Source organism: Chiloscyllium punctatum, chromosome 51 (genome assembly GCF_047496795.1).
Source record: "Chiloscyllium punctatum isolate Juve2018m chromosome 51, sChiPun1.3, whole genome shotgun sequence".
In the NCBI taxonomy this organism is placed as follows: domain Eukaryota; kingdom Metazoa; phylum Chordata; class Chondrichthyes; order Orectolobiformes; family Hemiscylliidae; genus Chiloscyllium; species Chiloscyllium punctatum.
Window position 1 is genome coordinate 31,213,550 of NC_092789.1, and position 72,089 is coordinate 31,285,638.

Sequence of the window (72,089 nt, forward strand, 5' to 3'; positions counted from 1 at the left end):
TTTTTGGGACTATGGGATGGATCCTGGAGTTCTTGGGACTGTAAAAAACCTGATTGGTCTCCGCTGAACGGAAAGTGACTGCTTGTGTGAGGTGCATTTATTATAATGCCAGAATAGTCATAGATAAGTTTGAAGAACGTGGGCCGGAATTATTACCTGGGAGTATGATGTTATTGTTATTAAAGAAGAGTTAAATAGGTTCTTTGGATCTGCCTTCGTTGGGTAAGACAAAAGCAATCTCCCAGATGTAATAGTGGCTAAAGGACCTCGGCTAATGGAGGAACTGAAGGGAAATTATTAGGCAACGCTGGATGGACTGTTAGGTCAGAAGGCTGATATATCATCGGGACCTGATCATCTGCACCCCAGGATACTTCAGGAGGTGGCTCTACAAATCATGGATGCATTGGTAATCATTTTCCAATGTTCTGTAGTTTCAGGATCAGTTCCTGCGGATTGGAGCGTGGCTAATGTTGTCCCACTTTTCAAGAAAGGAGGCAGATAGAAAACAGGGAATTAAAGACCAGTTAGCCTGACGTCAGTGCTGTGACAGATGCTGGAGTCAATTATAAAAGATGAAATTACGACTCATATGTATAGCAGTAACATGGTAGGTCAGAGTTAGCATGGATTTTCAAAGGTGAAATGTTGCTTGGCTCATCATCTGGATTGTTTTGAGGATGTAACTATGGAGATGGACAAGTGAGAGACAGTGGACATAGTGTACCTGGACATTCAGAAAGCCTTTGATAAAGTCCCACATCGGAGATTAGTGAGCAAAATTAGGGCACATGGTATTGGGGCAAAATACTGATTTGATTGAATATTTTCTGGTCGACACGAAGCAAAGAGTAGTGATGAACTGATCCCTTTCGTAATGGCAGGTGGTAACCAATTGTGTACCACAAGGCTCGGTTCTGGGACCGCAGCTGTTTAGAATATACATTCATGGTGTAGATGATGGTACTACAAGTAATATTAGCACATTGCCTGAAAACACAAAGCTGGGTGGCAGGGTGAAACGTGAGGAAGATATTATGAGAATATAGGGTGATTTGGACAGGCTAGGTGAGTGGTAAGAAGCATGGCAGATGCAGTTTAATGTGGATAAATGTATGGTTATCCACTTTGGTGGCAAGCACCGGAAGGTAGGTTACTATTTAAGTGAAATTAAGTTAGGTAAAGGGGAAGTACAAAGAGATTTAGGTGTTTTTGTACATCAGTGAATGAAAGCAAACATGCAGGTACAGTAGGCAATGAAGAAAGCTAATGGCATGCCTGCCTTCAAAACAAGAGGAATTTAGTACAGGAGCAAAGAGGACGGTCTGCAGCTGTACAAGGCCCCGGTGAGACCGCACCTTGGGTATTGTGTGCAATTTCGGTCTTAAAATATGAAGAAGGACATTCTAGCTATTGAGGGAGTGCAGCATAGGTTCGCAGTGTCACTTCCTGGAATGGCAGGACTATCATATCTTGAAAGATTGGGACGACGAGGCTTGTATGCACTTGAGTTTAGAAGGATGAGAGGGGATCTGATTGTGGCATATAAGATTATTAAAGGATTAAACACTCTGGAGGCAGGAAACATGTTTCCAATGATGGGTGAGTCCAGACGCAGAGGATACAGATTAAAAATTAGGTGCAGGGCATTAAGAACTGAATTGAGGAGAAACATCTTCACTCAGAGTATGGTGGATATATGGAATGTTCTGTCCCAAAAGACAGCGGAGGCCAAGTATCTGCATACTTTCAAGGAAGAGATGGATAGAGCTATTAAACATATTGGAATCAAGAGTTATGAAGATAACGCAGGATTAGGAAACTAATTGGGGATGATCAGTCATGATTGTAATGAATAGTGATGCTGGCTCGAAGGCCCGAATGGCCAATCCTGCATCTATTGTCTATTGTCCATTACTGAGACTTGGTGAAGGAAGGATATCATTAGCAACGAAGCATCCCAGCATTTCAGTGCTCAGGCTGGATAGAGAGGTTGGTAAAAGTGAAGGAGGATTTGCACTACTGGTCAGAGAGAATATCACAGCTATGCTGAAGTAGGGCACAATGGATGACTCGAGAAGTGAAGCAATGGGCAGAGCTCAGAAATAGGAAGGGTGCTGTGACAATGTTGGGTCTGTACGAGTGACCTCCCAATGGTAAGCGTCTGTTTGAGGAAGAAACATGTAAACAGGTTATGGAAAGACTGAGGGATGACAAGCTGGTGGTGATAGGAGTTCTTAATTTTCCCAACAATGCCTGGCATCCACTTAGTGTCAGAGTTCTGGAGCAGAATTGGAAAGGAGCATCGAGGAGTGTTGCTAAAGCAGTACGCAAATTGTCCAACTCGTGAAGAAGCCACACTGGAACTGGTTTTGCAGAATAAGACTAACCAGATTGTGGAAGGTTCAGCCGGGGATTACTTTGGGAATAATAAACACAATTCCATAAGTTTTTGAATACTCATGGACAAAGATGACAGTGGTCCCTAAGGAAGAGTGCAAAACGGAGGGAAGGGCAACTATATCAAAATTCGGCAGGAGTTGGGGAACGTAGATTGGGAGCAGCTGTTTTAAGGTGATTCCACATGTGATGTGAGGAACATTTTCAAAGAGAGGTTGATTAGACTGCAGAGGAAGCATGTTCCTGTCAAAACGAGGGATTAAAATTGCAAAGATGAGGGAACTATGGATGAGAGGTGAAATTGTGAGACTGGCTAAAAGGAATAAGGAAGGCTTCATAGGGTATTGGCGACTGAAGACAGATGAAAATTTGGAAGAACATCTGGAATTTTGGACCGATCTGAAAAGAGGAATTCAGAGGGCTAAAAGGAGTCATGAAATATCTTTAGCACACAGGTTTAGGCAAAATTGTAAGGCATTTTATTCATATGTAAGGAGCAAGAGTGTAATTTGAGAAGTGTTGGCCTTCTCAAGGGCAAAGGACGAAAGTTAAGTGTGGAGTCAGAGAATATCGGTAAGATTCTTAATCAGTGCTTTGCATTGGTACTCACTGACGAGAAGGACATGATAAATGTTGTCGTTTGGGATAGGTGTTTGATTACAGTTGGTCAGGTCTGCATCAGGAGGGCGGAAGTGCTGGGTTTTAAAATGCATTCAGGTGGGCAGGTCCGCCTGTCCATATGTGATCTATTCCACGTTACTGAGGGAAGAAAGAGTGGAAAAAGCTGGGGCCTGAACAGATACCATTGCAACATTCTTCAACACGGGTGGTACACTGGAGGTTTGGAGAATTGCTAGTGTTGCAAGACCTCACAGTGATCGATAGTGAGCTCCATTGGCCAACGCGCGGCTCCCTTCCCCAGATAATGAATGTCTAGCTGAAATTTCTGATAAAACCTCTCACTGTCCACAATACGGCCACTTCTAATCTAAACAACCATGCTTTCTAAATTCTAATCCAAATCATTGATATTAATAACAAACAATAATGAGCCAATCACTATCCCCTCAGGGATTTCTTGAGACATAAACCACAAGTCCGACAAGCATCCTTGCACTATTACCCCCGCTTCCTACCATCAAACAATTGTGCAACCAATTTGCCAGCACTCCCTGTATTCCACGCCATCTAACCTTTCAAATCAGCCCACCATTTGGAACCTTATCAAAGGCCTTTTTGAAACCCATACCGAACATGTCCAACGCCCTGTCTTCGTCAACCCTGCTGGATTAGTGGTGCTGGAAGAGCACATCAGTTGAGGCAGCATCCAAGGATATTGCTTCTTGAACTGCTGTGCTCTTCCAGCACCACTCATCCAGAATCTGGTTTCCAGCATCTACAGTCATTGTTTTTACCTCGTTGATGTCAACCCTGCTGGTCAATTCACCAAAGAACACGAACAAACTTGTCAGACATGTTCGCCCACGCAAGAAGCCATTCTGATTCTGTCTAATCAACCCCTGCCTTTGCAAATGAATAAACTTTTCTCTCAGAACTTTTTCCTTTAACTTATGCACCAGAAACGTAAGCATTAATTATGTATAGTTCCCAACTTTTGTTCGCAGCGCTTCTTGAGTAATGGGACAACATTCGTCATGCTCCAGTCTTCCAGGACCACACCCGTGGCTAACAGTGATGCAAAAATATCAGCAAGGCCTCCATTAATTTCTTCACTGGCCTCTAGCAGTATTATTGATTTTATCTGGGTAGGAAAATGAGATTTATCCAACTTCAAATATTCTAAAACATCGACCGTCTCCTCTCCCATGATGTAGACGGTCACCAACATATGACCAGTAACTTCCACAAATCCGAAGTTCACAAGTTTTTCTGTACGCTAAGCACAGAGATGAAGTATTCATTGAGGACCTCACCCATCTCCTGCGTTTCCACACGTATATAAATACCTTGGTCCTTGAGGCGACACATTCTCTCTTTAGTTATTCCTTTTCCTTTGATGTATATCAATAACGCTTTTACTTAAAAAAAGACCTTTCCCAATTTTAACCATCCACCCTGTGCCTTCTGCCAACGATTGAAAAAAAAAACCTGTCGAATGAAGCTCGAGAAACCATGGTATAAGCAAGAAAACGATCTTGCCATTACTTCCTGTAAACAGGGAAAAATGATTAGTTTCTCAGTCTATCCTTCCACCCATCACATCAACACTACTATCCTGTCTACAACTGTATTGAGCAATGTTTATCGGCGAGTTTCTGTTCTCATTTTTAAAGTTATACGTCGATGGCTCATGTCTTTTTTGCCACGGCTACCAGTTATTCAAAAAAATCTTGGCAAGTGCAGACATCTGGTCTTTGCTCATTGATGAACTAGGTCCAACTGGTCGATCAATTAGGAAAATCGTTGCACTCGATGTGCACTTTTATAACAACTGCGGGATACGTAGAGCCTTCATCAACCAAATTTCGCCTGTGTGGGGTATCACGATTGTACATTTCTCCGGAGTCTGGATTCCTATGGTTGATCGGGCCCTTTGTCCTGTGAGCACAGTCTCCCAACTTCAGGCCTCAAACCTTTTCCTTCTGAGCCTCGAAGTTGCGCGAGGGGGTGGGGGGTGCATAAAGTGTTATAATGTTAGCCTGCATGTTGATTCTCAGAATATGAAAGACCTACCGGTAACTCTTTGAAATTTGAGAAAAAAATGTTATGGAGGGACTCTCTCTGCTATTTGAGACGCAAGTCTCGTGCAAAGAAAAAGGTATTGCCTGATGCAAAGACAGTTGATAGGTCAGGTACATAAAACATATCATTCATTCTGAGAAGAGGATTATGAGGCTGGAACGATGTAAAAAAGTGAATGCCAAAATGGGTAGAGGAAGCAAGAAACCAAGGCAAAACTGAATCAGTTCTAAAGTGATTAATAAACTAATTTTGACAATACATATTGAAAGCCAATGCAGCACCAGAAAATCTTCGGAGCTCTTCGGGGTATTTCCCTCTTTCAGAAATATCAAATTTCTACCATAACTTATATTCACGACTGAAGCATTGCAACTTCTCAGCAGTACCAAGACGACTGCAGATTACTAGCTGCACTGTGTCACAATGTATTTTTTTTTTACAATTTTACTATGCCCTTGTTTTTATTTTGTCTAGAGAGCGGGTAGTTTCCCAGGCTCCAAGTCGACTGGGTTCGAAACGTTTATTGGATTGCTTTTTGTTTAACTCTAACAGATAATGCCTCCGGCCTAAGTCTTTCATATCTTAAAAAGGGGCACAATCAAAGGGGAGTTACCTTCTAGGTGTGTAGCTACCCTTCGTTCAGATTAATATTTTTGATTCAGTTCAGCTGTGCTGTGTGTGAAGAAAGTGAGGCCGGACAAGTGAGGCTAGGTACTCTCTCTCTCTCTCATTTCAAGCATGGAAGCCTTGGTTTGTTTCATTTTTACTCGTTGTGTTAAGGGATGTGTTTATTGTGACCGCTGTTAGTGTTTTCAGTACAGCATCATTTCATCAGGATAGTGTGTCGGGTTTTGGACAGGATAATTTATTTGGTGTAATATTTTCTGGGTTTTTTTCTGCTGCGTTCCGTAATTTTGTAAATAAGTACTGTTTGTTTAAAACTTGACAGTCGGACCAGCTGATTCAATTCTGGGATATCCACTATACACTTAACTAACAGAAATAGCAAAATTACGGTCTGGGCTACGTGCTTAAAAATTGTGTTTTGGGGTCGAGTCTGGTCCGTCACAACTGTTAAACGAAATTATTTAGTTCCGTGCTAATCTAATTAATTGGAAAATGATAGACAATGAAACGATGCCGTGTTCATGTAGTTAATAATTCGTCAATAGCCTATCTGTAATGGGAACTCATGAACTGAACATTTCGAAGTGGGAGTCGGTAATTCATCCTCAGAACCCTCTCTGTCAGTTAACATGATCATGACTCATCTTATCCAGGTCTCAACTCCAGTATTCTTCCTGCTACCCAGAACACTTTGTCAGACCTTTCATCGGAAGAATATCTATTTCTTAATGGAATCCGTCCACTGATTCTGCCTCCAGTGAACTCTGTGGCAGTGAGATCCACAGATTCACTTCTGAGAGAAGTAGTGTCTCCTCATCTCAGTTTTGAATCTGCCTCCTCTTTGTCTCTCGCGATGACCTCTTGTTTGACACTGTTCTCATTCCTATACAAAGGATGTTGTTAAACTTGGAAGGGGTGAGAAAAGATTTACAAGGATGTTGCCAGGGTTGGAGGTTTCGAGCAATAGAGAGAAATTGAATAGGATGGGGCAGTTTTCCCTTGAGCGTCGGAAGCCGAGGAGTGATCTTATAGAGCTTTTAAAAAATCATGAACGGCGTGGATAGGATAAATAGACAAAGTCTCTTCCCTGGGGTGCGTGAGAACAGAACTAGAGGGCTTAAGTTTTGGTTGTGACATAAAACAGACCGAAGGGGCAATTTCGCTCATGCAGTAGATGAATGGAATGAGCTGCTAGAGGAAATGTTGGAGGCTAGTAAGATTGCAACACTTCAAACGTGTATATGAATAAGAAGGGTTTGGAGGGATATGGGTCTGGTGCTGGCAGGTAGGATTCGATTGTGGTGGAATATTTGGTCGGCATGGACGAGTTGAACTGAAGGATATGTTTTTGTACTATACATCTCTATGATTCACTCACGCTAATATGTGTGTCTTTTGTCCCTTGCAGCGACTCGGGGAGTTCCTGACGCAGAAGAATTCTCCAATTCTGTGTTGTCCAACACTTCATTGAAGTTGATTTACCATCCAGAGAGAGAATGGTGAGTGAGATCTGCAGCAGTCAATAAACCTTGCAGTGCTGTCAGATCACTCACAGTGAGCCGAGGACAGAGTACAGACGTAAGGCAGCATAGGCCAGGGCCGTTGTTTGACATTAGCCACATGCTGCCACAGTGAGGCTGAGTACACCAGAGGGGAAGCAGCTCTTTCACGATATGAGAGGGATGAAGGCCACTCTATCTGAAATGTGAATTTCTGAATTGTGTATGATTCTCTTCCACACAGTGCCAATGTTGTGCATGCCTTTGTCATTTTTATAAATGACCTAGATGAGGGCGTAGGAAGATGTGTTAGTTCAGTTGCGGATGACACTGAGGTCAGTGGAATTGTCCATAGTGCTGAAGGATTTTGGAGGTTAGACAGGGACACAGCTAAGCTGCAGAGCTGGTCTCAGCTCCATTTCGGAATGGCAGGCAGTGACCAGTGGGGTACCGCCGGGATCAGTGCTGGGAACGCAACATTTTACAATATATGTTAATGATATAGAAGCTGTTATCAGTAATAACATTAGCAAATTTGTTGATGGTACGATGCTGGGTGGCAGGGTGAAATGTGAGGAGGATATTAGGAGATGACAGCATACGTTGGGAGCATAGGCTGTCAGGGAAGGATGTGGTGGAAATGTGGAACTTTTTCAAGGAGCAGATACGACGTGTCCTTGATATGTATGTACCGATCAGGCAGGAAAGAAATGGTCGTGTGAGGGAGCCTTGGTTGACGAGGGAGGTTGAATGTCTAGTAAAGAGGAAGAAGGAGGCTTACATAAAGTTGAAGAAACAAGGTTCAGACAGAGCAGTGGAGGGATACAGGATAGCCAGAAGGGACCTGAAGAAAGGGATTAGGAGAGCTAAGAGAGGGCATGAAAAATCCTTGGCGGATAGGATCAAGGATAACCCCAAGGCATTCTATGCGTATGTGAGAAACCTGAGAATAACGAGAACGAGGGTAGGTCCGATCAAAGACAGTGGTGGGAGACTGTGTATTGAGTCGGAAGAGATAGGAGAGGTCTTGAACAAGTACTTCTCTTCAGTATTTACGAACGAGAGGGACCGGATTGTTGAAGAGGAGAGTGTGAAACGGACTGATAAGCTAGAAGAGATACCTGTTAGGAAGGAAGATGTGTTGGACATTTTGAACAACTTGAGGATAGACAAGTCCCCCGGGCCTGACGGGATATATCCTAGGATTATGTGGGAAGCAAGAGAGGAAATTGCAGTGCCGTTGGCAATGATCTTCTCGTCTTCACTGGCAACGGGGGTGGTACCAGGGGACTGGAGAGGAGCGAATGTTGTGCCCCTGTTCAAAAAAGGGAATAGGGATAACCCCGGGAATTACAGGCCAGTTAGTCTTACTTCTGTGGTAGGCAAAGTAATGGAAAGGGTACTGAGGGATAGGATTTACGAGTATCTGGAAAGACACTGCTTGATTAGGGACAGCCAGCACGGATTTGTGAAGGGTAGGTCTTGCCTTACAAGTCTTATTGAATTCTTCGAGGAGGTGACCAAGCATGTGGATGAGGGTAGAGCAGTGGATGTAGTGTACATGGATTTTAGTAAGGTATTTGATAAGGTTCCCCATGGTAGGCTTATGCGGAAAGTCAGGAGGCATGGGATAGAGGGAAATTTGGCCAATTGGATAGAAAACTGGCTAACCGTTCGAAGTCAGAGAGTGGTGGTAGATGGTAAATATTCAGCATGGAGTCCAGTTACAAGTGGAGTTCCGCAGGGATCAGTTCTGGGTCCTCTGCTGTTTGTAATTTTTATTAATGACTTAGATGAGGGAGTCGAAGGGTGGGTCAGTAAATTTGCAGATGATACAAAGATAGGTGGAGTTGTGGACAGTGAGGAGGGCTGTTGTCGGCTGCAGAGGGACTTAGATATGATGCAGAGCTGGGCTGAGGAGTGGCAGATGGAGTTCAAGACTGCCAAGTGTGAGGTTGTCCATTTTGGAAGAACAAATAAGAATGCGGAATACGGGGTTAATGATAGGGTTCTTGGTCAGGTGGAGGAACAGAGGGATCTTGGGGTCTATGTACATAGATCTTTGAAGGTTGCCACTCAGGTGGATAGAGTTTGAAAGAAGGCCTATGGAGTATTATCGTTCATTAGCAGAGGGATTGAATTCAAGAGTCGTGAAGTGATGTTGCAGCTGTACAGGACTTTGGTTAGGCCACATTTGGAGTACTGTGTGCAGTTCTGGTCGCCTCACTTCAGGAAAGATGTGGAAGATTTGGAGAGGGTGCAGAGAAGATTTACCAGGATGTTGCCTGGAATGGAGAGTAGGTCGTGCGAGGATAGGTTGAGAGTTCTCGGCCTTTTCTCGTTGGAACGGCGAAGAATGCGGGGTGACTTGATAGAGGTTTATAAGATGATCAGAGGAATAGATAGAGTAGACAGTCAGAAACTTTTTCCCCGGGTACAACAGAGTGTTACAAGGGGACATAAATTTAAGGTGAAGGGTGGAAGGTATAGGGGAGATGTCAGGGGTGGGTTCTTTACCCAGAGAGTGGTGGGGGCATGGAATGCGCTGCCCGTGGGAGTGGTAGAGTCAGATTCATTGGCGACCTTTAAGCGGCATTTGGATAGGTTCATGGATGGGTATTTAATCTAGGATAGAAGTTCGGCACAATATCGTGGGCCGAAGGGCCTGTTCTGTGCTGTATTGTTCTATGTTCTATGTTCTATGACAGGGTGACATGGTTAAGTTAGGTGAGTGGTCAGATGCATGGTAGATGCAGTTTAATGTGGATAAATGTATGGTTATCCACTTTGGTTGCAAGAACTGATAGATAGATTACGACCTAAATGGAATCAATTTAGATAAACGGGCAGTACAAAGAGTTCTGGCAGTTCTTGTACACCAGTCAATGAAGGTAAACATGCAGGTACAGCAGGTAGTGAAGAATGCTAATAGTATGCTGGCCTTCATAAAAAGACAGATTAAGTAGCGAAGCAAAGAGGTTCTTCTGCAGCTGTACAGGGCCCTGGTGAGACCACACCTGGAGTATTGTGTGCAGTTCTGGTCTACAAATTTGAGGAAAGACATTCTGGCTATTGAGGGAGTGCAGCGTAGGTTCACGAGGTCAATTCCTGGAATAGCGGGACTATCTTACGCGAAAAGACTGGAGCGACTGGGCTTATATACCCTTGAGTTTAGAAGACTGAGAGGGGATCTGATTGAGACATATAATATTATTAAAGGGTTGGACACTCTGGAGGCAGGAAACATGTTTCCGCTGATTGGTGAGTGCCGAACCAGAGGACACAACTTAAAAATACCGGGTAGACCATTTAGGGCAGAGATGAGGTGAAACTTCTTCACCCAGAGAGTGGTGGCTGTGTGGAATGCTCTGTTCCAGAGGGCAGTGGAGGCCCAGTCTCTGGACTCATTTAAGAAAGAGTTGGATAGAGCTTTCAAGGATAGTGGAATCCAGGGTTATGGAGATAAGGCAGGAACAGGATACTGATTATGGATGATCAGCCATTATCATATTGACTGGTGGCGCAGGCTCGAAGGGCAGAATGGCCAACTCCTGCACCTATTGTCTATTGTCAGAGGAGGAAAATTAGTTAAATACGTCAAAGTGTGAGGTGATTCACATTGAATGGCTCAACAGGAATAAAGCGTACGGGGTTCATGGTAAGATACTTGACAGTGCGGATGAGCAGAGAGATGTAGCTTTCTGTGCACACAGATTCATGATATTTGCGACCCAGTTGGTTGAGTTGTTGAGATGACATCTGTTGTGTCCGTTGTATTGGTTGAGGGATTGACTTTAGGAGCTACGAGGTCATGCTGCAGTTGTACAAAACTCTGGTGTGGCCTAAATGGAGTATTGCATACATTTCTTATCAGCACGTTACAGTAAGGATGTGGAAGCTTTGGAAAGGGTTAAGAGGAGATTTACAAGGATGTTGCCTGGTATGGAGGGAAGGTCTTATGAAGAAAGTTTGATGCAAATGAGGTTGCTTTCGTTCGAGAGATAAAGGCTGAGAGATGACCTAGTTGAGACCGATAAGATAATCTGAGTGTTAGACAGGTCGACAGGAAAATGGCCATCTCCTCGGATGATGATGTTTCTCATGAGGAGACATACCATTAAATTGAGGAATGATAAATATAGGACAACCTTCCCTGTCTCTGCAATCTGCTCCAATTCTAACATCTTATCTCTGTAGTCTGCTACCATCTCCGCAGCACACTATTCCTGTTACCTTCTTCAGCAACTATTATCCTCCCTATCTGTTATTTTGTCCAACCCCTACAAATCCCTCTGCATCTGAAACCTCAGTTTGTTACTAGAACGTGCCTTATCGCTGTTGCTTTCTCCTGACTGTATAGCATGCCCTCTTCTGTGACCATCACAAGCCCCGATAACACTTCCTTCATGTTCAAGCTGATTCAGTCTTTCAAAACAGACCAATCATAGTAAACGTGCTACCTCAGAAATACTCCCTACCTCGGACTGTAGGAGCCCTGCATGCAACCCCTTTCGGATATCCCTCTACAATCTGGCTGCCCACCAACATAAAGCTCACTCGTCTGCATTTCCCAGGTATTTCCCTGTAGCCTTTCTTAAATAATCGATCAATATTAGCCACCGTCCAATCTCTAGTCACTTCACATGTAGCTGTAGCTGATGCAAATATCTCCTCTGGGAATCCACAATTTACTCTCTCGCCTCTCAAGAAGCACTTGAAAACTACAATGCTCTCTTTATGTGTAATCTCCAGCTCATACAAAATTTGCTTCTGCCTATCATCTCCAGCTCATCCAGCTCAAACTGCTGGGCATCTTAAAGGCAAGTAAATTCCTGGGACCTGATGACGGAAAGCGAGGGAGAAAATTGCATGTCTCTTGAACGAACTGTTTGCATCATTGACAGGCAGAGCAGGGTATCTGAAGCTTGGAGTGTGGCTAATGCTTGTGTCATTAGTTAAGAAGCTTTTTGGGGAACTACAGATTGGTCAACCGAGCATCCATAGTGAATGCGTTGTTGCCGGGGATTCTGAGAGACTGTATCCACAGAGATTTGGAAATACATGGACTCATTTTGGATAGTCAGTGTGGCTTTGTGCATGGTAAACCAATCTCATGCGATTGATTCCGTTTTGAGAAGAGGTGACACGGCATGTAGATGAAGGCCTTGATGCAGATATTGTTTATATGGACTTTAGCAAAGCATTTGACAAATAATAGCATATCAGCTGTTGACTCCGATTAAATATCATGGGACCCACGGACAGCTAGCTTATTGGATAAAATGTTGGTTTGTTGGCAGAAGACCGAGAGTGGTGGCAGAAGATTGTTAACTGTGTCTGTGATCTCATCCCATCGCTTTTTCACTGGTAACGGTCTGCGATCCCACTCCCATCAAAATCTCCTAGCAACAGCCTGTGAACCCATTCCCACTCTGCTCGTACACAAACTGTCTGGGAATCCATCTCCACTCTATTCCTCTCCCAACAGTTTGAGATCACATCCTTACTCTGCTTTCCTTGCAACGGACAGTGATACACACCATCAGTTGTGTAGCACTGGCCTGTAAAGCCAATCCGGCTGTTATCCCCTCTTAACGGCCTGTGAAGACATCGTTAACAGGATGCCCGAGGAATTGGTTTTGAACTAAAGCCCTGTGTGTTCTCCTAGCAATGGCCAGTAAATCAATTCCCCCTCTGTTCTCCGAGCAACCACCCCTGAACCAATCACCACTATATTCTCCTACCAACAGACTTTGAATCTATTCCCAATCATTTCCTGTATCAACGGGCTTTGAACCCATTGCCGTCTATTCGCATAGCAAAGGGGCCAGTGACACACTCCCCAATCATTTTGTTCCCAGTAACGGCATATGAGACCGTTCGTACACTGACGTCCGGACAGCATACTGAGAAAGCCTCCCAAAGCAGTCCTGCCTGCAAAAGGTTGTGAGCCCATTTCCACTGTGTTCTCCTTGCGACAGCCTGTGACACCATCCCAAATCTATTTCCCTATCAAGGCCTGTAAATCTAACTCCACTCTGGTCACCTTACAACTGCCTGTCAACGCTACCATACTCAGTTCGCCGATCAGTGGCCTTTGAATCCATTCCAGCTGGAATCCACTCAGAACAGACTGTGAAGCAATCCTAGAATGGAGATGAACTCTTACACAGTCAGTTCTCCCAGCAACAGCCTGAACCCTTTGCCATTGCGTTCCCCTGGAAACATGCAGTGTCCCGCTTCACAATCTGTTCTCCTCATGACATCCTTTACACCCAGCTCCGCTATGAACAGCTGGCGACTGCCTGTGAATCCAACAGTACTCTGTCTCCCTAGGAATGGTCTGTGAATGCATTCTCATTCTGGTCCTCCTAGCAAGAGCTTGTGCACCAACCAACCCTCTATTTCCGGAGCAACAGCCACTGAAAACGTTTCCAATCTGTTTCCATCGCAATGGTGCATGAAGGCAATCCAGCTGGCATTCCGTTGGAACGAAATGTGAACCAATCATGCGCGAGATATCCAAGGAAACACCTTTTAAATCTTCTTCAGTCTGTTCTTCAAGAAGCAGTTTGTGATCCCGTCTCCATTAGATTACCCGAGCAACGGCTTGTGAGATCATCACAATTTTCTTCACCAAGTAATAGCTTGTAAACACATCCCCACCCTGCCCTCCTGGCAAAGTCCTCTGACCCCACTCCGTCCCTGTTATCCTACCCAATCTTAATGTAAACCCGTGTAAACCCAGCAACGTGTACAGTATTTCGCGTGTTCTCTGGATGGGGATTATTTTAACATGTTTGTTTATGGCACCATTGGATAAATACCAGGCCTTAGGATTTCTCGTCTTTCTGGCTGTTTAGACTGTCGCAGTATTCTGATGTTGTCCAAGCTGAATTGGTGGCCTTCATTGGCAGTGTGCATTGATGTGAGGTCAGACCGGTCGTGCTGTTTTTCGTAAGGTGTGCTCATGTATTCACAGATGCTGCATGTTGTTGGTCTGGGGTCTTTAGTCCTGGACCATAGCTGGTGAATTATGGCTGTGAGTTTGTATACTGTCATTATGCCAAGAGGACTTCAGAGTCTTTTAGTCAGTTCTAAGACGTTTCTAATAAATGGTACTGTTGTCCGTGGTTTGGGGTGCAGAGCGTCTTCGTGATGTTGCTTGAATGCCAGGCATTGGTGGATGAAGCTGTTCGGATACCAATCATTGGCAAAGAATTTATGTAAGAGTTTCTATTCATTTTGGGGAGCTCAAGCTGTTGCAGTGTGTCATAGCTGTCATAGCTGTCTTGACACAGCTCTGTTTTTGGATGTTGTGGTGGTAACTGCTGTAACTAAGAGTCTGTTGTGCATGTGTAGCCTCTCTCTATAATTTGGTAAGAAATTCACTTATTCTCCATAGCCCTCGGCAGCAATGATTTCCACAGGTTCACCACCCTCTGGCTGAAGAAATTCCTTCCCTTTTCATTTCTAAAAGATCGTCCCTTCATTCTAAGTCTTTTCCCTCGGATTCTAATTTCGACTACAACAAAAACATCTTCCCCACATTCGTTGCATCCAGGCCTAAAAGCAATTTGTGTACTTCAAACACATACTCTCCCCATTCTTCAAAACCTATCGAGTAGGTCCAGAGTCTTCAATAACTCCTTAATTGCAAGCCCTTCGTCATTCTAATAAATCTCCTGCGGAACCCCTCCAAGAGTAGCACATTCTTCCTTAAAAAAAGTCTGAAAACTGTTCACTATATTCTAACTGCAGTCTGACAAAGACCTTCCGCAGGCTCAGCTGTACATTCCTGCACTTGTATTATTCCGAACTTTTAAGTGATAACCATAAGGGAATCCCTGCACACTTCATATTACCTTTGCCTTCCCCATTTAGAATACCAACTTCACTTCCATTCCGACCACCATATTTGCTGCCTCATACTTTCCCACGTTGCATTCCTTCTGCCACTCTGCTACATTTATCCCGCATTTTGCTCCGTCTGACTGCGTAGGAAATCTCTGTTGTTGTTCTTGCAATTTTATAGTCATCCTTCTGAGTCGGGTAACATAGTCAGAGAATTCAATCATATCATCGTACGGCTGCTTATAATTTAAGAGGAAACTAATGCTCTTTCCGAGGGTAACAATCCTGATTGATTGAATCTTGTATTCCTCGGCCACAATAGCTGCCTTAAAGCGTTGATTAAAAGACAAAAACATGAGGAAAAACAGCAGTTGCCATTGAGCCCCACAGGCCTACTGTACTGTTTAGAATGCTCATGGCTGATCTGATGGTGGCGAAACACTCCTTTCCTGTCCCATTTAAGTAAACATTAATGCATTTGTCCATCAACAAACTATGAAGATAAAACTTGAGTACCTTCAGTGAGTTAGAATGTCCTACTCCCTGACAAGCAGAATGCGAAAGAGAGCTCAATTCTAAGAAGGAAATTATATACTTTTGTAAATCTTATACTGGAGATTTAATACACAACAAAATTGAAGCTGTGTATTACAAGATCAAATACAGGAACCGATGCCGGCATTTCAGGTGCTCAAACATGTTCCAGACAAAGAAAATTGCAGATTCTGGAATGCAAGGTAGACATGCAGGGGCCTGAAAGAACACAGCAGGCCAGGCAGCATCAGGAAATGAAGTTAATGTTTCGGGTGTTATACGTCTTCAGGACTTGATTCACCATTGAAACACGAATACAGACTCTCCATTGTTCCCTGCATAGAAAACGTTCAATTGGTGAAAATCAAATCTAGGCGAAAAAGTAACTCCAGTCATTAGGAGATTCGACGTTTCAAACGGAGGAACCCAGTTCTGACACGCTTATATGAGGAAACATGATCTTAGCAGCTACTTGTCGAATTATTTCTGTATCTTTTACGTCTTAATAAGATCACTGATTCTTCCTGTAAACTCCAGTAGAATTTATTAATCTCAATATTCCCAATGATAAACAAGTCATCCCACGAATCAAATCGTAAATAATCTCGAAACAAATATTCAAATATTCACAATATTTTGTTTTCTTTTATAATATCAGATCTTGTCTTTCATTCCTCTGGAGACTTCAGTGAACTCTACATTTGATTTATTTGATATCATTCCACAAATGCACTTCACAAATACTGGTGCCTGGTGATTAATATCAGAACAACCATCTCTCTTCACTTCCCCTGCTTTCTGTATTTTTCTTCAATGCCCTGTCCAGATTCTCACACCAATGCAATTGATTATATTCTGTTTCCAAACCAAGTCCAACTAAATGACATTATATTTGGTTCTGATGCACCTTGAGCCATAAAGATCTCCATCTCAAAATACGCACTTCAGCCTACTCTGTCAAAGGACAGAATGGAATCTACTAAGTACAGTTTTCTATTCACAAACCCAGATTGCTTTATTTTCGTTATGAATGCATGTTTTCTGAACAGGAACTTTTTTCTCCAGATCTTGTACTCTTCAAATTTCCAAAATGATTTGATGATTATTAAAACAATGGATATTTTTCCAGTGTTCATATCATTTTATTTTCGATAAGATTTACAACTCTTCAATCATCTGCTGAATCGATCGTGTCCTCTGAGGATAGAATGATCCTGGTCATTCCCTCTCCTATTTCCACAAATGTTTCCCACATCCTCTGCAATGCCTTCTACCCAGATTGGCTACATAATAGGTTTATTGTGAGAGAACATGTGTTAAATTGAAAGGAGTTAAATGAAGCTGTTTGCTCAGTGACTGTAATTAATGTTAGTCTCAATGATTCAAAACGTGTCGCTAGAGGATTTATCACTCTTATTAATAAGGGACTGCGCTCGATGTGTTACTCCATAGTATGATCGTGTGTATGACCTCCGACACCAACAGACATCAGCAGCTGCAGAGCAAGGGAGACAATAGATCAGAATATTAACATTTCAGACTGGGACGTTATGACAATGGATCAGAATCTGAGATCAATAGACTGGAATGTTCCAACAATGTACAAGAGATTATCTTTGGGTCTTTCCTGGCTTTCTCGTGATGGAATGCCATTATCCTATCGGATCTGGGCTGCATTTTGGGTGATCCAAGCTGGATACTTTCCTATCCTCGCTGTCGTTGGTGTTCCTGGTGAGTCTCTCTATCCGACCATGAACTCTACTTAACTTGTTCCTTTGAATTACTGTCCTATTTATTTAAGTTCAGAAAAGATTGACGCAACTGTAATCATGTCCATTTATAAACTGTATTTCTTATCAAACATTTTTAATCCTAAAACCAAAGGAGGAAGCAAACTGTTCACAGCCTCCATGAGTAACCTTGCCCTGAATTGACTTTTGTCTCCATGTTTACCCCAGCAATAACACTGTACATCATTAACTGCACAATATCCCTTGTTTCCATCTCAGTTTCACTCCAGCTGCTGACTTATCTTTACATATTTCCTATGCAAGTTGTATTCCAGTACTTTTCCCTCTCCAGTTCTCCTCGTAAGAATTCAACAGGGAACTTTCCCTGCTGTTCTGCCAACAGATGTCCTTTTCTTGCGACACCACGGGATTGTAGTGATATCGACTTCAGAAAGCAAAAATGTCATTAGCTTTGACGTGTCCTTTGGAATAGGAGAAGATGAAGACTGCAGATGCTTGAGTTGAGAGTCAAAGAGTTTGGTTTTGGATATGCACAGCCGGTCAAGCAGCATCCATGGACACCCTAACAAAGTGCTTCTGCTGTAAACGTCGAGTCTGTTGCCTCTCTGATGCTGCCTGACCGACTGTGCATTCCCATCACCAGACTCTTGTCCTCCATAATGGATGAGCAATCCTCCCAACTCAGGGAATAACAGGACTGACAAAGATAGCTGTTCTTTCCAATATTGCCCAAATGTCTTAAAAGATTACTGAGAAGAAAGATGAGTCCTTTTCCTCGGGCTTAACATTTTGTCCAGAAAATTGTTTCCATTTCCGTACATGTGCATTACCCTGTTCAAGTGAATTCCTATCCCTCTGTTTCTTTGTCGGAGTGTGGTGTTTACCTCGACAGGCACCACTGGTGTTAGAGAAGCTGAACTTCAGTACGAGCTACACTGTCAAATACTTCTATGGAAAGAGGAAATGTCCAAGTTTCAAATCTGAAAGTGTTTCTTAAGAAAGGAAAATGAACATAAAGGTATAAAATTAAGGAAAGGTGATTGGTTTGCTAAGTAGAGAATGGGCATCCTCTGTATTTTTGAAACGTAATTCAGTTTCGCCATCAGAAATGTTGTGTCGGTTTTGTGCATGTTTTCGTCGTGGTTGTGTTTGAGCTGCGGCATAGATTCAATCAGGAGCTGCAAAGTCTGTTAAATCTAAGCGAAGACTTCAGAGAGGAAACGCTCGGAAAAGAAATAGGAGGAAGATGGTGGGGTAGTTGAGGACGTGAGGCAGTTTGTGCTCACCTGATAAATCCTGACTGTTGCAGGAAACGTTTCCCATCAAATTGGAAAAGCAGAGTGAGGCAAGCCTGGTTCAAAGAGGTGGTAGCGTCAGAGCTGGGTCACCACTTCCAGCTAAATATTCAGTGTCAGACCAAGTTGAGGGCTGTGCTTCATGTGGCCATTACCGTCACAGTTGTATTCAATTTCTATGATGTGGAACTTCCCAGGCAGACATGGGTTTGATTTCCAACAACTCCCAGGATGCAATCCATCGATGTATCCATTAGGTCATCAGGTTACCTGCTGCAGGGTAGCAGCATGCATTGTTTCTGTAATGATGGATGGAGGAGAGAAAATCACCGAGCAGTACCAGTGAACTGAGTAACTTGTATTAAGTTTAACATGTCTATGGATTGTGTGTGTTATTGGCTGGGACAGCGTTTATTTTCTATCCAAAGTTGCCTGGAAAAAATGGCCGTCGGCTATTTGTTGATCTGCTGCCGTCTAGTTGGTGTAGATTGAAACATAATAGCATTCAGTGGGGCGGGTGTGTGTGGGGGGAGAGGAGTTGCACGATTTGGAGAAACCCTGAAGGAACAATGAAATGTTGATATATTTCCAAGTTAAGATGACAAGTGGCTTGGAGGAGACCTCGTAAATGATGGTGTTCCGATGTGTCTACTGCACTCTACTTTTCGGATGGATGCGTTTGTAGTCTTAGGAGATGCTGTCTAAGGAACATTACTGACTTTCCACAGAGGACATTATAGTTTCCACAAGACGTTCTTGCAAATAATTAGATGAAGTTAGTATTGATGAAAAGGAGATCATCCAGAAAGTAATTGTACAGGGAGTTCCACAGGGACTAGGAGCTGAAGTGGGCATTTGGCCCCTCCATTCTGATATTCAATATGATTACGACTGATTGAAACCGAGTGCCTGGCGCTGTGAGGCAGCAGTGCCAAGCGCTGACCAATCATACTGGCCGAAGACTCATCAACGAGCTAATTGATCATTATCATACACACATTGTGAAGATTATACAGGAAATTATAAAGTCACTCCTCAATCCTCAGAACACTTATGGAAACAAGGCCAGCTTGACAACTTTCCTCCCTCTGGCCAATCGCCAACATGTTCACAGAAACACACAATGAAGCTACTGTCCCAAATCTGCACATGGGATTCAGGATGTAATCTCGTGAATGTCTTGTAAAACTGTAATATGGCATCCTTACTGCAATTTTAAATCTCCACACCAGGAAGACACAGAGGGAACTGTGCTCTGCATATTACGCAAACTGTGCCATGCGTTGGTGATCCATTGGTTCGAAATTATAGCATTGTCCAAATAGTGAAACACTTACCCTAACCATCACACCCAGGATGGAATATGTGTTGTTTCCTGTTCCCGTAAATTCATTTCTGTTTCTACCACCTGCTCCATGATAATTCCTGCACGAATCAGTTCTGAGTGTGCAATTAAACCGGAGGAGCCGACATCGTTAATCTCTACACATTATCTCCCATACACACTGACTTTATTCCTGTCATAGCCAATATCTACGTCTGAACCAGTTGGTGAACAACCTCAGCATTCTACTTCACACTGACTGTGTTTCTTCCCACTGTCCAATTCTATCACCAAGAAATTAACCTGCTTCCACGTCAATTAACTCCCCCATTTCTGTTGTTGTGGTTATGTTCGCCGAGCCGGGAATTTGTGTGGCAGACGTTTCGTCCCCTGTCTAGGTGTCATCCTCAGTGCTTCTGAGCCTCCTATGAAGAGCTTCTGTGATCTTTCCTCCGGCATTTGTAGTGGTTTGAATCTGCCGCTTCCGGTTGTCAGTTCCAGCTGCCCGTTGCAGTGGTCGGTATATTGGGTCCAGGTCAATGTGCTTATTGATTGAATCTGTCGATGAGTGCCATGCCTCTAGGAATTCCCTGGCTGTTCTCTGTTTGGCTTATCCTACAATAGTAGTGTTATCCCAGTCGAATTCACGTTGCTTGTCATCTGCGTGTATGGCTACTTAGGATAGCTGGTCGTGTCGCTTCGTGGCGAGTTGGTGTTCATGACTGCGGATCGTTAGCTGTCTTCCTGTTTGTCCTATGTAGTGTTTTTGTGCAGTCCTTGCATGGGATTTTGTCCACGAAACGTCTGCAACGTCGGCGAACAGAACCAAAACAACGTGCACCCAAGCTACAAATCTTCTCACAAACTTTCCTCTATTTCTGCCTGTACTTCAGACCATCTGCTAAAAAACAATCATTGTCAATATCTGTAGTAGATCGAGACTAGACCTGTTCAATACTAATCTTAGTGACATCCTAGTTGTACTGTCCATATCCTTCAGCTCATCCTCAACTCTATTGCCTATCTTACAATACAGACCGATTACCACTCACCTTTCTCCTTGTACAGATTGAGCTACACTGTCCGGTTCACCCATCACCCCTGTACACACTGACCTACATTGTCGAGTTTACCCACCACGTTTGTCCTCATAGACTTACACAGTTCTGTTCATCCGTTACCCGTGTACTGAATAACCTACACTGTCCTATTCACCCATCACACCTGCACTGACTGAGTGACACTGTCCCGTTTCCCCACTGCTCCTCTACTCACAGTCCTATACTGTCCTGTTCACCTATCATCACTGTACTCACGTTCCTACACTGTCCCATTGACACATTACCCTGATAACCACTTACCGACATAGTTCCATTCAGCCACCACATCTGCATTCACTGACTGTCCCATTCACTCATCACCACTCGACCCACTGACCAACACCGTCCCATTCACACATCACATCGGCATTCACTGACTTACACTCTCCCATTCACGCATCACCCTGTGCCACTGACCTAGACTATCCCGCTCACCTATTACACTGATCCTCACCTACCTACACTGTCCCATTCATTCATCACCACTCTCCTCACTGACCGACACCGTCCCAGTCACCCATCATCCCTGTGCTCACTGACATACTATGCCCCATTCGCGCATCTTCCATGCACTCACTGACCTAAACTGTCCCAATCACCCATCACACCCGGTAATCACTGACGTAAACTGTCCCGATCACCCATCACTACTGTACTCATTAACGTACACTCTCCCATTCAGGTATCATCCGTGTGCTCACTTACCTAGGCTATCCTGTTCACCCATTACCCCTCCACTCACTGGCCTGCAATGCCCCGTTCAACCAAGATCTCTGTACTCAATGAGCTACATATCCCCGTTCACTCATCACCCCTGTAATCATTGGCCTGCACTGTCCCATTTACCCAACACCCCTCTACTCACTGGAATACACTGTCACATTCACACATCACCCCGTGTTCACTTACCTACATTGTCCCGTTCACCCATCACACCTACACTCACTGATCGACACTATCACATTTACTCATGGCCCCTGTACTCCCTGAGGTAAAAACAATGACTGCAGATGCTGGAAACCTATACTCACTGACCTACACTGTCCCATTCAGCCATCACCTCAACACTCACTGACCTACACAATCCCATTCACACAACACGCCTGATATTCACCTTGCTACACTCTTCCATTCACCCATCCACCCTGTGCTCACTTACCTGCGCAGTCCCATTCACTCATTACTCGACACAATGTGTTCAATGACTTGCACTGTCCCAATAACCCATCATCCATTGGCTCACTGACCTAAACTGTTCCAATCGCCCCACATTCCCGATAATCACTGACATACACTGTCCTGTTCACTCATCCCCCTGTATTCACCAACCGATAATGTCCATTTCATACATCACTCCCAGTATCACTGACCTACACTGTTCCATTTACCCATGATCCCTGTACTCACTGACCTACAGTGTCCTGTTCACTCATAACCTCGTGCTCACTGATCTACACTGCCCCATTCACCCAACAATCATGTACTTACTGGCCTAAACTGTCCCAATCACCCATCATTCTTTGAAATCACTGACTTACACTGTCCCATTCACACATCATCCTAATATTCACTTATCTACACCATCCCATTCACCCATCACATCTGCATTCACTGCCTTACACTCTTCCATTCACCCATCATCCGTTTGCCCACGTACCGTGCCTGTCCCATTCAGTCATCACCCTTCCCGTCACTGACTGCATTGTCCCATTCACGCATCACCCTTGTAGTCACATGCCTACACTGTCCCGTTCACCCATCACCCCTGTACTTACTGACCTGCAGTGTCTCAGTCAGTCAATATCCCTGAACTAACTCACCTATACTGTTAAATTCAGCCAACACCCACGTCGGCACTGATCTAAACTGGGCCATTCATCCATTACACCTGAACTCATTGACCTACACTGTCCCCATCACCCAACAGCCCTGTGGTCACGTACCGACACTGTGGTGTTCACCCTTTACCATTGAACCCTCTGACCTACACTATCCTGTTCACCCATCACCCCTGTACATATTGACCTGCAAAGAACTGCTCATCCATCACCCCGTATTCGTAAACCTACATGACCCATTCACCATTCACCCTGTACTCAGTGACCTACACTGTCTCATTCACCCTTCACCTCTGTACTCAATGATCTATTCTGTCCCATTCACCATTCACGCTGTACTCACTGACCTACACTGTCCCATTCACATATCAAACCTGTCCTCACTGACCTACACTGTCCCGTTCACTCATCATCAACGCACCCAATGACCTACACACTCGCGTTGCCCAGACACCCCTGGACTCACTCAGCTACACTGTCTCATTCACCCAGCACCCCTGTACTTTCTGATCTAAACTGTCCCATTCACCGATCATCCCTGAACACACTGTCCTACACTGTCCCATTCACCCATCACCCCTTTACTATACTGCCCCGTTCACCGATCTCCACTGTACACACTGACTGACACTGTCCCAGTCATCCATTATCCCTGTACACACGACCTACCCTGTCCCATTCACCCATCTTCCAAATACTCTGTGATCTATACTGCCCCATTCGCCCATCACTGCGATGTTTATTAACCTGCACTGAATTCTGCTGCGCTCGCACCTATTTTCATGCGATCATTCTTAAGATGGTTCGTCTTTGGCATCACTTTTCAATTTAGTCTATTCCTCCAAATTCTTTTTTTGTCTTTCTCAGCCCTTCTCCCTTTCAGCGCTGCCTAACCAGATGTTTGAAGCAAATGTGTTTCCCTCTGTTACCCTTCCTAAACATGAATGTATCCTCTGTTAATTCAGTGGTGCCGTAGTGTTGATTTTACTGTTATTTACTTCCCTGTCTATCCCACTTGGTGCAAGGGTGACTTTTGTTTGGGAAAATTGTTTGCTGGCTATCCTTTGAAAGTGAGTGTTGTCATTGTCAAGATAATAATGTGTTTAACCAGATGAGGAAGCTACCACCCATCCTCACCCTCCCGGAACCCACTCCTTGACGATTTGAGAAAAGAAAGGTGCCTAATCTGCGGCTCAGTCACTTTTACTTACTGATTGATCTACATGAGCTGGGAAATAGGACGAGGGTGAAGTTTATTTGATGAACAAAGGCAGGTAACTGAAAATATGTTTCATAATGATCGAAGAGGAATCTGTAACACGATGAGCCTTTCATGATTAAGAAAAATAGTCAACGTAAGTGCACATTAAAAAAACAAAACACACCAAATGATGAACACTGCTGGTAGACAAGATAACTGCAATTTGTTTTAACAATGCAGCATTTGACCTATTTGAAACAGATAAAGTTGGAGAAAACTGTTTGAAATACCATGAAGTGCTATGTGTAAATAAATAAAACAGAAGACAGCAGCTGACGTCTTTATGGGACATTTGGAAGATTAAACTGGAGATTTCCAGTCAGGAAAAGTGAGAAAAAGCAGCTAATGTCAACCAGCATTTTACATTGGTTATCACACTGAGTAGATCGAGTTTATCCCGGAAGTTTCGCATGTCTTATCGACAGGAAAGGTCTTGCAACACGTCTTACCTTCAGAGTAAAGTCTTTAACAAAAGAATGAGACGACATACAAACTATCCACCATGAGCTGGTGGTCTGTCAATGGTATTTTGATATACATTGCAACAGAGATATTCCTGGCATTTTTTGAAACATCTCCAAAATCTCAGGAGGATTCCAGTCGATTCACATTTTCTATGATAAATGGCTTCAACGTCGAATAGAAGGGGACAGTAAGCAGGAAGCTCTCGATTAGGCAGAATTTCATCTATTGTTAGGAAATGTTTGAGATTAGTAACGGGAAGAAAAATTAACAGGGGACTTACAAAACCTCAATGGCATCAAACAAACCAAAATCGTTATTGAAAAAGGAAATCGTGTGTGACAAATTTGTTGTGTTGTTTGAGGATGTAACAAACAATGTTATTAAAAGTTAACCGTCCCACTGTGTATTTAGATTAGATAAACCTTTGGTGAGCTATCATATAAAACATTTCTTGCACAAGTTATTATCTTGTTTTTTTTTCAGAGATTAGGGATTTGTTAAGACGCAAAAGGGTGAGTCTTGTTTAATATATCTCGAGGACTGAAGATATAACTGGTGATGCACCACAAGTATTTGCCCTTGGACTCGTCACTCTCTATATTAATGGTTTGGAGACGGGGTTAGAATGCAATCTATCAATATTTAGCGATGATGACGTAAATGGGTTGGATTGCATAGTGTGACAAAAATATAAGAAATTTGCATGGTGAATAGATAGATGGAGTTCATTGTAAGGATATGTGAGGTCATGCACTCGAACAGAATACTCAAAAGGTAAACCATTGTTCTAGTGGAGAGAAATTCTAGTGGAGAGAAATTCTAAAAGATAGAACAGCACAGAGAGTTCTGCGTGTTATTCTGAATTAAACACAAAAGGTTAAAATACAGGTGCATCAAGAAGCTTGACCATAACACTCGGCTACTTCTGTTGACATCTGCAAACTTTCTATCCATTCCTACTAATATTCACATCCAAATTGTTGATATAATTGACAACAACCAATGATCCTAACACCGATTCTTGATGCACAATTTTAATGAAAAGCCTGCATTCCAAAAAGCAACACTCCATCACCATCCACCCTGCCAAACCCCACCCCCACCCCCGTCCCTTACCTTCGAGCCAAATGCCTTCACCTCTCCCTGGATTCCATGTAATCTAAACTTGTTAACCAGTTTACCATGTGTAACCAGTCGAATGCATTACTGGAGGCCATATAAGCAACCTTCATTGCTGTGCCTTCACGAAATTCTTTTTCATTTTTAAAAAAAAACTCAATCATTTTCCTGAGAGTCGTGTTCACTGTCTCTAATCCGTCCTTGGCAATGTAAATGCATATAAAACCTGATCCTAAGGAATCCCTCCAACAACTTACCCACCATGGCAATCAGGCTGACTGGTCTGCTATTCCATGGCTTTTCACTACCAAATAACTCGCCACCCTGTAGTCTTCTGGCATCTTGCCCAAGGCAATTCATGACACACATTGCTCAGCAAAGGGCTAAATAATAAATAATTACCCTCTAATATTGTACTGGGGTACAGAAGATCAGGTCCGAGGGAGTGAGCCTCCTTTCTGAGTTTTAGAGACTTCTAGCACCTCCACTACTGTTATATGGACACTTTCCAAGATATCACTATTTATTACCCGTTTATTTCATGTCCTTCTGCAAAGTAAATACTGACAAAAAATAGTCGTTCATAACTCCCCCATCTCCTGTGGTTCCACAAACGCAGCCTTGCTCTACTTTAAGAGGCCCTGCTCTCTCCCTCATTTCATTATCACTGACATACTTGCAGAACCTGTTTGGATTTTCCAAGATCCTATTTGCCAAAAGTAGATCATGTTCCCATTATGCCCTCCAATTTCCCTCTCGAGTATTACGCTATGGCCCTCAATGACTTCACTCGATCCCTACTGTCAATGCCTGTCTATGCTTCCTGTTTTTCTTGACCCGAAACTCAATTTCGCTCGCCATTCAGCATTCCCTGCACCGACCAGCATTGCACTTCTCACCAACACTCGCATAATGTCGCTGGACTCTCATTATCACATGCTTGAAAGCGTTCTGCTTTCCAAAAGTCCCTTCACCTACTTTCCCAGTCAGCTTCTCAAAGTGCCTGCCTAAATTATGCAAACTATATCTCATTCTATTTCGAACTTTAAAACTTATATCAGGTCTATTGTTCTCCGTATATATTTTGAAAACTAAGGCTTATTGTGTAACAGGGAAAAGAAGATGAATGGCTTCCTCAGTCGCTCTGTAACAGGTCTGAGAGGCTGAAAGGACACCTCATGTCCCTTCTGTAACAGACCTGAGAGGATGAATGGCCTTCTCTTGTCCCTGTGTAACAGACTCGTCTGTTGGATATCCTGCCCTTCTCAGTTATGGAAACACAAACAACACATTGTACTCCAGGTGTCCTCTCAGTAACACATGTTCAGTTGCAGTTACAGATCTCTGTTTTTTATGAATGATTCCCTTTGAAATAATAAGCCACTAATCCAGTTTTGCAGCTTTTCAAGTGATAATAAGCGGAAGTGTGCTGAATGGCCTCTTTCTATACCTCTGTTACGGGTACATGTGGATAGAATTGCTCACTTTCATTCCTGAGGAGCAGTCACAATGCTCTGAATGGTATCTAAAGGTTTGAAAGAGTTTTATAAAGGGGCACTTAAATTAGGAGCAGCATTACACAAAGTCAATGGGCAATAAACGTTGTTTTACTGGGGTATGGTATCTAGAAATTTCCCTGACAGACATTATAAGCAGTTGGTCTGTTATTTTATCTCTGTCTCCTTTTATAAACAATATGGAATATACACAACCCTGCAAAGTTCTGGCAGTACTCCCACATACACGATAGGAGAATTAACAAATTTGAAGATTTATAGTCAGTCCCTCAGCAACCCTCATCTACAACAATCATGGTGAGTAAATATTTCCTTTAATTGTTGTAATAATAATGAGGCAAAGGAGGGTTTAACTGAACCCGTTTGTTCAGTGACTGTGATTAATGTCAGTCTCCATCAGTTCTAATTATCCCGCTGGGGAGGTTCTGTTTTTAATGATGAATGGGCTCAGTTCAATGTGGTATCCCATAGTATGAGCGGGAGCATCGCCGATAGCACTACCCGAGATCAGCAGCTCCAGAGAAAGGGGAACGGGAGATCATAATCTTAGAACAATAGACTGGAATATCACAACAATGGACAGGAGTTTATTCAATTTGACATCAGTTTCTTCAGTTTAACAATTTTCTAAATATTATTATTGATGGTCACTATCATGTTTGATCCAATATTAACTTTACAGTATTCAAGTATTTTTTCAATATCCTATCCCGGCTGTAGTTGGTGTTCCTGCTAATCTCACTGCTCAGTTATCATTTGCATGAACGATGTGTAACTCTACTACTGTTTCTTTTTACATTTAGTCTACTGTCCTTACGACTGCTTTTGTTCTAGCTGAGACTCCGAATCGAGAAATTCACTCCACAAAGTTTTAATACCTGCATCAGTGAACATATTCAGTCATTCTCTCCCTCTTTGCCTCTGGAAGCATCTCTATTTTGACTGACTGAGCTTCAGCCAGGAACCACAGGAATCACTGCCCTTGTTATTTCAATACGGAGATCATGGAGATCACTGTCTTCTCTCCTGGTTACAAACTAAACATCTGTCTGACTCCATTCAATCCCTGGCAAATATCTGTGGCTTAAACAGATGAATCACAGCTGTAGTGATCCCTTTGGCTATGAGCTGATTCCTGACACTGTAGTCTGACTATTCCTAATTCAAACTAGTGATATCTCGAGAATATTCTTTACTGGCTCATCCCATCTGCTATTTGAACGTTGAGCAATGAAGCACAGTCTTTATGATTTTAATCATCGGATGCTGACACTTCCAGCTTCAAATCTGCAGAAGTTAATCTGAGTCGATACTCCCCGGTTTATATCCAAACGCATGTCAACATCCAATCCTTCCGAGATTTCAGCGCACACTAATGTACATTGTTATTGGAACTGGCAATGTCTTAATATACTCAAGCATGTCCACACATCTGTCCCTTAGTCTTTGTCGATTCCCGAAACCCCTGCCACTTGTTCACATTTATACTGATTTCCTCCATGCACGTTCTCTCCCAAACAGTGACTTTCAAGTAGAACAGGCATGCGTGCGCGCGCACACACACACATATATGCACACCAACACACACACACACACATGCACAGACACACACACACTCACACACGAACAACACACACACATATATACACACCAACACACACACACGCACAGACACACACAGAGACACACACACTTGCCTTGTTCTCGTGCAATAGAGCTGTAGAGACATATGGGAGCGTTATTTACTGTTACTCACAACATGAGCGGCACATTTCCCCATGCAAAGCAGTTATCAACTGCAAGCATTGCACTAATGTACTGCCAAAGGCTTCAAAAGCTCCCCAAGCTGGGCAGGTAGTGCAGTTTACTAAGCAATGCCCCAGTAAACTCTGCTCAGCTGTCAATGGTGGGCTATCACCTTGTCCCAGTTTATCGTGCCAGGGATGATTCTATGAAGCAGATTCAGAATTTGATGTAACCAATCATTTCAGCTGATCTGGCACTGCCTTTATTCAATGTTGTCATGATTGTGATTGCACATTCGTGGTTTAGTGTCGTGACAAGTGCCTGAGCACAGTGCAAAGCTTTTTTTTGTGGGAGCAAGGAGAAACATCATAGAAAACAAGAGTATACAGATCATTGATTGCTGAGACTGCACAAGTTGCAGACGTCCAATAGCCAGTTTCATAATGGTAGGGAAGAAGCTGTTTTTTGATACGATTGGTGCGTATGCTCGAACAGCAGAGTTTGTAGGAGAGCATTAGCGATGTGGGAGGGATCTTTGATGATGTTGACAGCTTTTCCGCGCCAATGGGAGTCATAAATGGAGTTTATAGATGGGAGGATCGCTTCCGTGATTGAATGGACTGTGCACACCATTTTCTGTAGTTTCCTACATTGCTGCACAGAGCAGCAGCCATACCAGACCATTACGCATCTTGACAGTATGATTTCAATGGTGCATCTGTAGAAGTTGGTGAGGGCCCTTATGAACATTAAAAAAAACTTCCTGAGCAAACTGAGCAAGAAGAGGCTTGTTGTGTCTTCCTGGCTGTTGCTTCTACGTCGTAAGAGAAGGACATATTGTTGGTTTTCGTCACTGTTAAGAACTTGACCCTCTCCACTCTCCCCACCTCATTTCCATTGATGTCGATGGGCGTGTTCACCTACATTCTTTCTCAATTAGATGATCATTTCTTTTTGTGTATTGCCAACATTGAGAAAGAGGTTGTTATCATTTCATCACAACAACTTTCTACTTTGGGATTCACTGTTATTTGATATCCAGCCAACAACGGTGGTGTCGTCTGCAAGTATGGTCTGTGCCTGTCCACTGAACGCTTGTGTTTGTTCCGGTCAGCTGATCATGTATTCAGGAACATGAGGAAGCCAGTTGAGTACAACTCAAAAACACCAGGCATGCCATTTGTAGCAGAGTGGCTCCTGACTGACTCCTGATGTTGAAAAGTCAGTAGAGCTGCTCGGGATGGTTTACTGAAGGTTGTGCAATGAGCTGCCTTACAATTTCAGGGAGACCTGAGGGTTTGGTGATCCAACTCTTGACGGAGCATGGCGACTGTAGTTCCAGCATCTGGGTCGACAACATGAACAACAAAAGGAGCAAAGGCTGAAGTGAGAGGAATCTCTGAACCCACGGAGTGCCACACAGGCATAAATATGTGCAGCACAGAAACAGATCCGTCGGTCCGACTCGTCCTTATGGACTAGATAATTGACATTAATCTCCTCCCATATAAAACCTAGACCATAGAACATTTCAGCGCATTACAGGCCCTTCGACCCTCGATGATGCGCCGCCCTGTCATACTAATCTGAAGCCCATCTAACCTACACTGCTCCAATGTACGTCCATATGCCTGTCCAATAACGACTTAAATATATTTAAAGTTGGCGAATCTACTAACGTTGCAGGCAAAGCATTCCATACCCTTACTACTCTCTGAGTAAAGAAACTACCTCGGACATCTGTCTTAAAAATCACCCCTCACTTTAAAGTTGTGTTCCCTCGTGTTTGCCGTCCCCACACTTGGAAGAAGGCTCTCGTTGTCCACCCTATCTAACCCTCTGATTATCTTGTATGTCTCTATTAAGTCACCTCTCAACCTTCTTCTCTCTAACGAGAACAGCCTCAAGGCCCTCAGCTTTTCCTCGTCAGATATCCTTCCATACCAAGCAGCATCCGAGTAAATCTCCTCTGCACCTTTTCCAAATCTTCCACATCATTCTTATAATGTGGTGACCAGAACTGTACACAATACTCCAAGTCTTGCTATGCCAGAGTTTTGTACACCTGCAGCATAACCACCTTGCTCCAGAATTCAATTCCTCTATTAATAAAGGCAAAAACACTGTATGCCTTCTTAACAACCCTGTCAATCTGTGCGGCAACTATCGGGGATCTGTCTACATGGACACCGAGATCACTCTGGTCATCTGCACTCTCAAGAATCTTACCATTAGTCCAGTACTTTGCATTGTGGTTACTCCGTCCAAAGTGTATCACATCACACTTGTCCACATTAAACTCCATTTGCCACCTCTCAGCCCAGCTCTGCGTCCTATCTATGTCTCTCTGCAACCTACTGCATCCTTGATCGCTATCCACAACTCCACCGACCTTATTGTCGTCCGCAAATTTACTAACTCACCCTTCTAATCCCTCATCCAGATCATTTATAAAATGACAAACAGCCGTGGACACTATCCCGACCCTTGCGTTATGCTACAAGTAACTGGACACCAAGATGAACATGTTCCATTAACGACAACACTCTGTTTGCTTTCAGCAAGCCAATTACTGATCCAAACTGCTATGTCTCCCACAATCCCAATCCTCCGAATTTTGTACAATAGCGTACTGTGGGGAAACTTATCGAACGCCTTGCTGAAATCTTTCTGCACAACATCAACCGGTTTACTCTCATCTCCCTGTTTGGTCACTTGTCAAAAAAGTCGATAAGATTCGTTAGGCACGACCTACCCTTCACAAAACCGTGCTGACTGGCCCTGATCAGATTATTCTTTTCTAGATGGTTATATTTCTTATCTCTTTTAACCTTTTACCAACACTTTTCCAGCAACTGAAGTGAGACTCACTGTTCTGTAATTACCAGGGTTTCTCTAATATTCGGGACTATTCGGAGGCCTACAGAAATCTCCCAGCACGGTGACTCCTCGTTTCATGTTTCTAACCTCAGCCCATACTACCTCAGTGAACGAGTCCCCAAACCTTCTTTCTACAACTGTAATATTGTCCCTGATCAACAATGCCACACCTCCCCCTCTTTTACCATCTTCTCTGTTCTTACTGAAACATCTGAATCCCGGAACCTGCAACAGACATTCCTGTCGCTGCTCTATCAATGTCTCCATAATGGCCAAAACATCGAAGTGCCAGTTACCAACCCACGCTGCCAGTTCACCCACTTTATTTTGGAATGCTCCTCACGTGGAAGTACAAACACTTCAAACCAGGTACTCGCTTGCCAGTGTCAGTTACTTAATTTTGGAACACCCTACTCTCATCCTCTTCTATACCTGTCCTAAAATTTTGGTTCCCATCCCCCTGATGTATTATTAAATCCACCTTAATAGCTTTAGTGAATTTCCAACCCAGGATATTGGTACCCCGTCTGGCTTAGATGAAGACCATACTGCTTGTAGAGGTCCCACCTACCCCAGAAAGAGCTCCAATTATCCAAAACCCGAAACACTCCCTCTGGTGACATCCCTGTACCACGTGTTCAACTCCTTTCTCTCCTTATTCCTCACCTCACTAGCATCGTGGCACTAGCAGCAAACCAGAGACAACAACTCTGTTTGTCCTAGCTCTAAGCTTCCATCCTAGCTCCCTGAATTTCTACCTCAAGTCCCCATCTCTCTTCCGACCTATGTCGTTGGTGCCAATGTGGACCACGACTTTGGGCTGCTCTCCCTTCCCCGAAGGATCCCAAAAGCACGATCAGAGACATCACGGACCCTGGCACCTGGGAGGCAACACACCAACCGTGAGGGTCTATCATCCCCACAGAATATCCTATCTGTCCTCTTAACTATCGAGTTCCCAATGACGACTGCTCTGCTCTTCTTCCTCCTTCCCTTCTGAGCAGCAGGAGCCCCACTGCTTTCCCCTGGTTATTCATTCCCCTAATAGTATCCAAAATGATATACTTATTGTTGAAGGGAATGGCCACAGGGGATCTCTGCATTGCCTGCCGGTTCCAATTCTGTCCCCTAACTGTCACCCATCTATCTTTTTCTTTTATCTGGGGAGTGGCTACATCTCTGTAAGTCCGGTCCATAACCCCCTCTGCCTCCCGAATGATCGGAAGTTCATTCAACTCCAGCTCCAGTTCCCTAACGCGGTTTTGGAGGAGCTGGTGTTGGGTGCACTTCCCACAGATATAGTCAGCAGGGACACTAGTGGTGACCCTTATTTCCCACATTCTGCAGGAGGAACATTCCACTGCCCTAAACCCCATTCCCAGTATTCTAACTGCCGAAGTGACTACCAAAAAGTTGATTAGGAAATAAACTAGTTGCCTTACCTTGTCAGTCTGGCTCCCACAACTGTTTTATTAGGTTCGAGGAGGAGAATGGGTGGGAGGTATGCATTTGGCCCATGTCTCTCTAAACATTTCATATTCATGCACCCCTGCAGATGTTTTTGAAACTTTGTAATTGTCCCAGCCTCCAGCTTCCAGAGGCTACTAATTTCTTGCACACACCACTGTCTGCGTGAAAACATTGACTCGAAAGACTTCAATTTTTTTTTCGCTCTCACCTTAAATCTTTGCCCTCTGGGTTTGGACTCCTCCAGCCTTGGAGAAAAATTGTTAATATTCATATTATCCATGCTGCTCATGATTTGAAATACTTCGATAAGGTCATCCCTCAGCCCCTGACACCAGCGAAAATAGACCCAGCCTGTTCAGCCTCTTCCTGGATCACAAAATGTAAAAAACGGCAATAACCTTTTCACATTCTTAAAGAACCCTTTCAAGTTTCACAATCTCTTTTCTACAGCAGACAGACTAGAACTAAACGCAGTATTCCACATCTGCCTAAACCAATGTGCTGTTCAGCTGCAATTCGACTTCCTAATTTCTTATGTCATGCGCTGAAAAGTAAAGGACGGCATATGAAACGCAGTCCTCACTAACCTATTTACCTGTTGCTCTGCTTTCATGCAACTATTAACCTTCATTGCAAAGACTCTTTGTTCAGCAACACTGCCCAGAATATTACGTATTTGTGTACATGTCCTGCCCCGATTTGCCTTTCCAAAATGCAGCACGTCACATTTATCTGAATAAATTCCATATGCAACGCCTCAGCCCATTGGCCCAACTGGTCAAGATCCCATCATACTCTGAGGGAACTTTCTTTGCTGAACACTACACCTCCAATTTTGGTGATATCTGCAAATTTGTTCAGAATACATCCTCCGCTTACACTAAAATCATTGTGACAAAAAGCAATGGGCACAGAACTGGTCCTTGCGATATCTTGCTGGTCACCGGCCTCCAGTTTGACAAACCATTAACTATCACCTTCTAGCTACTATTTTGAAAACAGTTCTATATACAATTGGCTAGTTCTCTCTTTATTCCATGTTATCTAACTGTACTAACCAGACTCCCAGGCTGTACCATTTTGAACACCACACTGAAATCCATATAGACAATGTCAATTTCTGATTGTTTTTAGTGAAAGGGATCTGCTGTATCCACCCGGTTTTCCAAGATAAACTTCCCAAGCTACAGTTTCCGCAGGAGCAGAGTGTTAGGGTATCCTGATAGAACAAGGGGCTTGTCACTGAACGGTGTCACCTCTTTGAACGCGACCTGAAGCTTTACACCGAGGGGAGGCTGGTGCTGCCAGTTGTTGTTAGGATCACAATTTCTTCAGCTTCTATGATCTGGAACGTTCCCGTCAGGAGTTGCTGACATCCATCATCTCCAAGTATGTCGTCATCAATGACACCATTCGATGTTGGAAGATATGCATTGTGGATGAGGTGAATACAATGTTTTCTCCCTCACTTGGGAGCTACCATGTGCCCTCACCTTCAACTACCTAGCGCATTCTCAGCTGCCTTCCCCAGAACCCAACTCACGTCTCATTTACCTCTCAGGCCCACGGGCCACAAGTCTCTTTCCTGATGAAGGGCTGATGCCTGAAACGTCGATTCTCCTGCTCCTCCGAGTCTGTCCGCCCTGCTGTACTTTTCCAGACCAACACTCCCGACTCTGATCTCCAGCATCTGCAGTCCTCACTTTCTCCTCGCTGCCAGATGTATCCTTATTTTCCCAGTATAGCGACATTCCCGATAGTGTACATGGATTTGCGGCTCCCCCATGTCACTGGTGAGATGTAGAGTTTCCGAAGAAACTCTCACTCAATTAATGTTGCAGTGTGACCATTCGGAATACATCATGCGAGTGAATACTCCCTATCCTCGCAGCAACCACAGCCTCTTCATTCAAAAGCGCTCAGCCATTCCCATCGTCTCAGGGTATCCGTGCAGAAAAGAAAAATGCCCTCTCAGATAAAGCCGTCCCCGGATAACAGCACCAAACCATCTCCCCCTCACCAGTCCCCACTGTCAACCAAATGCATCAAAATATCCCGTGTGTACTGAGAGCAATGCAGCCACTGGGAACATCATAAAACAAACAATCAAGGAGAAGGAACAGCAATCCCTGTGTCTGAACGGGTCAGAGCAAAACATCCAGCATACAGTGGATCACTCAATCCTTTCATCTTTGTCCATTTGATTGACAAACTGCCTGTCATTCCTCCCGGATAAGAAATGACAGTTGAGCTGACGCGTTATATTTCACCTGCCGAACTGTTATCTATTGGATGTCTCGGTATGGAGCCACCAAAGATGGGGAAAATTTAAATGAAAATCTCTTCTCCATGTTTACTGAAGGCAGAATAATGGGTGCAAAGGTGAGATTTATTTTTTAAAATGTGGGCATGTTTTCGCGCCGCATTGCTATTCCAGATAGGAGCTGTTTGCAGCGTTCAATTGCATTAGAGTGGATAAATACCTTGGGCCTGAACAAGGTCCATCCTTGTATGTGGTGGGAGGCTTGGGAGTAAATTTCTGTTTCTTCCTCAGCCACTGTGGTCGTTCCGGAAGAATGGAAGGTGGCGAAAGTTATTCTACTGTTTAAGAATGTTAATGTGTAAAACGGAAAGTTGTAAGAACAAATATACTGTATCTAGTGTCTGAAGTTACAATTTATGTAAGCAGGAAACTAAAATATCAAGAGAAGGCAGAGAGTCTGTAAATGAATATGAGCAGGTAAATTTATCAAGCCATACACTATGTCAGCATGAAAACAGGCCATTCGGCCCAAACTGGTCTCTGCTGATTATAGTGCACACTCAGCCAGAGTGTAAAAGATCACCAGAGGATGTAATGCCAGTGTACCGAACATTAGTGGTGAGCAGGATTCTAGAGTGGTTCCTGAGGGACAGAATCAACTAACATTTGGATTGTCAAGGTCTAATTCGGGATAGTCATCATTGATTTGTTCAGGGGACGTCATGTCTGACAACGCTTTTTGAGCTTTTCTAAGAGGTAATCAGGAGGATAGATGAGTGTTGGGTAGTGCGTGTTGCCGAGATGGAACTTAGGAAGGCCTTTGGCAAGGTCACACGCGACAGCTTAATCATGAAGGTAAGGTCGCATGGGATACAGAGAAAACTAGCGAGACGGATTCAAAATTGACTCCATGAAAGAAAGCAGAGGCTGGCGGTTGATGGCTGTTTCTTGAATTGGAGTTGGGACTAGTGCTGTGCTACTGGTGTTGGTGCTGGGATTTCTGTTGCTTATTATTTAAATAAATGATTTTACCAACGCATGATAGGTACGTTTGCGGATGATGGATAATTTGGTACAATTGGTATCAAGGAAGGTTTTCAAAAAAAAGGAAGGGATTTTGGTCAGTTGGGAAAGTGGGCTGAGGTTTGGCAAATTTTATTTCAGTACAGATAAGTGATAGGTGTTACACTTGGAAAGTCAAACCAAGGTAGGCCTTATACATTAAATGGTTAAGGTCTAGAGGAGCATATAGACCTAGGAATGCAAGTACATGGTTCATTGAAAGCAGCGTCACAGGTCAACAGGATAGTGAAGAAGGCATTTCGCATGCGTTCCTTCATCGGTCGTGACATTGAGTATGGGAGTTGGGAAGTTAATTACAGTTGTATAAGACATTGGTGAGACCACAATTGAAAACTTGCATGCAGTTTTCGTCACCCTGTTATATGAAAGACGCAGTTAAACTGCAAAGAGTGCAAATAAGATAAACGAGAATGTTACCAGGAAAAGTAGGCCTGAGATTTGACAGGATAGGACTTTATTTCTCGCAATTCAGGAGAATGAAAAGTGAACGTGACGAGATGTATAAAATCATGAGGGGCATTTATAGGATGAATACAAATATTCTTTTTTCCAGGGATGGTGAATTGAAAACTAGAGGGTATAGGTTTAATGTGAGAGCGGAACGATTTAAGGATGACGTGAGGGGCACTGTCTTCATCCAGAGAACGGAATATTTATAGAAAGGGCTGACAGAGAGAATGGTTGATCCGGGTACAATAGCAAACTAAAAAAAGTTACATAGTAGCATGGATGGGAAGGGTTCAAGGGATATGGACTGAATGCGGACAACTGGACAACTGGACCTGGCTGAGTGGGCACTATGATCAGCAGAGACCAGTTTGGGCCGAATGGCCTGTTTTAATGCTGACATACTGTATAGCTTGTTAAATTTACCTGCTTATATTCATTTACAGACTCTCTGCCTTCTCTTGATATGTTAGTTTCCTGCTTACATAAATTGCAACTTCAGACACTAGTTATAGTATATTTGTTGTTACAACTTTCCATTTTATACATTAACATTCTGGATGAAGTAACTGAGCGCTTAGATAGATTTGAAGATGATGCAAAGTTAGGTAGAGTGACAGGTAGCATAGAGGTGGCTGCAGAAGGATTTTGATATTTTGATTGAGTGGGCAAACCAATAGCAGATGGATTACCACTAAGGAAATTGTGAGGTCATCCACATTGAGGGGAAGAATGGAGGTATGGACAATTTTCTAAATGGGGAGAAAATCAGAAGTGCAAAGAGACTCGGGTGTTGTCGTCCAGCATTCTCTGAAGGTGAACTTGTAGGTCGAGCCAGAATGTAATGATGACATTTATTTTGTGAAGACGTGAATACAAGCATGGATATACTTTAGAGGGTGAATACGGCTCGAGACAGATCACATTTTGGGCACTTTGGCAGCTTTGTTCACCACATCTCAGGAAGGATATACTGGCTTGCTGTGTGGCTTTGAGAGGAAGTTGCAGGAATGAAAAGCTTATCATACAAAGAACTTTTGATGGCTCTGGGTAAATACTCGATGTTGTGTCAAAGAATTAGGAAGGACGTAATTGAAACTTGCAGCATACTGAATGGCCCAGACTGGCTGTATGCTGTGAATATGTTTCCATTGGTAGGATAGAATAGCATCCAACGGCATAGCCTGACAGAGAAGGGAAGACATTTTAGAACAGAAATACGGAGACACGTCTTCGTACAGAGAGTGGTGAATCTCTGAAATTTTTTGCCAGAGAGGGCCGTCGAGGTCATTGAATATAATTAAGACAGAGGCAGGTAGATTGTTCCTTATCAAGGAGATCAAGCGTTGCGTGCAGAAAGCGGGAGAATGGGGTTAAGAAACATATCAGCCATGATTGAGTGGTGGAGCAGACTCGAAGTGCTAAGTGGCCCAATTCCTGCTCCAATATCTTATGGTCTTATACTCAAATTATTGATTTACACTGCAAATAGTTGAGGACCCAGCACTGGTCGCTATGTAAGTCGACTTGTTAAGTTCTGTCAAACTCATTAAGACTGATTTATCCTCAGTGCCTGATGCCTGTTTGATTACCAGTCCTCCCACATTCCTGTAGCATATTCAACGGACTAAACACGAACGAAGTGCATTTCAGTCGGAAAATGAGCCCCTTGACCCTGCTCCACCATTTAAAACAGCAATGGCTGATGTCATCTTAGCTTCAGTTCCACTTTCCGGTCCAGTCTCCACATTGCTTCATTTACTCAATGTCCCAGCATTCTCTGCACTCTCGGTCAGTACATTACACAGAGTCACAACGATCTGAGAGAAGGAAGATCTCTTCACCCCTGTCTTAAATCTGTTCCTCCTTATTCTATAACACTGATCGCTTGTTGCAGATTGCCTCACATGAGGAAATATCCACCCACAGCTACATCGTCAATCACCTTTGGTATTTTTCAGACTTCAATGCAAACTCCTCATTGGGCTGAAGGGCCTGTTTCCACAGTTAAGTAATATAATCTAATCTAATCTAATCTGGGAGTATAGATACAAACTGCTCAATCTCTCTTACTAAGACAAACTTCCCATCTCTGGAAACAAACTTATGAAATTCTTCTGAACTGCCTCCAGGGCAGCTGCATGTCTCCTTAATGAAGTATACGGTGCTCCCGTTCCATTTTACTAATGCATTGAATGAATGCAAAAATACTTTCCTACATTTGGTTTTAATCTTTCCAAATGAGCGCCTTAATAATTTTTGCCGACCACAATGCCTGCTGTACATGCATTTGGTTTTTCTGCGATTAAAACGAGGAAACACTGATACGTCTGCAGCTGAACATGATAAAGTTTCTCTTCATTATGCTAATAAGTTGCTTTTGTATTTTTCTGTACAAAATGGATAACTGAATACATATCCATGGTAAATGTCGTTTGTCAGATGTTGGCCAATTCATCTAAACCATCCATTATCATTTGTAATTGTCATATATCATCATTGCAATCTACTTTACAACTATTTTAGCATCACCTGTAAATCTGGCTGTATTATTTTCTATTCCCGCATCCAGAACATCAAATAGACTGCAAATTGTTGGAGCCTGGAAATCGAAATCTATGGCACCCCAAAATCTTTCAGAAAACGATGCATCTATTCCATCTCAATACATTATTTTGTTTGGTTGATCTTCTACTCAAGTTGATAAATTATTCCAAAATAGTGTGCATTTATTTTACGGATTTACTTTTTGTACCACACCTTATACAATTACTTCCAGAAGTCCACAGAAATTACATCTCCAGGATCACCATTATCCATCTACCTTGTTCCTTCTTTAAAGAACTCGAACCAATAATGAAACCATTATTTCTCCTTCGTACAATTATGCTGACTATGATGGATTACAGTTTGATTTTGCAAAACTCCTGTCGTTTCTTCCTTGAACCTGGATTCTAACAATTTTCCTTCAGTTTGCTCATACTTTTTATTCCTCAGTGCACCTGGTTATTCGAGTTTCTTCCCTTTCTATAACCTCTACGTTCCATTTCACTTCCTGCGTAGTGAGCTCAAGGTCATAAAATCTGCTCCGGTTGCTATTTAAGAGGTTTGAGTAGTTGAAAGGAGTCATTCTTTTCGTGATATGCAATCTCGATGGGCTCACTGTCCTCCGAGTGTTCCAGCATTATATTATCGATGGGCTGAATGTCCTCCTAGTATTTTTACTTTCTAGTCTCAAGGGCTTGAAAACCTTGTTCCTGTTCCATAGTAAGAAACTCAAGCCCTCCTTTTCTCCTTCTGGTGATGCATAAGAGCTCTGAGGGCTCATGGAATCTCCCTGTAACCGTTTGAATGGCTCAAGAGTCTCCTGATTTTCCTCCAAATTAGGTTCAGAGATATTAAACATTCTCCTCCTGCACGTGCGTAATTGGCTTTCTGCTATTCCCTTAGAACAACCACGTGGCTAATTGATTTCCTCATTTCCCATAAAAAGTTTAATGTATTTTCGTAACCTTCTCCATTACCCGTTCAAATTGCTTGGTGTGCAGAGAAGACTCCTGTTATTCCAGTGGAGCAATCTCTAGTCACATTGTGGGCCTTTCCAGTTCCTGTATTGTAGACTTCACGAGGCTGAATGTCCTTTTCCTGTTCCTGTATAACTGTTACTGGTGCTGCATGGATACTCTGGGTCCAATGGTACTGGCTCGAGAGGCTGATTGTTCTCCTCCTGTGACTGTATAAAATGCACCTTGTGCTCATTATTCTCTTCCTTCACTGCTGGAACAGGGTCAAAGGTCTGAATATATTTTTGCTGTTCCTGTGTAACAGGCTGTTCTCCATTTACTGTGTAATTGTGAAGCTTTGAAGGGAAGACAGGCAATTTTGTTCCAGGTTGTTCTCCGATTGCATGTGCTTCAACATAGCAAATGGACGATAACACAAATGCCAAATTGAGACTGATATTTGCAGAAAACGAATTTCCCTTACCTGCATTGGTTATAATACGATTAATTTAAATGGTGCAGGTATTGGATAGCTTATTCTAAAGCGAGATCGCACAGGAACAGAACTATTGCATTGGAAGTTTACTACCTGTATTTGTAACAACATTCTCAGGTGCACCATATTCATATCCCTCAAAGATGCAAACAGTTAAAACGAAAAAATAAATCAACTATGGTTAATAAAAGAAGATAAAGTTTACATTAGATCAAAGGAAGTCGTTCAGAAACACGGCAGATTGTTTTTTGGTGAGCCATAGATTCAGGACCCACCAAAGGAAGGGTAAGAACCTGATAAGATCGTCAAAACAAAAGACAAGAATGCAAACTGGGAAAAAAGGATAAAGTCTGCTGAAAGCCTCCACTGATATTTGAAAGGAGAAATGAAAGTAAGATCAAATGTGGAAAACTGAATTTTCGGACAGGATAATGTACTGTACTCAACAAGGAAATTAGTGGAAACTACAGGGTTTCTTTGCGTCTGTCTTAAACGTGTAAGATGCAGAAAGTCCTAACTACCCAAACCTGACATATACCTCCTCCTTTATTCTTCAACAGAGCTTCAATATCCCCTGCCAAGTCCTGAACCCGTTGCTGCTCGCATTGCACCCTCACACTAACAGGAACATGCTGTCTCTGAACTGTTATTATCTCGCTTTTGAAATTTGCCCACTTGTCAGATGTCCATTAACTTGCAAACAGTTTTACCAATTTTGCAAATACCATCAAAATTGACCTTGCTCTAATTTAGAGCTGAAAATGTGTTGCTGGAGAAGCGCAGCAGGTCCGGCAGCATCCAAGGAGCGGGAGAGTCGACGTTTCGGGCATAAGCCCTTCTTCAGAAAAAGGGCTCATGCCCGAAACATCGACCCTCCTGCTCCTTGGATGCTGCCTGACCTGCTGCGCTTTTCCAGCAACACATTTTCAGCTCTGATCTCCAGCATCTGCAGTCCTCCCTTTCTCCTTGCTCTACTTTATATCATTAACTTGTTGAACAGTCGTCTCCTATTCCGTAACGATTGCAAAACTAATTCAAGTATGGTCACTGGTCCCAAAAGTGCTCCCAGTCGAACAGCTCAGTTACTTGCTCTGCCTTATTTCTGGTGGAAATAAAGTTGATGCCCAGAGTAGATCATCCATGGTCTTACCGAATGGCAAGTCAGGCATAAGGGGGCGAATGTCTTCATATGGCTGTGTGTATTTTGTTGTATTTATCTGTGTGCGTATCTGTTTTCGTGTATTAATGTGCGTGTCTTGGCAGATGCATCTCTGACCAGTTGGATTTCTGTTGTTTTGGGGGTGAATCCATTGAAATTGGAATCAAAATGTCCGTCTTCACACTCTTTCCGTCTGTCTCTTCCTGTTGTGTTTAAAGTTAAGTAATACTACTCGCTGCTGGCTGCCACACGACGCTGCTTTGTTTGGAAAAAGAATCAAAGATAATGACACTCACACATTTGAATTTAGTTGGCTTTATTTTCAGAAGCATTCGAATGTGTGCAGTGAAAAGTTTGCAATGTTGTTGGTGATTCAGCCATCTTCGGTACAATATACCTAAGAACAGATTCTTCTGGTATTTGTAAAAAATTGAAATACTAGCAAATGAAACCCCAGCAAAACGAAAAAAAAAGAAAAAGGAATGGATAATATTTACTGTCCTCTCACCCCAGTCTCTGACAGCACATCGTCTCCAGGCAACACCAAGCCCTATTTCCTGACCGGACTGGGCCCAGTTTCCAGATCACACCAGGCCCAGTCTCAATAACGCAATAGGCCCAGTCTCCAGACAGCACTGTGCCTAGTCTCCAGACCACCCCAGGCCAAATCCACAAACCTCACACGGCTAAGTCTCCAGATCACTCCAGGCTGAATCTCCAATCTGCACTGAGCCTAGTTTCCAGACCACATTGGTCCTCGTCTGCAGGATGTGCTGGGCCCCGCCTCCATACTACAACAGTCCAAGTTTCCAGACTGTGCCAGGCCCAATCTCCAGAGTGCATTGGGCCACGACTCCAGACCGAACCAGACCAAGTATTCTGAGCTAATAGGGTCCAGTCCCCAGACCACACTTTACCTGGTCCACAGATTGTATGGCACCCAGTGTCCAGATCACATCAGATCATATTTTTTGATTGCACTAGGTCAAGTCAGCACTGCCCTGTCCGAGACTTCAGACCACACTGCTCCTAGTCTCCAGACCACACCATGCCAAATCCCCAGACGGCACAAGGGCAAGTGTCCAGACCACAAACTTGACCGAGTCACCAGAGCACACTGGTTTAAGTCTCCAGACCACACCAGGCCAATTCTCCAAAGCACACTGGGCTGCGTCTCCAGATTGCACCAGACCAAGTCTCCAGACCTCACCTGGCCAAGATTACAGGTCACCTTGGGCCAAGCCTGCAGACAGCATTGGGCCAAACCTCCAAATCACACTGGGCCGTGTCTCCAGACCGCACTAGGCCACATATCCAGAGCACAACAGGTCCAGTCGCTAGACTGCACCAAAACCAATCCACAGACTGTTCCAGGCCCAGTCTCCTGGCCACATCAGGCGATATGTCCAGACCACACCACACCAAGACTCCAGATTGCAAGAAGTCAAGTCTGCACTCCTTACCGTGTCAAGTGTCCTGACGGCATTTAGCCCAATCTCCGTATTGCACCAGGTCCAGTCTCCAGACTGGACCAGTCCCAGTCTACGGGCATGCTCGGCCCAGTCTACAGACTGCACTGGACCAAGTCTCCATACCGTAGCCGGCAATATTTCCAGACTCCACCAGGATGTCTCTCCAGATTGGACCAGGCCGAGTCTCGAGACAGCACTGTGCTAAGTCTTCACGCTGCACCAGGCAGAGTCTTCACACCACACCGGGTCCAGTCTCCAGATGACACCAGGCCAAGTCCCGAAACCGCACAAGGCCAAGTCTCCTGACTGCACCAGGGCAAGTATTCAGAACACAGTAGGCCAAGTCTCCCGACCACACCACGCCAGGACTCCTGACTGCAAGAAGGAAAGTCTGCACACCCTACTGTGCCCAGTCACCTAACGTTATTGAGCCCCGCCTCGCAACCGCACCAGGACCAGTCTGTCCCAGTCTACGGTCGTGCTGGAGCCCGTCTCCAGACTACACCGGGCCCAGTGTCCAGTTCGCATCAGACAGAGTCTCCATGCTGTTCTTGGCCATGTATCCAGGCTGCATCAGTCCGAGTCGCTAGACCAAACTAAACTAAGTATTCACAAAGCATTGGGCCGAGTCTTCAGACTGCACTGGGACTCGTAGCCAGACTGAAACGGGTCCAGTCCAGATACCAAAGCCGGGCCTAGTCTCCAGACCGCACTGAGCCAATTTCGAGACTGCACCAGGCTTCAAAGCCTGAGGACTCACGTCCCACGCCAGCGTCTGGTAAACGACTCGCCTCCAGGACTCATTCCCCCGGACCTCATGCCCCAAGGTCAAACTCTGGTCTGGGACTCACCTCTCTATTCACCACCAATTAACGTTAGAAGGTGAAATGTTTGGGGAATGAAATCACTCCATGAAAACGAAAAAAATGAACAAAGAGCAGTGTAGCAGAAGAGCTCCGGCAGGGACATTCTGACTCTGATGTCATCGATAGAACATTTAATGGGTGATTTCTTCTTCAAAGAATGACTTTGGAGACTCAGAGCTGTTTTGTCCGATTCCTTGCAATGCTGTCCCTTTAATATTAACAGAAGGAGATGAACATGCACATTGCTGACCCGTATGTTGCCACTGGGTTTGTTTCAGGACTCTAGAATCCATTCACACTATAATTTGGAAGAGTACATCAAAACACATGCGAAGTTCCTGACAGTATAATAAAATTTATCTCAATCTCTTCCGACGTGTTTTACTTAGAGTGGCCAAGATAGAATGATCCTGCTGTTGTCTGCATAGCTCCTGTTGGGATACTGCTGTCTAGTCGGGGTTGAAATATCATACACTACAACGGTCTGCACAGCATTCTACTCTGGGCAGATTTCGGGGTTGGATCCAGCTTGGTATATACAGTTTTGCATGCTGAAGGGTTATGTCCTCTGGGTTTATGATGCCTGGACCAGTTCTGTGAGGGGATTTGAGAATGTGACATAACTCGTCATTACAGCTGATCTGTCAATGCCTTTATTTTATGTTTTCATTCCTGTGACTGGACCCTCAAGCTCTCACTCCCTGACTGTTGCAGTGTGACCATATACGGTAAATTATGTTGGTGAATAGTCACTGTCCTGGCAACAGCCGCAGTCTCTTCATTGAGAAATAGTTAAAAATTCCCATCGCTTTCGGGTCTCCACTTACTTGGATAAAGGCCACCACCATGTCCATAAAACCCTCCCCCTCACCACTCCCCAACCTTCCCGCCAACCAATCAAATGAAAATATCTCTTGTTTACTGAGAGCCGGGGGAGGGGGGGGGTGTACCGTGAACTTCAAGGAGTAAGCCATCTGGAGGATGGAGCCACACTTCCGATGTCTGAACGATTCAGAATGAACCAACTACCACCCACTGTATCAGTAAGCCTTGTAATCTCTTTCCACTTAATTAATATACTACCTTTTGTTGTTCCTGAAAAAAAGGTCGACAGTGACCTACATTATATTCCAACTGCTTAGTTGTTGTCCATTTTAAACTCATTTACAGATTCGCTGCCTCTTGTTAATTCCTCAATTTCCTGCCTATATTAATGTTGTCCACCAATTTATTTAAACTGTTGATATAACATGCAAATCGTTGAGAATCCAGCACTGATCACTGTGACATTGCAGTCCTCAACCTTTGATAAACCGATAGAAACTAAGTTATCCTTGGAGATTCTGTGGACAGCAAAGACAGTTATCTCAGATTACAACGGGATCTCGACAAGATGGGTCAATGGGGTGAGAAGTGGCAGATGGAGTTTAATTTAGATAAATGCAGGTGCTGCATTTTGGGAAAGCAAATTGTAATGGTCAGGTCCGAGGGAGTATTGCTTAACAAAAAGACCTTGGAGTGCAGGTTCATAGTTCCTTGAACGTGGAGAGGCAGGTAGATAGGATAGTGACGAAGGCGTTTGGTATGTTTTCTTTTATTGGTAAGAGTATTGAGTACAGGATTTGAGAGGTCATGTTGCAGCTGTAAAGGACATTGGCTAGGCCACTGTTGGAATATTGCATGCAATTCTGGTCTCCTTCCTAACTGAAAGATGATGTGAAACTTGAAAAGGATCAGAGAAGATTTACCAGGATGTTAGCAGGGTTGTAGGATTTGAGCTATAGCAAGAGGCTGAACAGGCTGAGGCTGTTTTCCCTGGAGCGTCGGAGGTCGAGGTTTACACAATCATGAGGGGCATGGATATGATAAATAGACAAAGCCTTTACCCTGGGGTCGGGGAGTCCAGAACTAGAGTGCATAGGTTTAGAATGAGAAGGGAAAGATACAAAAGAGACCTAAGGGGCAACGTTTTTCACACAGAGGGTGATACGTGTATGGAATGAGCTGCCAGAGGAAGTGGTGGAGGCTGGTAAAATTGCAACAGTTAAAAGGCATCTGGATGGGTATACAAATAGGAAGGGTTTGGAGGGATATGGGCCGGGATCTGGCAGGTGGCCTAGATTGGTTTAGGATATCTGATCGGCATGGACAGGTTGGAGGGATCAGTCTGTTTCCATGCTGTCCATCTCTATGACTCTATTACTGCAACATTCCGGCTCAGAAACCAGTCTTAACCAGTAGAGAGTGTAGGCAATATTCTAACACATGGAATACAACGTTGGTAAATGTAAGGTCGTCCATTTTGCTGGAATAATTTGTTAGCACTAGCAGTAAAATAAAGGAAGATTCAAATGGAGAAAACCTGCAGCATTCTGCTGTGTGCAGGGATCTGTGTGTCCTTGTGAAGGAATCGATAGAAGCTGGTTTGTACGTGCAGCAAATAAACAAGACAAATGGACGTTGTCCTTAAATGCTAAAGGGATGGAGTTTGAAAACAGGACGATAATGTTGCAGCTATATATAGAGCTGATGAGGCCAATCATGGAGTAATGTGTTCAGTTGTGATCGCCCTCCCTCAGAATGGATGTACTGGGACTGGATTGGGTGCAGAGCAGGTTCACGAGGTTGATTCTGGAGTTGGGATGTTTACCTTATGAGAAACGATTGTGTACAATGGGACTATACTCATTGGTGTTAGGAAGAATGATGGGGGTCTTAAAGAAAATCACAAGCTTATGAAGGGAGTAAATAAGATCAATACAGGGAGGCTGTTTCTACTGATTGATGAAACATTGCATGAAAAAGGGGGGAGCAGATTTAAGACTGAGTTGAGGAGGAAATTCTTGACCCAAAAGCTTATGAATCTTGATTAGATTAGATTGCTTTTAGTGTGGAAACAGTCCCTTCAAAACAACAAGTCCATGCCGACCCACCGAAGAGCAACCCACCCAGACCTATTCCCTTACACCTAACACTACGGGCAATTCAACTCGGCCAATTCACCTAAACTGCACATTTTTGGAATTTGGAAGGAAACCAGAGCACCAGGAGGAAACCCACGCTGACACGGGGAAAATGCGCAAACTCCACAGTCAGGTGCCCGAGGCGGGACTTGAACCCGCGTCTCTGACATGTGAGGCAGCAGTGCTCACCACTGTGCCTCCATGCAGCCCTCTGTCGGATTCCCTGCCGAGGGAAGCAGCTGAGGCTAATTGTTGAATGTTTTTAAGGAAAATAAAGATAGATTTTTTTTAACAATGCAGGAATTAAGGGCTATAGTGAGCGGGAGCTTAAGAGGAGCTGATCCCATGAAAATATCAATCATGATTTTATTGAATGGCAGAGGGGATAGATGACCTACTCCTTCTCCATGTGCTTATGTTCTTATGTATTGAATTAATCTTTTCGTATTTTAAGCAAAGTGCCAGTTGAGTTGGGTTTGGGGAGAGATACCCACGGTGTGGCTGAGTGAATCTCACCCAACTCAACACATGTGTTTGAGGCCTCACAGTGATAATCTTGTCGGTTTATTCCCACTGCTTACTGCACACCATTCCAGATAAACTCCCATTTACCGGAGTCCTGAATTACCCAGTATCCCGGAAACCAGTGCCATTTGTGAAAGCTCAATAGTGCACTGGGACAAGCACAGTCCATGCAGAGCTACCATGCACAGCCCTGAAATTGAGCCTGCACGTGGAAGGCAAAAGGAAATTTACTGCCCTCCCCAAACCTGCATTGTGGGAATGGTCACGAAGCTTCTACTGGTTGGGGAGGGTCACAAACATGACTTCCCTTTGGCCTGGGACGAGGATGGAAGCCATGAAAGCAAACCATGCTTGCTTGGCCTGTGGTTGTCTCCCCCACCCTCCAGATTACAGCATCGACAGCCATCAGGATGAATGCACAGCATTGCTGGGCAAACATTGTCCTTTTCTGCCCTGCCTGAGCAAGGGTAGACTGAGAGACAAGCTCACTATTCCCCTTTAGAATAATGAAGAAGAGACAGTGGGATTATCTTAACATTAAGGAAGGCCTCTGGAAACACATCACTGAATGTGCCATTAGCATCACCAGAAACAACAGTGCTAATATTACACAGAAACAATTTGTGTGGGTCTTCGAAACAGCAAGGAAACTTAAAAAAAAAACTGGTGAAGTTTTTATGTCCACTTCAAGCCTGCAGGGCAATTTTTATGCTTGTTATAAGCAGGAAATAAGATATCCAAGAAATTGTTTATAAGCCTCAGCGGTTCTGGCTGCACCTGGAGGATGAAAGCAGAGACAGCATGTCAAATCTCGACACTCTTCATTGTAAGATGAATTGTTTCAGATCTCTAGTATCTGCAGTTCTGTGTTTTATTTTAGATCAGAAAGTATTGTGTTTACTGCGGTATTAATGGTTGACTTGATCTGGGATCGAGGGGAAGGGTTGAGGGCAGAAGTGCAGCAGACGGGTCAGTTACAGCCGAAAGCCCAGTCCATTAGAGTTTGGGGCGTGGGATATGATTCATCGGGAAGGGAAAAGGATGAAGGGCTCTTGCCCAAAACATCTTTATTGCTGCTACTCGGGTGCTGCCTGACTTGCTGAATGTTTGCAGCACCGCACTCTCGATTTTGATCTCCAGCATCTGCAGTCTTCACTTTTTCAGAGGGAAAAGGAGGGCAAGTCACAGTTAAACCATTCTACCTGCTTCTGTGTGGAGTTAAGCAAAGTGAAGGGTGTTGATCTTTCAATGATAAATAACCTCTGTTCAATATGTTATCACATTATATGAGGAAAAAAGTCACCAACAGTGGTATCACGGTTAAGCAGTTCCAGAGAGTCGGGGAAGAGAGATCATGCTCTGGTAACATTAAACTTGAATGTTCTCATCATGGATCAGAATCTGAGAACATTGGACTGAAATCTTCCAACAGTGGAGCAGAATCTGAGAAGGTTAGACTGGAATGCTATAACGATGGAACGGGGCTTATGTGGGAGTGTTTGGAAGCTTGCTACATATTGGTTGTCATTATTTTCATGAATCTGTATGCATTTTTCATTATTCTTTTTCTATTGTCCTATTATGGCAATCATTGATGCCTGTGGTAAGTCTCAGATGTTATTTCTATAAATGAGGCAGAGACTGCATTAGTATTCGTCGCACCTACTGTGCACTCCTTATTATTGTTCCTGCAGAGTCTCTGGATCAAATTGTTCACTCTACAGACGATTACTAACCTCATCAGTAGACTTGTTCATTCACTCTATCCCTCTTTGCTTCTGGCACCGTCCTTCATGTGTCCTTAAGCTGACCTATTCATGTATGAAATACTATTCAATGCATCAATGCCTTTATTACTTAAATATTGGGAACATGGAGGTCACTGTCTTCTGCTCTGGTTCTGAACTCTATTTCTTTCATCTGACTGCATCGCATCTATGTACAATATTTGAGGTTGATAGAGATGCATCAAAGCTGGATCACTTTGACCATGAGCTGATGTCAAATTGATATTCCTAATTTTTAACTAATGACACCTCTAGAATACATTTCAATAGCTCAGCCAATTTGCTCTTCAAACTTGAGCTTTGAAATACAGCATTAATGATGCCAATAATCTGCTCTGTCTCTCCCAGCTTCACACCTGCAAAAGCCAATCTGAGTCGGTACTCCACAGCTTATATCCGACCTCACACCAAATTCCCATCCATCCGCCAATCATGAATGCACTGATCTATATTGTTATTTGGTCTGGTCATGATTTTACTTAACTATTCTAAAGCATATCATCATATTTGTTCATGAAACCGTCCCTCAGTCACTGTCTGTCGGTTCGCCAAATCTCTGCCAGTTGTTCACATTCAAACTCATTTTGTCCATGCGTTCTCTCTCTCAAACAATAATTTTCACATTCAACTACATCAACACACAGAGACCAACACACAGTCGCCCTGCCCCCAATTCACATACACACACACACACTCACACACACACACGTACACACACACACACACACACACGTGCACACACACACACACACACTTCCATACCTTTTTCTGCTTTGGTGGATATATGGAGTTCTTACGTTCTGGGAACCCCATATACTGTCACTCACAACATGGGCTGTAAATTTCCCCATGTGAGGCAGTTATCTCGTGAAGGGATAATAGCAATATACTGTTGTAGTTTTTCACTGATTCCCAAGCTGGGCCGATAGTCCAGTTAACCGTGCATAACAAGCATTGTCTGCACAATTGTCGTTGTTGGGCTGTCATCTAGTCTTTTATTGTTTATGGTTTCTGAGCTCATTTTGTGAGGCAGCTTCAGAATTTGATGAATCAAGCCATTCCAGCTGATCTGGCAATGCATTTCTGCAATTTTCCCGTTCTTGTGTTTGGACCTTCCAAGGTCTCACTCTCTCGTCTTTTTGTTTATGTTTCCACAACATTTTACTAGTTAATTAATTGCCTGTTATATCTTTAATGTGAATTTTTATGTCCCACTGTATCTTTCCTGGCTTCGTGTTTGTATCCAGTGCTGACATTGTGAAGCTCAGAAACAATAAAATGGTGTGTGTTCACTTCTTGGTGCGTGCAATGTTGGGCATTGGGGTTTCAGCAGCTTTGATTCACATTTTTGAAGCTTGGCTTGTGCCTGTCCACTGTTTGTCTGATTTGTTGATCGCGTGGCCAATAACACGAGAAAGTCCCTTGTGTACAACTGGAAAGGTGCAGAAATCTAACTTGCAATTGAAGGGCTGTCTCCTGTTATTGAAAGGTTAGTGGAGCTGCTGGGGACGGTTTGATGGAGGGTGTTCTGTGAGTTGCATCAGACTTTCTGGGAGACCTGAGAATTTTGAATCCCAACTCTGTATGGCGAATCGGGACTGTCGTGACACCATATGGGTCTATAACATGAACAAAAAATGGAGCAGATAATACACAGAGGGGAAGCTCAGGAACCACAGAGTAAGTGCGTATGGGAAAAGGGATCTGCCGTATCCACCCACGATTTTCCAAGAACAATTTCCAAGCTAAACATAATCAAGGAACAGAGTGTGTGACTGAACATGAAGCTGATTACAGAACGATGTCACCTCCTGCAACACGACGAGACCAACTTGGCCTGCTGCAGTCTGGAGACCTGGCCCGGTAAGAATGACCTCTTTCTCAATTAATGTTAGAGTGTGCCCATGCACAATCCATCATGTTGGTGAATACCCACTCTCAGATAGAGACCCTCTCCATGATACACAGCTCAAAATACCCTCCCCTCACCACTCCCGACAGTCAACCAACCACACAAAATATCCTGTGTGTACTGACAGCATTGGGTTCACTGGGAATATCAGGGAACAAAACATCTGGGAAATGGAACAACACTTCTGATGTCTGAGCGTGTCAGGGTGAACTCTCCAGTGTGCATTGCGTCACTAAGTCCTGTAATCCCACTCCATTGCAGGAGCATCCAGCCTTCCATTCTTCCTGGAAAATAAGACAGGGTATACATCATGTTACATTCCACCTGTCTAATTATTATCCATTTACTCTACTTGTTTATGTCCACTTGAATAATCTCCATCTCCTCTGGATTATTTAATTTGCTGAATCTCTCACCTTTGCTGTCTTATTGGCTTTTGTTGCTGACTCCTTCTGACGTTCCACATAAAATTAAAACCATTTTCATTCTTGTGAACTCCAAACAGCTACTAGATCAACATGACCGTCCTTTCTCAGAAAGCCAACATCTTCTTTGCAGGAATGAGCTGAGGGACCAATCTCTGAGCAGTTTAAAAAAAAATGTAACGATATCTTTTCATCAGTGAGGAGACTAAATCTGTGCACACTCTTTCGAATGTGATCGCACTAAGAACCTGAACAGCAACAGCAACACTTCTCCAGCCTGCTCTAAGGTTCCCACTCAGGTCAGAACAGACTCAGCCATTTGGAGGGATGCATAGCAGTGGACATAGATTTTTGTCTTTGTCTACTCCATCAGAATAATGGGATATGTGGTGAATGACACAAGAGAAGAACGAATAATGTGACGAGATGATCCGATAATGTCATATTCGCCTCACCTTGGCTGAACCTGCCATTCATCTTCCCAGAGGCCACGTCTCTCAGGTTCCACAGAATCTGCAAACGTGGAGTTTAAAAAAACAGCAAGTAGAAGTCAGTGTTGATGGGAGTTATGTATCAAAGCTAAAATTGCAACACCAATGTTGACCATATTAAACAAGAGGAAATTAGACAAACCACGTTTGTGGGACATGCAGCAATAATGGACAGCGTCAGGTTATATCTAAACGTTGTTAACCTAAGTCAATGGTAATGCTCTAAAATGGATTTCATGGGCATGTATGAGACAGTTGGTTTTACCAGTATGTGAAAACCTTGCAGTGAAAACGTTTTTAGAAATAGTGACCATAATAATTTGAATTGTACATGACGATGGATATTCAGTCCTTATACATGTCAAAAACTACCAAGGGTGGCATCCAGGCCCTCATCTTCTTCCTATCCCAACTGAAACATTCAATCTTCCTCCACTCATACCCTCTTCCGCCCACCCAATAATTCCTCACTTTCAGTAAATTTTCCTTTAACTCCTCCCATTTTCTCCAAATCCAAGGGGGTTGTCATGGGCACTCAGATGGAACCTATCTATGCATACCCCTTTGGTCGGTATTTCAGACAGCCCCTCTTCAATACCCACAGAGGCACTGTGACAAAACTCTCCTGCGGTTACATCAACGACTGAATCGGCGCAGCAACCTGCACCCAGATTGAACTGGAGCAGTTCATCGTCTTCGTCCATCACTTCCACCTTGCCGTCAAATTCATTTGTTCCATCTTGGACACGTCCCTCCACTTTCTTGGCCACTCCATTTCCACCTTCGGTGACTGTCTCCAAATGGAAACTTACTCTAACCTACGGACACCCATTAAACACTTGGATTACAACTTCTGCCACCCAGTATCCTGCAAGAGTTCCATCTCATTCTCCCAGTTCCTCCGCTTCTGCTGCATTTGCTTAGACGTGGAGTCGTTCTACTCGTGAGCAATCCAGGTGCCCACCTATTTCGAACAACGTGTTTTTTTTCTCCCTCTGTAATTCAACAGCCCTGCATCACCTCTATTCCTCATTCCACTGCCCGAAACAATACTTTCTGATCGTAATAAACATAGACCCCGCCTTGTCCTCACTTGTGACCCCATCAGTCTCCGCACCCAAGACATCATCCTTAAAAACTTTTGCTAACTTCCATCAGACCCCACCACCAAGAACATATTCCCCTCCCCACCCCTCTCTGCCTTCTTCAAGGATCTTTCCCTTCGCCAGTCATTGGTTTGCACACCAATCCTCCAGAACACCTAGTGACTTCCCCCCTGCAACCGGAAAAGACACAAAACCTGTGCGTACAGCAACCTCTCAATTCCGTTCATAACCCAAAGCCATCCATCCACGTGAAACAGAGGTTAACATGCCTCTCAATCTAATTTACTGCATCAGGTGCTCTCGATGAGGTCTTTTCTACATCAGGGAGATCAAACGTAAACTTAGGGAACCATTTGCCAAGCATCACAGCTGGGCCTACAGGGACCGAACGGAGCTCGCAGCCACCGCACGTTTAATTCCGCTTCTCACTCCCTTACTGACACGACAACGTCTTCTACAAACAAAAATAAACCAATAGGAAAATTGGAGGAACCACACCTTATTTTTCGCCTGGACAGCCTGCAACCCAAAGGATTCAAAATTGAATTCTTCAGTTTCAAGTAACCTCCCATCCCAACACCCGACTTCCTTCCCATCCCCTTCCCCTCCCTTCAATCGTCCCAGCTGCCTGCAGGCTTCATTCTCCCATTGATCAACAAGGTGGTGCCCTCTACATGTCTTACAATTTACCACCCTGCCCCCGACGACTCCTTTAACTGCAGCTCCCTTTACACCCACCCACAGTCCTGAAGAAGAGTTAACCTAAAACGTCGACTTCTCCACCTCCTGATGCTGCCTGCCTTGCTGTTTTCTTTCAGCCAACGTTTTGTCTACGATAAATATATGAGAGGTCAGATGACTTCAGCGAATTGCAAAAGCACATGACAAAGATGCAAGGAAGAGAGGCATTGTCTGTTGGTGAAATAAAAACTATGGCATTAAGTTTTAAAAGCGCCCAACACAGACCAAACAACAATAAGGAAAGGAGACTCAAAGATAGTTAGAAAAAAATATTGAAATTGCCTTAGATGAAAGGAATTTTCTCAGGAAAAATGCGAGGTATTGTGGTCAGCCTTTTATTCAGAGAACTGGAGGTGCCCGGTGTAGAAATCGATCTCTTGACCAGATTGATATGAAAGCAGGGATGGAGACATGGGCTAGTATGAAACGGGACTGATTGGCATGTCTGGATGGGTTGAATCATAGGCTGTCGTTAGAGACAACGTTGGAAAACACCTCAGTCAAATGGTTAAGTAGAATCTTTCAACAGCAGAGGTGCCAGAGGACTGGAGAACAGCTAATGAGGCACCAATTTGCAGGATGTGTGCAGAAATGGAATTATAGACCATGAGTATCAAGAATCAGTGTTGGAGAAACTAAAGGAGAAAATAGGAAAGGAGAAAATCGATCTCCATTCAGACAGCCAATGTCTGGTCCGGGATAATCAGCATGAACCTATCTCAGGGAAGGAATGTTGAATGAATGTGATTGATTTTCTTTTTCAAGGAGGTTTTTTAATATAGTTTCGCAGCGATGCCTTTGACAAATCCCCACATGTGAAACTGATTAGCAAACTAACATCTCACGGTATCAAGGGTAACTTATCAGGACACATCCAACAATGTCTTGGTGGCAGAAAACAGACGGTGCTGGTGGAAGGCTCTTTGTGTGACTGGAGACAGTGTCTGGTGCTGTACCACAGAGATCATTGCTGTATACCTTATTATATGTAGTATTCACAAATGATATAAATGGGAATGTTGGTGAGTAAGGGTGGATTGTGATTAGTAAGTTTGCATTTGACATAAAGATTTTCCGGTTGGTTGGCAGCGAGGAGGAAGATATTATGTTACAGGAAGATACAGATGGAATGGTGTGGTTCTGTTCGCCGAGCTGGGAATTTGTCTTGCAAATGTTTCGTTCCCTGTCTAGGTGACATCCTCAGTGCTTGGGAGCCTCCTGTGAAGCGCTTCGGCATTCATGCAGGAACCGGAGTTGTTCGTATGTGGCGCTTAGGCGGTTGGCATAGGATTCCCATTTCCTAGCCTGTCTTAGCGTCTCTCGCCCGTAGGTGTTCAAAGTTTGGTAGAAGATTTGTAGCTCGGGTGCTCTTTGATGTGGTTCTGTTCGGCGAGCTGGGAATTTGTCTTGCAAACGTTTCGCCCCCTGTCTAGGTGACATCCTCAGTGCTTGGGAGCCTCCTGTGAAGCGCTTCACAGGAGGCTCCCAAGCACTGAGGATGTCACCGAGACAGGGGACGAAACGTTTCCAAGACAAATTCCCAGCTCGGCGAACAGAACCACATCAAAGAGCACCCGAGCTACAAATCTTCTACCAAACTTTGAATATAGATGGAATGGTCAGATGTGCAGATCAGTGGCAGATGGAATGTAATCCTGATAAATATGAGGTGATGCACTTTGGAAGAAGGAACTAGACAGGAGAGTACTCAATGAATAGCAGCACAGGAGGAAGCTGCGAAGATGTTTCACCACAGATCACTACATGTGACTGTACCGTGTAATCGGTTAGTTCAGAAGGCATCGGTTCCAAAAGCAGAGCGGGCATTCATCGAAGCATAAGTAACAAAATCTGGTTAGGATATTGCACAGGCTGAAATATTGTGTGCATTTATGCTGGCCATATTCCAGGAATTGCACTGGAGGGGTTGTTGAGGAGATTCACTAGGATGGACCTGGGATGAAACACATCAGCTATGAAGGGAAGCTAAATAAACACGGGTTGTTTACATTGGAGCAGAGAAGACTGACTTGTCAGCTATTAAGAAATATAGGATTTCGAGGGACATGGATCGGGCAGATAGACAGCAGCTGCTCATTTTATTCAAAGGGTAAAGATCAAGACAACACATCCTTAATATGTAGGAGTTGAGGCTTGAATGAAAAAGAATATAAAAGCCTTTGCTGGCTCGTCCATGTGAATGGGTTCAGTGAAAAATTTGTAATGTCGCATATCTTAGGTGCAGGGTACATCTGTACAGATCTTTTAGGCGTTTTTACCGTATTGAAATAGCAAAAAGTAAACTAGAATGGAAACAGAGAGTTTTAAAACGTCAAAAAAGATAATAAAAGATAACAGAACTTGCAGTGCTTACTCACCGAGCCCGTTCCCGTTGGGCTTCTGTACACGAGGCTACGTTAACACCAAGCGCCAGCCTCTCTCCCAGATTCACCTCCCAGATTGTCCACCTGGCCAGACTATGAGTGATCTGCTCCTGCTTGAGGCTCCTGTTCCAACTCACTTGCTGCACTGTCCTGGTCTCCAAATTGTTTCCCTTGCTGGGCTGAGCTTGGACCGCATTCTCCATTCCCTCGAAGTCGGGTAGCTTAGTAAGTTAAAAGTTGGGAGGAGGGAGAAAAAAAACTGCAACAAAGAGAGAAAGAATAAAGAAAAAGGAACTGGTGAGCATCAGAATTCCAGCGGGAGTATCATACTCTGCTGCTATCGCGGCTGCAAAGTTGAGTGTTAGAGAGCATTTGAGGGTCCATGCTTCTGTGAATGGATGATTGTTAAAGGCCATTTGTTGAGTAGATTATGACAGGACTTGATGGTTTTCACAGCTTTACATTAACAAGGGTTGCATTAATGAACCGTCATAGCTTCTAAACTTATGCCAATGGAAAAGGTCAGAAAAAAACAAGTACAGCTCCTTGCAGTCGAGGAGCAGAGAATGGACAATAGGGAAATAGTAGAACAATAAAGCAACTACGTAAGTTCTGTCTTCACGTAAAAAAAGCAAGAAAAAAACAAAACAGCTCAGCAAAACGAGGAAACCTGAGTCTGATGAGAAAATGGCTAAGAATGCATATAGCACATCAAGTTTTAGAATTGGAGACGCAGGTGTTGACTGGGGTATACAAAGTTAAAAATCACACAAAACCAGGTTATACCTCAGCAGGTTTATTTGTAAGCATTAGCTTTCAGAGCGCTGCTCCTTCATCAGGTGGTTATGGAGAATAAGATTGTACGATACAGAATTTATAGCACAAGTATACAGTGTGATTTGTACTTGCACAATTACATGTTACTTTGCTCAGAAGCTGCATGAATCCATCCAAGACTCTGTAAATACGTTTTTTAGATTAGAATCAGTCTGACCACTATGGCACAGACAACCTCACACTGGGAAGTTCACACCTTTAATACATGATCTGCGCCGACATGACACCAATTGTTAAAGTTCACTTGAGAATACAAATTTTAAAAGCTGTTTTACGATTTACATGTTAAAGAACTGAACCCAACATAGCCATTCTAAAAGATGATAGGTTTAACAAACAAAGCAGATCTTTCTCACGACACAATTTCAGTTGCATTCCACTGTACATTTTTATTCTACATTCTGTGTCGTACAATCTCGTTGGAGAAAGTGAGGACTGCTGATGCTGGAGGCCAGAGTCGAAAAGTGTGGTCATGGAAAAGCGCAGCAGGCCAGGCAACATCCTGGAAATAGGACAATCGACGTATCGGATATACGTCCTTCTTCAGGAATGAGGCTGGTGTGCCAAGCGGGCTGAGATAAAAGGTAGAGGAAATTTGGGCGAGGGGCACTGGGAATGCGATAGGTGGAAAGAGGTGATGGTGAGGTTGATAGGCTGGAGAGGGGGTAGGGGCGGGAGGTCGGGAAGAAGATTGCAGGTCAAGAGGGCGGTGCTGAGTCCCAGGGTTGGGACTGAGATAAGGTGGGGGAGGGTAAATGAGGAAGCTGGAGAAATCCCGTGTGGTTGGAGGGTTTCTAGGCGGAAGATGAGTCACTCTTCCTCCAGGCGTCATATGGCGAGAATCTGGCGATGGAGGACGCCAAGGAACTGCATACCCTTGGCGGAGTCGGAGGGGGAGTTAATGTTTTCAGCCACGGTGCGGTTGGGTTGGTTGGTGCGGGTGTCACAGAGGTGTTCCTTGAAACATTCCGCATGTGGCCTGTCTCGCCAATATAGAGGAGACAACATTGGGTGCAGTGGATACAGTAAATTATGTGTGTGGAGGTGCAGGCGGATTTGCGACGGATATGGAAGGATCCATTGGGGCCTTGGAGGGAGGTGAGGGGAAAGTTTGGGTGCAAGGTTTGCACTTCATGGAGTTGCAAGGGAAGGTGCCGGGAGTGGCGTGGATTGGTAGGGGAAGTGGACTTGACGAGGGGGTCGCGAAGGGAGTGGTCTCTGCGGAATGCTGATAGGGGTGGGGAGGGAAATATATCCCTGGTAGTAGGGTCTCTTTGGAGGTGGCAGAAATGACGGAGGATGATACGATGTATCCGGAGGTTGGTGGGGTTGAAGGTGAGGGCCAGTTGTGTTCTGTCCTGGTGACGATTGGAGGGGCGGGGTTCAAGTGCGCAAGTGCGAGAAGTGGAGGAGATGCGGTGGAGAGCATCGTCGACCACATCGGAGGGGAAATTGCAGTCTTATAAGAAGGAGCAAATTTGGGCTGTTCGGTAGTGAATTGGTTCTTCTGGAAGCAGATGCAGCGGACGCGAGGAATTGGGAATATAGGATGTCATTTTTACAGGGGGCAGGGTGGGAGCAGGTGTAATCTAGGCAGCTGTGTGAGTAAGTCAGTTTGTGGTACATGTCTGTGTTGAGTCGGTCGCCCGAGATAGAAATTTAGAGGTCTAGGAAGGGGAGGGAGGAGTCTGAGACGGTCCAGGTAAATTTGAGGTCGGCGTGGAAGGTGTTCGTAAAGTGGATGAATTGTTCAACCTCCTCGTGGGAGCACGAGGTAGCGTCAATACAATCATCGATGTAGCGGAGGAAAAGGTGGGGTGTGGTGCCAGTATAGCTGTGGAAATGGACTGTTCCACATATCCGACGAAGTGGCTGGCAGAGCTGGTGCCCATGTGGGTGCCCATGGTTATTCCTTTGGTTTGGAGGAAGTGGAAGGATTGGAAGGAGAGGTTGCTCAGAGTGAGGACCAGTTTAGTCAGTCGAAAGAGTGCTTCAGTGGAAGGGTCAGCGGGAGAGGAAGAAGCGGAGGGCTTGGAGGCCTTCGTGATGGGGGATGGAGGTGTATAGGGACTGGATGTCCATCGTGAAATTAAGGCGAAGCGAAACTCATGGAGGATTTGGAGGGCGTGGGTGGTGTCCCGACAGTAGGTTAGAAGTTCTTGGACGAAGGGGGACAGGACAGAGATGAGTTCGGTGCGGCAGGAGCAGACTGAGACAATCTCGTTCTCCACAATCACCTGAGGAAGGAGCAGCGCGCCAAAAGCTAGTATTTCCAAATAAATCTGTTGGATTATAACCTGCTGTTGTGTGATTTGTGAAATGGGAATCACTTTTAAGAAACCGACTGACAGATAAATTAAGGAGAAGCAATGAATGCCGATTTTATTGGCAGGTGTATTTAACGGTAAAAATGCAGTAAAATACAATGAAACACTTTCATTTCTCACAACAATGCGCTGACATTTTGAATAATTTAAGGTCACGGTAAATATAGAAGCTATTGCTTGAATAAAGTCGAACAGCCCTGGTCTCCAAACCATCAAGGATTCGTGGACTGCCATTATTCCATCACTACATACTCACCGTCGACACCAGAACCAACCAACACTGAAGTAAGCTATCCTCAGGCAAAATGTTTGCCGCTGGTCAGATACTGCTCCATGCTGTCCCGTCACATCCTGCACCAGAAACATTAACCGCAGAGTCGTATCTCTCGCTGTTAGTCCTACACACAATGTTGCTATGATGACTTTCCACCATTGCTTCACTTGTGCCAGCGCCGGAAAGAACCAACAACAAAGTCAGTGACCTTCAGGTGCCATCTTTCGCTGCTGAGCGTACCTCGCCAACATTGCCTCTGCTGTTGCAGTGGCTGAGAATTCCTGTTGCTGGTGCTTGTTCCAGCAAAGAAAGTCGGGGCTCACTCGCGTCTAAGCTGGACTTGTTCATTTTTCAGAGCAAGCTTGCTCCAGGTCTGTTCTCTGGATCCAGCTCGACGTCCGTGTTCTGGGCCCAGCTCGAGGTCGGTCGAAGGCCTACTCGATTTAAACGAGCAGGGTCGACTCGAATTCAGCGGAAAGGCTACTCAATGTCCAAGGTATAACTGCTCAAAGTGTACATGCTTGACTCACACGTGGTCGGCAGTCTGGGAAAGCTTGAGATGAGGGCTGTGCCCACCTGACTTTTGCGAACTAGCCTCTTGCCACCTCTGAAGCTCAGGATAAGATACGTTAAAGAAAAGAGAGCAAAATATCAAGAAAAAAAAAGAAAAGTGGTCAGGGCGGATGAGCTGCGGCACAGGAGCCATCCTCCACCGCCAATGTGGACTGAAAACATTGATTAAAAGGAGTCTTATTGGGCTGCTGCACAATTTGTGCTTTGTCCCCAGCTTTTTCCAATTTACATCAAACATTAAATCAAATGTAATATGTCCAAGTCCTAAACAATGCTAGATGGTCAGTGGGACAGGAGGATGCATAAAAGCTCCAAGGAATCTGAGACAATTTGAGTTAATGGGCAAATACATTGCAGAAGAAGAACAATGTCAGTCGACGTGACGTGGTGCATTTTGATGCAAAGAAATCCACAGCAGCTGGAGGTAGAGTTAATCGCTGTGTGGAAAGCTTATTTTCAGACGTTTCGTCACCATGCTAGGCAACATCTTTCGTTTGCTTCCGAATTCCGAATGAATCCTGGAAGAGCATTTCAAAAGTGATTGGTTGAAAATTGTTTGTGTATTTAAGCACACATTCTGCACTTTCGATTCTGTCTGCGGAGACCTCCAAGATCCTTACAGGGCAGTGAACTCAGAAGCCAGAAGTCATTACTGAGAACCATATTGTCACGCTGACCAGTGTACATACAGCCACCAACTAGTTCACTGTAACATTGAAAAGGATCTGGATCTCCTAGCACACCAGTCACTGAAAGCAATGTTGCAGGACCAGAAAGCAGTTCGGAAGATAAATGGTGTGTTGATCTTCACTTCAGGTTTAATTGAGTACTGGAGGAAGGGTATCTTACTGCAGCTGTACAGGGCAGTGGTGAGACCCAACCTCGAACACTACACAGTGTTATGTGCAGTTTTGGTCTCCTTAACTAATAAAGGGCAACCCTGTCTTTCAGGGAGTGCAGCATATGATAACCAGAATGATCCCTGGGATGACAGGCTTGTTGTAGGTGGAGAGTTTGAGTCTAATGGTATTTTATATTATGTGTTTAAGTAAATGAGTGGAGATCTCGTGAAATATGTTAAACTCTGACAGCGTCAGAAAGACTGGAAGCAGGGATGATAATTCCCCTGGCGGGGGCATCTAAAACAAGTGCCCACAATATTATATGTCGGCAGGCCACTCTGCATTCAAGTTTGAGTGAACGCCTGCCCTCAGAAATGTGACCCCTGGGAGAGCATTCACCACATAAGTCTATGGAAGCCAAGGCACTGAATAAAAATAACGATTTCTACACATCCCTTTCTGATGCTGAGGCAAGTGGCAAGTTCTCTGTATGGTCTTTACTTTCGTCCTCGGAGCAGTTTGATTCAATTGGATGTCTTCCTTGGCAGTTTCAGATACCATTAAATACATTTCTGGAGTCATTTTTACGCCAGAGCAAGAACACAATGAAAATTTGCTTCCTAAAGTTCATTGGGGAAGCAAGTTGATGTTTTCCATCGGAGTAGGCGTCGAGGTCAATGGTTCTGACGCCAGATTTGAGATCTCGACACTTTTTAATTGTTCTTAACTTCCACAAGCTGTCTGACCAACAGCCTGTTCTGGATTAGTAATCGAGTGACCAGATTACTTACTTACAGTGTGGAAACAGGCCCTTCGGTCCAACAAGTCTACACTGATCCGCAAAAGCGCAACCCACCCAGACCCATTGCCCTACATTTCCACCTGCACCTAACACTACGGGCAAATTAGCATGGCCAATTCACCTAACCTGCGCATTTTTGGATTGTGGGAACAAACAGGAGCACCCGGAGGAAACCCACGCAGACAATGTGCAAACTCCACACAGTCAGTCGCCTGAGGCGGTAATTGAACCCGGGTCTCTGGCGCTGTGAGGCAGCAGTGCTAACCACTGTGCCACCATGCCATTCACAGACATTTCCACATCAGCACCATGTCCATTTTGAGACCCATCAGAAAGCACTGAGCAAGTTATTTCTGTGCTCGTTGACAGTTCGGTCATAAAAAAGCTTTCCACCTATTTGACCATCGTGATGGACGTGAGCGAGTGGCAATTGACCTGATTGCAATTATTCTCCTCTTCAGTGAAAGGGGCAGAGTTGAGCAATTTTCCACATGGTGCAAATACGATATTGTTGCCTTTTGCACTGACGTACAATGCTGTTCCAGTGTCAGAGATGAGGATATTTGTGGAGCCTTGCCTTCCAGTGAGTTTTCCAGTAGTCCCTTATCATTTATGACTGGATGAGTCTGGGCTTTGGAACTTCGATCGCTCATTTTGGTTTTGGGATCGTTTCTCTCTCTGTATTCGATGCGAGTTTTCATGTCTGGAATGTAAGCAGCCAATGTAGTATCTTTCCGGGTTCTCATCAGGTTTAGATACTCATGTTCCTTGCATGTTCACCCACACTCGTCACTGAACCACACGTTGGCTTGATCGTGGCGGTAGACTGACGGATTTTGCAGAACAATGTTGCAGATTGGAGTTGAATACAAATCTTCCTCTGTTGCTGCTGTGGTCTACAACCAGCAGACAATGTCAGGTATTCTCGATTCAAAGTTAGAGGAGCTCGATAAGTGGACGTATTTAAAGACGGTGTTTGACCTTTCAGTGAATTGAGGTTAATGAATAATTTGCCATGAAATTGGAGTTAGAGTCATAGAATTTTGGAGTCATACAATTTGCAAACAGACCCTTCCAACCAACTCCTCCATGCTCTCCAGGTTTCCTAAGCTGTGTGGTCCATTTACCTTCTTTTGGTGCATTCCACTCGAAACCTTTCATATTCATGCACATATTAATGTATTTTAGAGACTGTAACTGCATTTACATCGACCACTCCTCTGGCAGCTCGTTCCATACATGCACCACCGATTTGTTACAAAAAAGTTGCCGTGAAGTCATTGAAGATTTTAAATCTTACCCCTATCTCCTTCAACATATACTGTCTACTTTCAGATCACTCTGCCATGGGGTCGGGACATTGGATCCTCAAAATACAAATGTTGCTCATGGTTTTAAAAAATCTATCAGGTCATTCTTCATCCTCCGATGTTAGACAGTTAAACCAAAAATCCCAGTTTATTCTTACAGCTGAAAACATTCAGTTTCGGTTGCATCATTTGGGGTAACGCAGACAAAACACCTCCAGAAACTCTAGCCACTTTCCCCTACATCAAGGACACTTCGGAAATGACCGCCAGACTACTCAGACCTCTTGGCATCACGGTAGCCCAGAAACCGACCAACACACTAAAACAGCCGTTAATGAACTCGAAAGACCCTATTAGACAACAAACAAAACTAACACCATTTAGAAAATACCTTGTAAGAACTGTAACAGACACTACATTGGACAAACAGGCAGAAAACTAGCCAACAGGATACATGAACATTCACTGGCCACAAAAAAACATGATCCACTGTCACTAGTATACTTACATATGGATGGAGAAGGACACCGCTTCGACTGGGACAACGCATACATCATAGAACAAGCCAAACAGAGACATGCCCGAGAATTCCCATAAGCATGGCATTCCGAGCGGAATTCCATGAACAAACACATTGACTTGGATTGCATTTACCAAAACCTGAGAAAAATAACAGGAAATGACATCACTAAAGGAAATTATGTCACCACAGGAAATGTCATCATCAACCCAAGGAAACCCAAACATATAAATATGAAGCGGCCCACACCGACAGTACTTCATTTGGAGAATGACTGATGGTGTTACTTAGTGTGTTGACGAAACGTCTGAAAATGAAGTTGCCAGCTCAGCGAGCAAACGTACATCAAGCGTGTGACCAATATTGGGAACTGTATGTCCAAGACATTTGGGAGTGTTACACAAAGTTGACAACAAAGACTGGGTAGTTATCCAAACAAGGGATTATTTGTGAATGACCATGGAGGAGGATTTTACAGGAAATGATGAAGCATTTGGCTGAATCTTATTCTATTTTGTTTAAAATAATAGCTGAGTTGAATTTGGAGACACATTACCGCCTTGCGGCTGAGCGGATCTCATCAAATTATTGGGCACAAGAGCTTCTGAGATATGGATATTTATAAATCTATTACATTCTATACCCGGCACTCCCTGAAACACTCTGCACCCGACTTTGCTCGGAGCATTGTATAACATAAAATACCCGGAACATTTGACAAACAACAGTCGTCAGAACTTTGTGCACCCGACATTCCCTGCAATGTTCTGTAACCAACATTCCATGGAGCATTCTGTACCAAATATTCTGTGGAATATTCTGCGACCAACACTCACTGGGAGATTCTACACCTGTCTTTCCACAAACATTATATACCCGACATCCACGGATCATTCTATTCCCGAATTTCTCCAGAACATACTGTAACTGGCATTCCCTGAAATGTTCTATATTCGACATTCTCCAGAACATTTCACAAATGTCATTCTGGAACATTCTTCGGATGACATTCTCAAGAACATTGCATACCCGATATTCCTCAGAACATTTTGTAAACTGCAGTCCCTGGAATATGCTACACCTGACATACCTCGCAACATTTGTAACTGGAATTCCCCGGGACATTCAATACCCGACATTCCCAGGAACGCTATGTATATGACATCCCCAGAACGTTCTCTACCCAACGTTCTCTGGAAAATTCTGAAACTGTCATTCTCCAGAACGTTCTGCATCCGAGACTTCCCATGCAGTCTTTCACTTACATTCCCAGAATATTCTGTAACCGACATCCGACAGAACATTCTGTACCGACATACTCCAGAACATGCCATACCCAATGTTCTGTGGAACATTCTGTAGGAGATATTCTCTGAAATATTCTATACCCGATATTGCCTGTAAGATTCTAAAAATGAAATTTCCAGCATATTCCATACGCAATATTCCCCAGAACATTCTATACCTGACATTCCCCAGAACATTCATGTGTCGGCATTTCCTGGATCATTCCCTGCCAATATTCTCAGGAAGATTCTGTAACTGAAATTCCCAGAACATTCTCTACCTGACTTTCTCTGAAACGTTCTATACCCAACCTTCTCCAAAGCATTCGATATCAGGCATTCCACCGGGTGTTCTATACCTGACATTCCCTGGAAAATTCTCTCCCTGACATTCCCTGCAACGACATTCCGTTGAGCATTCTATACCTGACATTCGCCAGAGCATTCTCTATTTGCAGTCTCCGGAACATTCTGGATCTAGCATTCACTGGAATTGACATTGCCCAGAACATTCTTTCAACAACATTCCCTGGAATGTTCTTCGCCAGGACTGCTCCAGAACATTCTGGAGTCAATGTTCCCTGGACCAGTCTATAGCCGACAATCCTTGGAATATTCTAAACCCGTCATTCTCTAGAAAATTCTACTCCCAGCAGCCCAGATTTGTGAACTTCCAACATTAGTTAATTGAACAAAAGATAAGATTCTGAGGGAAGAGATCCTCTTCCAGTGAGAAGGAAACACGGTTTTGATATTCCCTCTGGCAATAAAAGGAATGAATACATTTTCCCTGCATTTACAATTCTTCACGGCAAATGATTGACCACAATTGAGACAAAAAGACAGAAATATCCAAATGTCATTTGCCTTCAATAAACTGGGATAGAATACTCAGGACGGCAACGTTCAGGATAGAAGTGGGATGATGTGACCTGTGTCTACCCTCGCGTGATCGAGTCTGTTGGAGTGTTCCAGAAACCATACTGTTCTATGAATTTGTCTGTGTCTGTTTGGGGAGGGCGAATTTCTTGCGTTTCACGTCACATTTTTCTGAGTACTTCAGACATTTCTCTTTTATATTTCAGCTCCAATTATTTCAATAAATCTCTGAATGTCGAGACACATTTCAAACTCTCATTGTGTTATCAATCAAACTTGTAACGTTGGCTCCAGGTTGATGTTTAATTTGCATGTTTGTCTTTTTTCACAGTTAATGTATTGACGATCTATGTCCTGATTTATAAAGATTGTGGATTGTCTCCGTGTGTCAGGCATTACCTTGGGGCAATGGCAGTGGCGGATCTATTGGTCATTATCCTCGACCTGATATTGCGACACATTCCCATTGTTTTTCCAAACCAGTTTCATTTCGTGAGGTCCATCCCCGTGTGTAATATCCACGCCGTCCTGCTTTATACAGCCACTGACTGTTCTGTCTGGTACACCGTTGCTTTGACCTTTGATCGATTCGTGGCCATTTGTTGCCAGAAGCTGAAAAACAAATATTGCAGCGAGAAAATGGCGGCTGTGTTTCTGGGAACAGTCACTGTGCTGAGCTGTTTAAAGAACATTTTCTGGTATTTTATGTACACATCTCGGTATTGGCTATGGAACTCTCCCTGGTTTTGTTCTATAACACACACTGTCAAGCACTCTCCTGTCTGGGCCACAACTGAGTTCCTTCATCACATTCTAACCCCGGCTCTCCCATTTCTCCTGATTCTGCTGCTCAATGTTTTCACCATCAAACACATTTTAGTGAGCAGCAGAGCCCGCAGGAGACTCCGGGCTCACACCAATGGGAATGCTCAGTCTGACACAGAAATGCAAAATCGGAAAAAATCCATCATTTTACTGTTTATCATCTCGGCCAATTTCATACTGTTATGGGCAATGTTTATGGTATATTCTATATGGTATCGAATGTATGATATTGGATATCAATCTGTGCGTCTCCATCACTTTGTGCTGGAATTGGGCTTCATGCTGCAGCTCCTCAGTTGCTGCACAAACACTGCGATTTATGCCGTGATCCAGACTACGTTCAGACAGCAGTTGAAGAATGTGCTGAAATTTCTCTTTTGTTATGAAAGGTGGGTGTACTGCACCTTTAAGAAAGTTAAAAACTAGCAGAACTACCTGACATCATCAAGTGTTCTGAACAAGATATAATGTAACCTTTCGGTCCGGCAGCAAGTGTAGCTGGTTGCCTGCAGAGAAAAAAAGAAATACGAATTTGGGCAATCAATTTATACTATATCCCCAAAATACCAAACTCCAATCCATTTTTAGTTTACTATATTGAAAATATTTTTAAAAAACAGTGACATAGTCCGATGCTTTCGCGGTAAAATACCTGGAAAACGTGAACAGCTGAGGGAGAATTGCCAATCCCATCAGCATGTACAGACTACCAGAGACACAGCTCTCATAAAGATACATTTATCAGTCACTGACCTGTGACACAGAAATCCCAAAGAAGAAGAAACTCTACAATCAAGATACAAGGGGAAGGTTCGACAGCTGGCTGGTTTTGAAATCAGAATTTGTGGTCCATGATACTCCAGGGTTTTATCGGTTTAGTATTATATAAGGGAAAGTAAAATATGGGTGAGAGGAAGGAGTTGCAAATAATTGTTAATCAATTGTTCTCTGTTAGACTTGTAAGAGCAAATGTGTGTTTTTTTTTACATTAAATAGTGACTTTGGCCTCACGAGTTTTTACATGTTAATGTACGGGCAAATCTTTCTCTGCTGCAGGTTTAAATTAGGAGAGTTATACCCCGTATCGTAACACTTTGCCAAAGTTCATCTAAAAATATGATTTTTTCATTAATAAATTCTTACTGGATCTCTGTTCTTAATTCAAAGTTTCTGCAATGAATCAGCCTGTCGCTATGGTAACAGACTCAGGTGAGTGCTCGGTTGTCTGACGCTATCCCACAGGGGGTTACAGGGACCCATTTCTATGCTTCTCTCAGCTCAGGACTCAGTGCAGAAATACACCATCCCACTAACTGCATGTATCACTTCAATTTGTAAATAACAAAAATGCTCTTTAAATAGGGCAAAACAGCAGCGTCAACTATAATCTTATTTCTCGTGATGAAGAAGAGAAAGACGGACTCAGCGCCACCTCTCGATACTCAGAGAAGGGAAGGGGACACGGCCTGATCTGAGGGGTTGGTTTTAACTCTCTTTGTCCTTGCTCTTACCCCTGGTGTTACACACCCTCCCCAAAAAACTCCACTCCCTCTCCTTCTAGCTCTCTCTCTCCACATCCTAAACAAACTCATTCTCACTTAACTTATGCTTGATTTGCGTTTCATGGTTATGGGTTCATTGACCTTTGCGGGGTGAACAGACTGAGGACGGGTGAACAGTCCGTTGCAAGGAAAACACCGTGGGGTTGGATTTGCAGTATGTTTCTAGGGAAATACCGTGAGGATGGGTGCACAGGCCAAGGTAGGAGAAAAGAGTGGGGATGTGTTCAGAGGTCGTTGCTCGGAGAACAAAATTGCGATAGGTTATCAAACCAATTCCGGGAGAACAGAGGTGGAACAGTTTCACAGACCGTTACGAGGTTAATTGTCTGGGATTGGTTCTCAGATCGTTGCCAGGGAAACAGGGTTGGAAAGAGGTCACAGGCCGTTGCCGGGTGAACAATGTGGGGATGGGTTCACAGTCTAATGCGAGGAGATCAGAGTTGGGGATGATTCACAGGCCAATTCTACGGAAGGAGAGTGAAGATTTGGCCACAGGATATTTCTAGAAGAACAGAGTGGGGATTCTTTCACACACCATTACTAGGAGAACAGAGGGAGGATGTATCAGAAACGGTTGCTGCGAGAACACAGTGGCAAAGGCTTCAGGCCGTTACGAGGATAATACACATTGACGGGTTCACAGGCCACTGCTGGTGGAACAAATTGGTGCTTGGATGACAGGAAGGTAGTCACGGAAAAGAGTGGGGTTGGAATGAGACACTGTTCCCAGGAGAAAATGCTTGTGGTAAGTTAACAGATCCTTGCTAGATAATCGAGTGAGGATGGGTTCAGAGGCTGTTCCTTCGGGATAAGGTCTAGAATGGGGTGATTGCCATTACGAGGGGAACACAGTGAAAATGTGGTCACATGTTCTTGCTCAGTGAAAAGAGCAGAGATGCGATCACAACCCATTGTTAAGTGAACAGAATGAGAATGTATTCACAGGCTGATCCTCGAAGAACAGGTTGGGGCTGGGTTCACAGATTGTTGCTAAGAGAACAGAGTGGGGACATATTAACAGAGCGTTCATAGTCGAACAGGTTGGGCATGCGTTTTTAGGCCGTTGCGAGGAGAAAAGAGGTTGCATCTGCCCGCAGGCACTTACTTGGGGAACAGAATAGCAATGGGTTTACAAGCCGTTTCCAAGGAAAGAGAGTGGAAATGGGGTCAAAGTCTGTTGCTTGGGAATAAGGGCGGGGATGGGTTCTCAGGCTCTTGCTTGGGGAACAGATTTAAGATAGGTTAACAGTACGTTTCTAGGAGATCAGAGTTGGGCTGTGTTCAGTAGGTGTTTCGATGGGACCAAAGTGAGGCTGAGTTCACAGGTCGTTCCTTGGAGAACAGGGTTATGATGGGTTCACAGGCCATTGCTGGGAGGACCGAATGGGGTAAGATGAACCCAGATGGACCCAGGCTGTCGCTGGGAGAACATTCTGGCATAAGCTCACAGTCCGTTGCACTGATCTTCGGGATGGTTTCACTGGCCATTGTTAGGAGAATAGAGTGCCGATGAGCTGACAGGCTGTTCCAAACGAAACATAGTGGCAATGGAGTCACAGGGAGGAATTGGTTCACAGTCTGTTGATGGGAGAACACAGTGGGAGTTTGCTCCCAAGCCCGGTCTTGGATAACAGACTTTACATAGGTGTTCATAATTCGTTCGTTGGGGAACAGAGTGGAGACGTGTTTACAGGTCGATGCTGGGGGAGCAGAATGTGAATAGTTTCCGTGGTCGATGCGAGGGAAATAGAGTTGGAATCGGGTCACAGGACGCCTCGAGCAGAGCAGTGTGTAAATATTCAGGGGGTGGGATTTCACATTCAGCTGCAAGGGAAACAGAGTAGGGATGAGTTCACAGGCAATTTCTACGGAACCAGCGTGGGATGGGTTCACAGACCATTGCTTGGACAGTAAAAAAGGGATGGGCTACAGGCTGTTGCGAGGGAAACAGAGTGGCGATAGAGTCACAGGTGTTATCTCTCCAGGCACAGAGTCAGCATGGTTTCACAACTGTTGGAAGAGGAAGAGAGTGGGTGATTGTTTAGAGGCCCTTGCTGGAAGGACAGATTTGACGGAGATCGACAAGCCGTTTCAAGGACAGCAGCGTTAGGATTGTTACACAGTATGTTGTAGAACATAGGACATTCCAGCCCAGGACAGGCCCTTTGTTCCTTAATGTTGCACCCACCGATGAAACCAATCTGAACCCTATCTTTGACAGCATTTTTCCAATTTCATCTATATGTTTATCCAATTAACAATTAAATACGCATGAAATTGGCGAGTCCAGCACTGTTGCAGGCAGTGAGTTCCATATCTCAACTATTCTGTGAGTATAGAATATATCTCCGATATCTGTCCTATATCTATCTCTGCAATTTAAAGCTATATCCGCTCGTGCTCGCCATCCTACGAAAAAGACTCTTAATATCCACCATGTCTCGTCCCCTGATTATCTTGTATGTCTCAATTAAGTCACCATTAACCTTCTCCTCTTTATGCTAAACAGCCTCAAGTCTCTTGGCCTTTGCTCATTAGCCCTTCCCTCCAAAACAGGCAAAATCAAAGCACAATGTCCTCTGGGCCATTTCCAAAGCTTTCACATAAACAGAAGTGTAAGCAATACTCTCAGTGCGGTGGCAACAGAGTTGCAGCATGACTTCATGGCTCTGCAACTCAATCCCTCCGCCAATAAATGCGAACGCCCCATTACCCTTATTAACAACCCGATCAACTTGGGTGGAAACTTTCAGGGATCTCTCTGCTCACCCACACTCATAAGAACCTTACCATTAGCCTAGTTTTCTTTACTCCTGTTGCTCCTTCCAAGTGAATCCTCTCAATCTTTTCTGCATTAAACTCCTTTGTCAGCCTTTCAGCCCAGTTCTGACTGTGTGGAGTTTGCACGTTCTCCTCGTGTCTGCGTGGGTTGCCTCCGGGTGCTCCGGTTTCTTCCCACAATCCAAAAATGTGCAGATTAGGTGACTTGGCCATGCTAAATTGCCCGTAGTGTTCGGGACAGGAGTAAATGTAGGGGAATGGGTCT